The sequence below is a fragment of the Cucumis melo genome, chromosome 1 (assembly GCF_025177605.1).
Source record: "Cucumis melo cultivar AY chromosome 1, USDA_Cmelo_AY_1.0, whole genome shotgun sequence".
NCBI classification, from domain to species: Eukaryota; Viridiplantae; Streptophyta; class Magnoliopsida; order Cucurbitales; family Cucurbitaceae; genus Cucumis; species Cucumis melo.
Genome location: NC_066857.1, coordinates 3871575 through 3943663, shown reverse-complemented (window position 1 = coordinate 3943663; position 72089 = coordinate 3871575). Strand labels below are relative to the sequence as shown.

The 72089-nt window shown below is 35.8% G+C and overlaps 3 protein-coding genes and 2 long non-coding RNA genes across 10 annotated transcripts; 4 read left to right on the top strand and 1 right to left on the bottom strand.

The window, feature by feature from the left end:
• The first annotated feature begins 15894 nt into the window (after positions 1-15894).
• On the top strand, positions 15895-17839 carry LOC127149560 (exopolygalacturonase-like). The gene is made up of 4 exons (XM_051085346.1): positions 15895-16192; positions 16280-16582; positions 16731-17249; positions 17394-17839. Exons 1-4 carry the CDS (start codon positions 16073-16075, stop codon positions 17652-17654), a joined length of 1203 nt encoding a protein of 400 aa, XP_050941303.1. The 5' UTR covers positions 15895-16072; the 3' UTR covers positions 17655-17839.
• A 2455-nt stretch (positions 17840-20294) lies between these two features.
• On the top strand, positions 20295-22391 carry LOC127149553 (uncharacterized). Of its 4 annotated transcripts, none has more exons than XR_007821262.1 (4): positions 20295-20938; positions 21213-21327; positions 21752-21849; positions 22233-22391. It is a non-coding gene; the product is annotated as an uncharacterized LOC127149553 (long non-coding RNA). The 4 variants fall into 4 exon arrangements; XR_007821261.1 differs by having other exon boundaries at positions 21213-21438; XR_007821263.1 differs by lacking the exon at positions 22233-22391 and having other exon boundaries at positions 21752-22027.
• An 18501-nt stretch (positions 22392-40892) lies between these two features.
• LOC127143814 (exopolygalacturonase-like) lies at positions 40893-45211 on the top strand. Of its 2 annotated transcripts, XR_007821259.1 has the most exons (5): positions 40893-41261; positions 41349-42758; positions 42854-42930; positions 43004-43068; positions 43676-43930. XR_007821259.1 is itself a non-coding variant. In XM_051085332.1 (4 exons), the coding sequence occupies exons 1-4, from the start codon at positions 41142-41144 to the stop codon at positions 45010-45012; spliced, it is 1203 nt and encodes a 400-aa protein (XP_050941289.1). In that variant the 5' UTR covers positions 41035-41141; the 3' UTR covers positions 45013-45211. The 2 variants fall into 2 exon arrangements, 1 of the variants encoding a protein (XP_050941289.1); XM_051085332.1 differs by lacking the exons at positions 42854-42930; positions 43004-43068; positions 43676-43930 and adding exons at positions 44089-44607; positions 44752-45211 and having other exon boundaries at positions 41035-41261; positions 41349-41651.
• An 855-nt stretch (positions 45212-46066) lies between these two features.
• Positions 46067-54152, bottom strand: LOC127149545 (uncharacterized). Of its 2 annotated transcripts, none has more exons than XR_007821258.1 (3): positions 54075-54152; positions 53938-54001; positions 46067-46215 (listed from the first exon to the last, which is right to left on the bottom strand). It is a non-coding gene; the product is annotated as an uncharacterized LOC127149545 (long non-coding RNA). The 2 variants fall into 2 exon arrangements; XR_007821257.1 differs by lacking the exon at positions 46067-46215 and adding an exon at positions 53184-53332.
• Positions 54153-66709: 12557 nt separating this feature from the next.
• LOC103500563 (exopolygalacturonase-like) lies at positions 66710-68562 on the top strand. Its single transcript, XM_051085325.1, has 4 exons — positions 66710-66915; positions 66992-67288; positions 67424-67942; positions 68083-68562. Exons 1-4 carry the CDS (start codon positions 66784-66786, stop codon positions 68344-68346), a joined length of 1212 nt encoding a protein of 403 aa, XP_050941282.1. The 5' UTR covers positions 66710-66783; the 3' UTR covers positions 68347-68562.
• The last annotated feature ends 3527 nt before the right edge of the window (positions 68563-72089 follow it).

Below are 72089 nucleotides of genomic sequence, written 5' to 3'. Positions count from 1 at the left end.
ACCTAAAATTCCAGCATACACTTCCATATAGAACTACAACAAATACACATCATCCAACACTTACATATAATCACATATCAATAAACACAACTATATTCAATACTATAAGTCCAACTACTCCAAATCCTCCAATATATACACTTATATATAATCACACATATCAAACAACACATCCTACCATCCATGACAAACCAATAGTAAACACCTACAATGCATAAGATCCAACACTAAAATACAAGTACACTTTTCCACACTTCCATATAGAACTACAACAAATACACATCATCCAACACTTACATATAATCACATATCAATAAACACAACTATATTCAACACTACAAGTACACTTTAATGTCGGTTCTCAAAATGGCGGACCTTTAATGTCGTTTTAAAACCAACATTAAAGCTTTGTCTTTAATGTCGGTGGAGAACCGACATTAAAGATCCGCTTTTTCAAAACGACACCAATGGTCTTTTTTCATTTTTCCCAAGCGACATTAAAGCCTATATTTGTTCTAGTGAGTAATAATAATTTTAAGAAAAAAGAAAAGAAAAATCCATCACTGCAAGGCTTTCTCAAATCACCAACTTCCTTTCAACTCTTCCTATTTTGGACTTTTTAGTTGCGAGCCCTCTGAATTTGCCACATCAATTTTCTTGAAGTGGCTTTCTACTGAAATGCCAACCAAGAATTCAACTTCCCATAGAAATTCATTCAATACAATGAAAGATGAAGCCACAACTTGTTCTAGCATAAATCCTGATGCTGAATCCAAATTACTCCAAGAAAAAGACGAGTTGAGTCTTAAATCTTGTTCAGTAGAAAAATATGAAGATGACTGGAGATGCATATATGGCAGTTACTGGCTTTCTTGTTAAACATTTTAATTTAAGGTGTGTTATTTCCCATGTTTGTTTTTTCACTGTTATTATTTTCTTAAATCTTAGTTTTCACTATGAGTTCCCCCTTTCTAGGTTTACTGTCGTCGCATGTTCAGATGCCACTCTTTAACTTCGAGCTTTAAGTTTACCCCATAATCCGATGGTAAATACGAGAAAATAATTAACTAACTTTGCCATTCACTTTTTGTTTATGTTTCATTGTCATTTTCCTAATTATTTTTACTGCAGGTTTGATGTTGCTTCACTAGTTCCTGTGGGGTCACCAGTTTTGACGTTACAGCAAATAGGTTTTTCGAAATTTCATTCTAATGGAGGTGTGTTTGTCTATTTCACTTTCCCATTATATGTTGCAATTGGAAGGCCTCATGCTAAGTTTTGTCTTGCATTTTTTAACGTTGAAGTCTTGTTATTGAAAGCGATAAATCAACGAAAACACCGAATAACGTGAAAACCCGAGTACCTAAAGAAAAACCACGATATTTCTTTTCTTATTATTTTCTGATAATTACAAAAGGTTCAAAAGGGGAATAAATTGAATAATACATTTAAGTTGACATGTAGTTAGGAACTTGATACTTTGTTCTATTATAAACGCTTTGACTTTGTTTGTTTATAAAGTTTTATTTGTAGCGTAGGTGTTTTGTTTGTCATATATATATACTTTGTGTTATGTTGTTATATAAGCATAGGTGTTTTGTTTTCTGAGTTTTAGATTTAAGTATCTTTAATGATTGATTTTTTTAAAAAAAGTATCTTTAATGTCGACTTAAAACACTCAAACACCATAAAAGATAGTTTAGGGAAGTGGATTATTGATTTTGTTACATGGACTGTAAATGGGCCACCACAATTTTTAAAGGTGCACAGTTTGTTCCAGGCTAGCCAATGGATTTGACTTGTGAGGAGATGAACCTCGTGGTGCGTCCCTTATGAGTCTATTATTAAGAACCTTGACTGTATGAGCCTTGGCTTTTCTTGAAAAGTTTAATTTATCTGCTTATTAAGGTGAAATCCATTTGGCATATACTTAATGTTTATGCTTATGTTTATACATTTTTTCTAATAAATGTTGACTAAGGTCCATTTTCTTCAAATTTGCAGGTATAATGCAATCAGACATATGTTATAGGAATCATATTGTTTTGTATTTACTTTGGGGAAGGGGCTAAGGGTAAGTTTATGCTAAGTTTCAACTTGATGCAAACTAGAACATTGCTTGGTCTGTAAAGATTGAATCGAAACTTACATTTGCAACATTTGCTTATGTAGTCAGTATTTTTTTTTTAATCTTTTGCATTCCTTATGGGTCTTTTATTAAAAACCTTGGTTGTATGAACTTTGGACGCTTATTTTGAAAAGTTTATTGTTCTGCTTATTAAGAAGGTGATTTTTGTTTGACACGTACTTAATGTATATGCTTATGCTTATGCATTTTTCGTAATGAATGTTGGCTAAGGTTCATTTTCTTCAAATTTACAGGTAATTGAAGAATCCATGGACCATGGTATCGATCGAGTTTTCATTTATGCGTCAGTTTGATTAGATTAGGTCAGACATACATGTAAATAAATTACATATTGATAATAAAAAATATAACTTACATTATTATTATTATTATTATTATTATTATTATTAGCAAAACAATGTGAAATATGACAAATACAAGTTGGCAAATGATTTGGCAAATAATACACCAAACAATATAGTTGACAAATAATACAGGTTGAGAAATTCTATATTAGAAATAATATACATATTGAGAATAAATATATTGGAAATAATATAAAATAATATATCAAATATAATATAAAATAATATATCGGATATAATATAAAATAATATATATAATATAATATAAAATAATATATATAATATAATATAAAATAATATATATAATATAATATACAAGTTGAGAAATAGGTTTGTGAAATAAATATAAAACCTAACAAACTATTCTGCCTTTTACATAACAAATTTAAAGAGTACAAAATAAAATGGCCTAAACCTAACAAATTTGAAGCACATTGAAATTAATTGGCCTAAATTTGCTAAATTTGATGCAACAATAAATTTAATTTATCTAAACAACAATAAATTCAATTGACTTAAATTTAAAGTAACAATAAAAGCAAACAATAAAATTACAGTAAACCCAATTGGCCTAAGCCTAACAGGCCTAACCCTAACAAGATTAAAGTCACCTTAAAATTAATTAACGAAATTACAACAAAAACAAATTTGAAAAACTACATCATTATAATTTATCACACTCTCAAAAGGGAATGGAAACGAGGAATTTTTTTTAATAAAAAAGTTACCTTTGAAGACCAATTTGACAAAATACTTCTTTTTTTTCAACCCTCAAAAGGGAAGGGAAAGAAAAGGAAAGAGAAAGAAATTAAAAAAAGTTACATTTCTTTTTTTCGACCCTTCCAATTGATCTCAAAGCACCCTCCAAAAAAATCTTCATTTGTTTTTATAATGGAGAAGGTGAGAGAGAGAGAAAATTGGGTTACTTGAGGGAAAATAGGGAGGAGAGTGGAGAAGATGGGAGTGGAGAGAAAATTGGGTTAGTTGAGGAAAAATAGAGAGGAGAGTGGACAAGGTGGGAGTGGGAGAGAAAATTAGGTGAGTTGAGAAAAAATAGGGAATATACTGATATTCTTTTTTTGTTTAAAAGAAAAAGTTAAATTCAAATTCAAATCCAACTTTCAAAATAAAATAAAAATAAAGTAAAATAATTTAAATAAATAAAATAAAATAATAAATAAACGCACAAAATGTTGTATCTACAACTTCTTAGAAGATTACCCATTCATTGGATCAAAAAATATTTCTTGTAGACAAAGATAATCAATTGAATTTTGCACTTTAATTTTCTAAACAAAATGTATCTTGGATACTTGTCGCCACGTACCCGAGACAACGCGGAGCGGCCGACATCCTTAAAAAAAGTTTATTTATTTTTTTTTAAAAAAAGGAGGAGTCGCCACCAATCTTTTTTACGGTGTGATTGGACACCGAAATAAAGTGAATCATTTTAAATAAAATAAAAATTGGTCTACGAAAAAACTAGAGTTGAGTTCGGGAGTCATTTGTGTACGGAGAAGATGTTAGCACCCCATAACACCCGTTTTAGAAAACGGTGGCCAAATTTAATGTCTTGAATAAAATTCATTTTTTTTAAAAGGACTATGTCTTATTTCATTGTTCACCACTCCAATATTTGGAGCAATGATCTCATAAAATAAGTGGGATACACCAATTAATTAGACTATATTATATTGGGGAAAATTCCTCACCTTAAGAGAATGAGAAATTGTTATAATTTCTCAAATTCTATCATAGGCTAGTCTTCGAATAAATTTTTTTCTTCAAACATTGATTAAATATATTTTCTCTTGGGATCAAATCTCGGATTCCCTAAGATATTGATTCCTCACCTCAAGAATCTAGAAATAACGTACTCCCAGAAATTTCTAGATTCCATCGTAGGATTTTTTTATCGAAATCGGCGTGGTTATTATAAAAAAAATGTAGATTAGGAAACCTTTATGAAATATCTATTTAATTTTGAGTTTTAAAATAAATAATTTTAAAGCAAAAAAAAAAAAGATTCTAAATGGTTTAAAGAGAAAACATTTTAAAAAAAAGATTTCAAAATTAAATACAATTATGATTAAAAGTATCTTAAAATTTTCAAGAAATTTTTAATGAAAGTCAAATAGAAATAACAAATATACCACACAATAAATTAGACAAATAATTTAGGATATCAATGTATGCATATACTAAATATAACAATAATAATAAAAAATAAGTTAAAAGAAAAGGAAAAGAAAAGATACATAATAACGATAAAGAAAATAAGAGAAAAATGAAAAAAAAAGAACTAAATGAAATAATAAACAAATGAATATGTAAAAAAGAAATTAAATAAATAAGTGAAGAAAAGAGGACATAGGGATGATAGTAAGTTAAAAGAGAGAGAAAAAGATTATGAAAGGAAATAATGATAATGGTATAAGAATAAAAAGCAAAAATTTTTTTAAAAAAATCATAAATATAAAAACAACTAAATAAATAAAGTTATATATAAAAAATAAAAAAACAAACCGAAGGTTAAATATATATAATAATAATAATAAAAATAAAATAATAATAATAAAATTACAAATAAAATTAAATTTAAATAAGTAAATAAATAAATTAAAAAAAGAAAAGAAAAAAAAAAAGAAACAGAGGGGTGACGACAAGGTTTGCCGCTACCCTAAAAGAAAAAATAATAATAATAATAATAAAAAATGATAATAATAGAAATTTTTTTGTTTATAACTTTTTCTTCTTCTCTATTGTTTTAGAGAGAAGAAAAATGTTAAAAGATCTTATTTTTCTTTTAGCATGATGATAAAAAGATAGTAAAAAAAAAAAAAAAAAAAAAATTTCCTTATGCATTTTTTTCTTTCTCTCTACATTTGAAAAGAGAAGAACAAAAATAAGGATTCAATCCCGAAGAAAATTACTTGTTGTATGAGGTGCAGATCATTGGGAGTAAACCTTACCTAATGCAACTTTCAACTAAGTTTTTCCTTCCTTATGAGATTAGAATTAGGGTAAAAAAAAGGACGATATGAAGATAAAAATAAAAACAATAAAGCGAAAAAACTAATGACCCACCTTTTTGCAGATGAATACGTTTTTTCAAATTCTGTCTAAACACTTTTTTTTTTCCGTAGAGATTCTCTCTAAAACAATTTTTTTTCTCAAGAATTTCTCTAAAACAATTTCTTCTCCTCCTTTTCCAAATGACAAAGGACCCTATTTATAGACCCGGAGTATGCCACAAATTAGAAAAATTTAATGAGTATAAAATCAAATTAGATATTATGTAATTTTATTAATTTTCTTTTTTCTAAAATAGTAAAAATATGATATTGAAAGATTTTGTCCAAAATAAAGTTTTTGCTTTTTTTTTCCTAAAGTGATAAAGATAAGTCAAATATGGTATTAAATTTTTTTTTGTATAAAATAAATTATCTTGCTTTTCCTAATATGATAAATCAAAAGAGATTTTGTATAAATAAATTTATTTGTTTTTTTTAAGTGATAAGTCAAAAAAAAATGATTTGAATTTTTTTAAATAATAGATATTCTCATTAATGACTTTATTTTCCATTTTAATAAAAAGATAAGAAAAAACATAAGATTTCATATTATTACAAAAAGATTTTACCGTTTTCTTTTTTTAACAAAATAAATTAATGAAATATCTTAACCGTTGCTACAATTAATAATTTAAAGAATAATAAAAAAATGTAGGATAAAATTTGGTGGCTACAACATGCCCCCCTCGTGCATCCTTATAGAATTAGAAGGTGGACGAAGGTGTAGCCACTAACTCATCAAACTAAGATATTTTAAATAAATTAACGGCGTCAAGGGCCTGGGATAAAACAAGTGCCTTATTACAAAAGAATGAATAAGCTGGAGGCCAGGGATAAACCAAATGTCATCTCACTAACAGGGTGTCAAGGGCCAGGGATAAAACAAGCGCCTCATGACAAATGAATAAATAAACTGGAGGCCAGGGATAAAACAAGCGTCATCACAGTAACATGGTGTCAAGGGCCAGGGATAAAACAAGCGCCTCATGACAAAAGAATGAATAAGCTGGAGGCAAGGGATAAAACAAGTGTCATCTCAACAATACGGTATCAAGGGCCAGGGATAAAACAAGCGCCTCATGACAAAAGAATAAATAAGCTGGAGGCCAGGGATAAAACAAGCGCCATCGCAGCAACATGGTGTCAATGAAAATAACCGCTTCATGGGTTTCGAACTCGTAACTTCAGGGCCAGGCGCGCACTCAAATTGATGGAAAGAGAGGATTTTCGGAAACTTTTATATATTTACAAGACTGCCATTGAAAATATGTGAGAAAAAACGATTTGCAGGCTATGAGGACATCAAAGGCGCACGTCAGGAGAAGACGACACGTGACATGCGTAGATGGGCTAAAGAGTGAAGAAGGTGCGTGTGAATGTAACGCCCCAAAATTTGAGGAATTAAATTTTTTATTATCTTAAGTGTAAATTAGAAATTTTGGGTATTATTTTAAACGTTGAAGTATTTTACGTGATGGAGGTTTGATCCCATTGGATATTTGAAAAATATCTAATTGTCTTAATGTTTGGAATTGATGATTGTTGACCTTAGATTATTATGTATTGGGTACTTAATTAATGAAGTTTAAGGATAAAATAATTATGTTATGAAGGTAATATAATTATATATTATTTTTGAAAGGGTAAAGGTGATGTGATTGGAAAGAGGGAGAGTATTTGATTTTAAAGGGGAGATTTGATGGGTTTAAATGAAGAGAGAGAATGGGTGGTTGTTATTTGGAGTAAATTACGAAAAAAGATAAAAGAAGATAATAATTATTATATTATAAATTTTTTTATTAAAGGGGCATTGGAAAACGTGGAAGACTATTCATCATCTTCCCCAATTAAACCCTAGTCTCAAACTCCCCCAACCCTAGCCGCCGCCGCCGCCCTCCTCCAGATCGCCGCCATCGAGTGTCCGTCCCAAGCACTCGAGCCGATAGCCGCACCGGTAATTATCCTTCTAGCTGTGTGATCGTCGAGCGTCAGCCGCAAGCATCTGAGCCGATTCACCGTAAGCTGCTTCGCTCTCTGCCGCTTCCGTCAGCTGTCGTTACGAGCCGGCCGCCTCGCCCAGCCGCGACCGTCCGTCGAAACCGAGCGCCAATCGCTTGAACCGAGCGCCGTCTGTCGAAGTTGTGAAGCCGAGCTGCGTGGCCAATCGACCTGCACCCTCGTGCGTTCGCTCTGTGTCGACGCCCAACCCGCAAGCCGTGCCCGCTCCACGCCGCAAGCCGCACCACCCCCGCGCGCGCGCGCGCCTGCTCCACGCCTCAAGTCGCACCTGCACCGTATTCGTGAGCCGAAATTCTTTCAGCTGAGCCGCCAGTAAATTTCACCTCTCCAGCCGAGCCAGCTGAGCCGCCAAGCTCCCTATTAGCCTTGTTTTGACTCACATTTTCCGGTAAGCCTCGGTAGGTTGATTTTGATTTTAACCTATCCAAATAAGGTTATTGACCCTAATTAAATTGGTTGTTGGATTAAATTGACTTAGTTAATTGGAAGCTGAGCTGAGGATTCGTCCAACTAAGGCCAAGCCAAGTCCGACCTTGATCTTGGGTAAGTCGCTTCAAGTGAGTTTTGGACCAATTTTCTTTGAGGGTTAAATTATTAAATTGTGGGTTCCTGATCTTTTAGGACTTTCGTCGCTTGGGGAGCGTGTTGTTACTGTTAGGATTTGTTGAGTAATCTCCAAGTAAGAGATTCTCCTACTAGCCTTTCGATTATATTAAAGAGACCGCATGTGAAATTATGGTTACTTAAGAATGGTAGCTAAGTACCTAACTCAAGGTTGTGGAGAGAGAGATTGATATTGACATTATGCCTACTGATCTACTCTGTGGTTGGCGTGAATAGTATGTCGATGCTACCGTCTCCGTTCTAACGACATAGTCATAGTTGAGAATGACTGTTATGATATGTTAGGGTTGGTACGTTATGGTTTGATATGTTATAGCATGAATTGACATAATTATGACATGTATGATAAGTTATGATGTGATTGATGAGGTGTTGTGTGCATGCAATGTGTAGGGTGCATGTTAGCTTCTTATTAGAGTCGTACCCACATGGGTGTCCTTCGGGATCACCACTATTATGACACAGACATGATGGAGAGACCCGACGGGGTCGCTCACACTTATGACTGCGTAGTCTGACGGGATTACCAGTCTGACATTGACATTAACATAGACATGACGTGAGTGATCCGACGGGACCGCTCACAACCCGAGCGTCTTAGGTGTTCCCTTGGAAATTACAAAAGACCAACATGTTCCTACGGGGACATAGATTGCACGTGTTCGGGGACGTGCGGGTTTAGGGGTACCACTTTTCAAGACTCTAATAGGATGTTAACAGACACATAGTGGGACTAGTAGTGGGTCCCCTACTGTGTATTTTATACTCACTCTTTCCATTTCATGTTTTTCAGGTAGAGGCAGAGGTAAGGGCAAGGGCAAGCTGGCGAGCGACCAGAAGTGACCGTGGCGAGCCATAGGGATCTCTGCTTCCACTTTACACCCCAGTTTAAACTTTTAGTATTTGAATTTTTATTATTCTTTATTTATTACTTCGTTCTTTTAAAAGTAGATAGGGCCCGAGTAGGATTTTAGTATTTGTTTACATTTCGCATATTACCCTGATTTGGTTTTTAAATAATTAAGATTTTGAGGTTGTCCGTTTTAACCAAACTTTATAACTTTGTTTCTGTCATTTACATTTAGTAATGGCTTCGACTTAGTATAAGGAGTTGGGTCGTTACAGTGAAGTCTTTCAAAAATGGGGAATAAAGGAATACACTTGGCTGGGATTCGAACTCGCGACCTTGAGGTGTTTTGCGTGCGTGGAAGTATTGAATCTTTTTGGTTATTTACCAATTGGTCATTGGCTTCGATTTACCCGTTTATGTTTGTTCGGACTTCATTTTAAGTATTTTTTATTGCATTGGGTTCGTAATAGAGTCTAGATTCTAATTCTGTATAAAATTATAAAAATAATGAATATATGCATGATATAGATAGAGAGAGCCTAGGCTTTTGCGTTTTTGGTAGATAGAGAAAATGTTGAGAAAAAATATGCTATTGTCATATAATTTTAATTGCGTGAGAGAGGGAATTAACAAATTTAAAATTAGAGGCTTTTTTATTTCAAAAATTTTTAAATGACACAAAAAATTTGTTGATAATTAACGACGCTTAAAATGTGTCAAGAAAAATTAAATTGTGTCAATAAATAATTTTCAACGACACAATTGTACCTCACCCTATTTTTTTTTATTTTCAACGACACAATATCTTGATTAGTAGTGTCATTAAAACCCATTTTTCTAGTAGTCGGGGGAGAAGAGAAATCGGAGCAGGTAAGATTCTTCGACAGTAGTCTCTTAGATTGGTGGGTTCGACGACAGTCCCTTAGACAATGTTTGCTTGTTCGACGGTGTGAGATTAGTGGGTTTGACGATAGTCTCTTAGATTTGGAGATGAGTTACGTTATTTTCCATATTTTGGTAGGGAGAGAGAGAACATGTTGAACAAATTGTAAAACTCTTTTGGAATGTCACGTGAGGAGGGAATTGGAAAATTTTGAATTTTTGGTTTTTCTATTTCAAAATTTATTTAATGACACAAAGAATTTGTCGTTAATTAACGACACTTTAAATGTGTCAAGAAAAATTAAATTGTGACAATAGAATTGTGTTAAGAAATAGTGTGTCACTTTTATTTTCAACGACACATTTTACTCCCACCCTACCCCTTTTTTATTTTTAACGACACAATGTTTTGATCCCAAATTTGTACTAGTGTTTCTTGAATTTTTCTCTCAATAAAATCTTTCCAAGCTGGTTCTCAAAGTGGATGTAGACCAAATTGGTTGAACCACTATATATCATTTGTGTTCTCTTTGATTCTTTGTTGCATTTGTAGATTTTTTCTAAATTTTTCTTTTTGGATTATTACATTCTGTTTTAGCTTCACACTCTGAATTAGTGCAAAAAACATAACAAGTGGTATTAGAGCTCCATTCGGTCCAAAGGAGATTTGAGTTTTGAGTAGTAGTTCGTGTTGGCATATCTTGGTTAAATTTGTTTGTAAAGATGGCTTCGACGTGGTTTGAAGTGTCTAAGTTTAATGGGAATGGAGATTTCGCTTTTTGGAGAAAAAAGATTATAGCTATTTTAGTTCAACATAAAGTAACTAAAATCTTAGATGAAGAGATACTTCTAGAAAATATTACAGAAAATGAAAAAAGAGATATGGATGAAATGACCTATTCAACTATTCTTCTATATCTGTCAGATGAAGTTCTTAGGCTAGTGGATGAGGCTACTACTACAGGGGAGTTGTGGAAAAAGCTAAGGAGCCTTTACTTGACAAAGGGAACTGGTTTAGTTCAAATTACAACATATTATGGGATGGTCGGAATACTTATTAATGTGAGGTATGTTCAAAAACTAAAACGTAATCTAATATCTCTTGGTGAATTAGATAGATCATATTGTACCATAAAATCTGAAAAATGGAGTTATGAAAGTTACCAAAGGTTCTTTGGTTAAACTGAGAGGGAACCTTGAGGTATGGTCTATATGTGTTGGAAGGTACTACAGTTTCACGTAGTGCTGCTATTGCGTCAGACAAAGTTACAGATATGTCTATGTTATGGCACAAAAGGCTAGCTCATGTGAGTGAAAGAAGCTTACAAACACTTTCTCAACAAGGTTTGCTGGGAAGAGTTAAAGATGTTGAAGTCCCATTTTGTGAACATTGTATAATGGACAAGTCTACCGGAGTAAAGTTTGGGAAAGGGAAGCACACAACCAAAGGTATTTTGGATTATGTTCATTCAGATTTGTAGGGTCCTACAAAAGAGGCTTCTATGGGAGGTTCGAGATACTTCATTTCTATCATTGACGATTTTTCAAGGAAAGTGTGGATGTATCCATTGAAACAAAAGGATGAAGCTTTTGGGAAACTTCTTGAATGGAAGAAACAGGTTAAGAACCAAACATGTAGGAAAAGGTTAAGTATCTGAGGACAGATAATGGTTTAGAGTTTGTAAATAAAAAATTCAACAACTTTTGCAAATATGAGGGAATCACGAGGCATTTCATTGTTACGTACACTCCACAACAAAACGGATTGCTGAGAGGTTTAACAGAACTGTCATGGAATGTACAAGGTGTCTCTTAACTAATGCTTCATTATCCTTGAAATTTTGGAGGGAAGCTGCCCAAACAATGTGTTATCTCATTAATAGGAGCCCTTCTACAGCCTTAAACTTAAAGACTCCTCAGGAGGTATGGACAGGTAAAGCTCCAAGTTTAGATCATCTCAGAGTGTTTGTATGCACATCTTATGCTCATGTTAAAGATGGAAAGCTGAACAAGAGGGCACTAAAATGCATGTTTATTGGTTATCCTCAGGGTGTCAAAGGTTATAAACTTTGGTGCTTGGAAAAGGAGATGAAAAAATGCATTATCAGTAGAGATGTAACTTTTAATGAGACAGAAATGCCTTATTGTGTCAAAAAGCAGCAGAAACAACAGACAGGTGATCGTGTTGTGAAAGAATTCAGAATTGCTTCAGAGGTACGACCATCGGTTGATTTAGATATATCTAGTGATCAGCCGCCACTAGTTTCAGAGACAGAGGATACAGAACAGTCTGAATTTAATGATATACAATCTCAACATGAGAGGATTTTGATTGATGAGGGAGCTTTTATTGAAGAAAGCTCAAGTAACAATGACCTACAGAATTATCAGCTTACCGGTGACAGAGCTCAGAGGGAAAGACATGCTCCTATAAGGTATGGTTATGCCGACTTAGTTGCTTATGCTCTTACTTGTGCAACTGACAGTATTAAAGCAGAGCCTCTTACTTTTGAAGAGGCAATTATATCTGATTTAAAGAAATAACGAAAGAACATTATGGAAGCAGAGTTGTTCTCTTTACAGAAGAATTAGACATGCTTGTTGATTCCAAAGCCTCATAATTAGAAACTCATTCAATCAATGTGGATTTACAAAATCAAGCCAGGTACAAGAGGTGACAGTAAGCTTAGGTATAAGACTAGGTTAGTAGACAAGGGCTACACTCAGAAGGAGGGAGTTGACTTTCATGTGATTTTCTCTCCGGTGGTCAGGCATTCGTCCATTAGATTAATCTTATCTATTGTTGTTCACTTTGATATGTTTATTGAACAGATGGATGTCACCACAACATTCCTTCATAGAGAACTGGAGGAAGTGATTTATATGGCTCAACCTAAGGGCTATGAGGTGAAGGGTAAGGAAGACATGGTTTTTCATCTTCACAAGTCCATCTATGGACTAAAACAATCTCCAATACAGTGGTATATCAGGTTTGATACTTTCATTCTAAAGCCGAGATTCCACAAGAAGTCATATGATGCTTGTGTTTACTGGAAACTATCTCAGAAAGGTACGTACATTTATCTATTGTTATATTTAGATGATATGATACTAGTGTCTAAGGATTATGCTCAAATATGTGAACTCAAGAAACAGTTAAGTAATGAGTTTGAAATGAAAGATTTAGGTGAACTAAAAAGGATCCTAGGCATGGATGTAAAGAGAGATAGAGATAAATGTTTGTTAACCATTTCGCAGGAGAATTATGTGATTAAACTGCTTGAAAAGTATAATATGTCTGGTAGCAAGACAGTTTCAACACCCTTAGCATCTCATTTTAGATTTTCTTCGTCTCAATGTTCTGTTACTGAACAAGAAAGGTTAGAGATATCTAATATTCCATATTGTAATGCTGTTGGAAGTATTATGTATCTAATGATTTGTACTAGGCCTGACTTAGGTTATGCTATGAGTATGATTAGTAGGTTTATGTCAAATCCTGGGAAGAAACATTAGAAAGCTGTTAAATGGGTGTTACGATACTTGAAAGGTAGCCAGTGTATCATTGTGTTATAGCAGGGATTGTGATAAATCAACACTGTTGGAAGGTATCACATATGCAGATTATGCTACAGATCTTGATAAAAGAAGGTCCTTATCAGGTCACACTTTTCGCTTGTATGGTAATGTTGTCAGTTGGAAAGTTAACCTACAGTCAGTTGTTGCTTTCTCGCTACTGAGTCAGAATATATTTCTCTTGGTGAAGCAGTTAAGGAAGCAGTGTGGTTGAAAAGAATTGTTGGTGAGTTGTTATTGCAAGAGTTTATTCTTATCATCCATTGTGATAGCCAAAGTGCTATTCATCTTGCGAAGAATCCATCCCATCAAGAACGATACAAGCATATCGATGTCAAATTTCATTACATAAAAAAACGTTATTGCTCAGAAAGATGTTGAACTGGTCAAAGTTCATACAATTGAAATATGTCAGATATGTTAACTAAAGTTCTTTCAGCTCATAGGTTTAAATCGCTATTAGATGAGCTGAATGTTAAATTTGGATGATAGGAATTTTGGAGAATCAGTTTGGTGTCTTAAATAGTTTGTCAAGAGGGAGATTTGTGAAAAAATTATTGACAAATTATTTAAGAGGTTTGAAAATAGGTTTTTTAACATTGAGGGCAGAATGGTAATTATGCCTAATGGCATTTTTGCAATTACATCAATCTTCTTCTTTTTCTATGAGGTTAATGTGTGAATAAGAAAAAGCGAGAGAAAAATTAAGAGAAATGCAACCGACAGTCAAACAGAAGAGAAAGAGAGAGAGTTCCGATGGGTCACGGTCTACGAGTTTGGGTCTCAGTTTAGAGGATATATGTGGGTCTCTCATATTCTTAATGAAAAATATCATGCGAGACTTCCAATAAGAGTAATTTTTACCATCCAGAACAGAAGGACGTGAAGCTGATGGTCCCTATCTGATTATCTCCATGATCTAATAACCCGCTCTGATACCAATAGAAAACACAGTGAGATAATCAAATAAGTCTTCAGTTAATACTAAAGCTAATAACAGTTATAATAGCTAGCGTGACAGTAGAAGAGAATAACACACGAGACTTTGTTACCCAGTTTGGCTAATATTGCCTACGTCTGGGGAGCTGCGTACAACCCTGATGAGTAATCTTTATTAATATTCGCTTGAGTTAATATATATCGATACAGCATATGGTACTTTGTTCAATAATATAATTTAATAACATGCATCTTAACATCAGACTCTAGGCTCCCCTGAATTATTTATCTTCACGATGTCTAGCTTCAGGCTCTCCCTGAACACATGAGTGAACATCTTTGGCAGTGTCTCGAGATCCCTCTAAAGATCCTCGTGATCATACCAATCACTTGTTTCGTCTGTTACTCATCAATTATTGTTACTACGATCAACATGACGACCTTATAGACATAAGATCATCATACCTTTGAAACCCAGTAGCTTCTACGGACAACCCTGACGTGAAAGATCTTCTTCAACTTATGTTTTTTTTTTGTTTCTTCGTCACACACGTAACAACCACGTAACGTCCTATTTATACACATATATAATATATGTATAAATCTTATTTTCTCAACAAGATTCCTAGAATAGTGGAAAATCTTTTATCTCTTAAATATCTCATCTTTTAATTCATTAATCAAAGATATTTAGTCAAAGATATTCCATAAAATCTTTTAGACAAAAAACTCCAACATAACTAATCACATTAGCTTCAGGGATTATGCTAGGATAAATTTCTAATAGAAAAAGCCAAATTAGAAATTTAATATGATTTCCTCAAGGTTAGTATATAGAACAATGATTTTGTTGTCAACCACAAATTACAAGCCTATCTAACCTATTTCTTCTTGGAGATTAATTAACATATACAATGTAATTATATTTCACATATTATACGTTAATTTAAAGCATCAAATTACACAATCAAACATTGGTTACAAATTTAAGAATGAAAGAAATGGATCATGCACATTCTTTCAATAATTGTATATATATATTCTTCAAAGAGATATTACAACTCTAGGTCATTTATATTATATCCTTGTAATTAGTAACAATTTTGCTTATTTTTATTTATGATTCATGATTTTCTTTTGTAATATAATCTAAATTTTGACTATGAATGAAATTGTCAAACACTTGAGGAGAATTTAATACCACATAATTGCCGAAGATTTTTATCGTCCATTAAAACATATAGATCTAATTTTTGTTCAACTTGTTTTAAGCCACTTATGTTGCACATTTTGAGGTTTGGACATGACGTGGTCTCAAAGAGAAATTTAAGGAATCAATTTTATTGGATTGGAGAGAATTAGAAAAGTTCTTCAAATGTTCAAAGAATTATAACTAATTTTTTTGACAAATATAAACAATCATTTAACTTCAACCATTCATTCATCCTTGACAAATGTAGTAAATAAAATTTGGAAGAGAATTTTCAACCCACTATTGATTTTCTTCTCCTATATAAAGATGGTTGAATGCATTTGCATATTCATCCCATTTTTAAGTTAGCATTAGAGCAAAACAAATAAATTAAATTAAATAAATAAAGTAGAAGGGGTAGTAATGATGGGATTGGCATTACTACCTTTGTTGTTATTATTATCGTTGGCATCTACTATTCAAGGCCAATCCATTTTCGATGTTACTACATATGGTGCCAAACCTAATACAGATATTACTCAGGTAAGTATATATGTAAAAAACATCGATGAAAAAAATTGAATATATTAGAAAGAAGTCTATAATTTGATGATATAACTCAACTTGCAGGCCTTAGCAAATGCATGGACCGAAGCATGTGCGTCTACGACTCCTAGTACATTGTTGATTCCAAAAGGAGTTTACCAATTAAGTCAATCTAATCTTAAAGGACCTTGCAAGAGTGTTCCTATTCAAGTTCAAGTGGAAGGAACATTGCAAGCTCCTATCCATACAAAAGGAGACGGGTTGGTTCTTTTTTCATACATTGATCAACTAATATTATCGGGATCCGGAGTTTTTGATGGTCAAGGAAAATCAGGTTGGGAAAAGAATAATTGCCACAAAAAGAAGATATGTACCAAACTTCCCATGGTAAACTTGACGACTATATATATTAGTTCAAACTTTTTGCCTCATTTCATATACAATTTAAACATACATCATTTTAGTTACCATACATGTGTTATTTTAAATTGAAAGTTTTTTAATTTTTTTCTCTTTATTCGTTTAAATCGATCAGAATTTGAAGTTCAGTTTCGTCACCAATTCAACAGTGAAGGACATAACTTCTTTGGATAGTAAAAATTTCCACATCAATCTTTTGGGTTGCAAGAATGTTACTTTTCAACATGTGACAATCAATGCACCAGATGAGAGTCCCAACACTGATGGAATTCACATAAGTAGCTCAGAAGAGATATACATTCTCGATTCAAAAATCGCAACTGGAGATGATTGTGTGTCTGTTGGAGATAGTAACAAGCAAGTAACTATTACCAATGTAACGTGCGGACCAGGACATGGTATTAGCATAGGAAGCTTAGGCAAGTACACCAAGGAAAAAGACGTGGTAGGAGTTACGGTGAAAGCATGCAAAATATTCAATACTACCAATGGTGTCAGAATCAAAACATGGCCTGATTCTGCCGTCGCATTCATGGCCTCTGACATGCATTTTGAAGATATTGAAATGGAAAATGTGAGCAACCCTATCATTATAGATCAAGAATACTGTCCGTGGAATCAATGCAACAGAAAGGTATATTTTGTATTGAAATTATTTTTTATTTCATTTAAAATTTAATTAATTAGTTAAACTTCATGAATTATTCTTTTTCAAATTAAGTTAGATAAGTGCAAACTTGAAGTCATTTATATCAATATTTTTATGGGATCATTTTAGGTTCCATCTAAGATTAAGATCAGCAATGTGAGCTTCAAAAATATTAGAGGCACTTCTGCTACTCCTGTCGCAGTCAAACTTGTTTGCAGCAAAAGTATACCATGTGAAGGGGTAGAAGTTGCTGATATTAACCTCACTTATAGTGGAAATAGAGGACCGATTGTGTCTGAATGTGCAAATGTAATGCCTACCATTACTGGAGTGCAAAACCCTCAAATATGTGCTAAGCCTGCTACTATTGGTGCTCCATCAACAGACTAAAATCTTTTCAACCAATGGCACACAAAGTCAGCAAAGCCATATGTGAAAGTTTATCATCATTTTTATTTCCCTTTATAGCAACATTCCATAGGTTTGCTGATCATATGTACCTTCTATTTTTCCTTCCACTTTATTCTTGGTTAATGAAATTTAATGAAAATAAACCATACAATTTTAACCTTAAACTGTCTATTCTATTATCCCTTTTAAACTTTTTAGACGTAGACCTATGTGAATCGTGTTATAACAATTGACAACAATTTTATGGATGTTTATATACTCTTAACAACTTGAAACGTGTTATCAAACTCTTTAGAGTTTTGAAATTTTTTAAATTAATTTCTTATGTATTTAGCAATGATATTAATTTTTACATAGTTGAAATTAACATATATAAACAATCAACTTAGCTGGTTGTTTACTGTAATTAACATACAATAATCAATAACAAATCATAAGTACTTAATTAATCAAATCGATGATCATAAAATCCCCAAGCGTCCAATAACATCATCAAAATCTATTAAAACATAATTGAATGATCATCAATACAACATAAAGTTAAGTTCGGAATCTCACAAATACGTTGAAATTGGAAAAGAATCCTTCATACCAAAGCTAGAGAATAATCAAATTGAAATGTAAAAAAATCGTAAAATGATCCCAAATTAAACAACATTGAATAGTACATTTTTGGTGTTATCAAACACCCCAACAATTTAATTCTTGATCATTCCGAGCAAGGAAAGAATAACGCACACAATCACATAAAATAGCTTGCTTAATTAATTAAGTTGCTATGTCACTTTCTCATGCTTTAACAGTCAATGACTCAATAAGAACTAAGCAGTACTCGATTCTCAATACAATCCAAGAACAAGCAACCGATTGATGCACATTTAAAATTCTTTCTCCAAATCTATTGATGCATAAAAGAGTCCAATGCCCTTCTACTTAAGTCCTAACAAAATTTGGAATTAGGTGAGGGATTCATACAACAATAACACTGGAAAACCCTAACTGATCTGGAGATTTGTTTTTAAACAAGTGAGAAAGTTGGTTGGATATGTCCTAGTGAATACGCTGCTAAATTGATATGGACCCAATAAAACTACTCTAATCATGCAAGACCTAGGATAGTCAGGTGAAGAACTCCTAAGTGTGCACGAGAGATGGAAGAGAAAATTTTAATGTATGCTTAAAATTAATTATCATACTTATTTTCTTCACAATGCTTTACACCTGCATGATTCTAAAAGTGTATCATAGGCAAGCCATATTGAAAAGCAGAAGACAACACAGCAAGCAACAAAGAAGCACGTAATAGGCAAGCTCAAATACTCAACAACTCTAGCCATAACACAAACGTATCTCATCCTAACTTAAAATCTAACATTGTCCCCATCCTTTTAGAAAAGATATCGATCGGTCTATATCTAGATGATACATTGTGACCGATTTTCTCATAAGAATACGAATATACATATGATAAATAAATAAGTAAAATTTTGGCACATATTTTTAACCTGTCAGAAAGGATGTTTCCAAAGTTACTTTCTCATCATTGTCAAACAACACAATTATTTAGGTAGAAAAGTGATTTAATATATGTCAGGGTGGTTTCTTTAATGCTGGGGAAAGAGATTTAAACTAAATACACCTCATGGTTACTAATAATCACGTATGCTAGATGAATGTGCTCCATTTGACATATCCAAAAATGACTTTAATCATTGACAAATTACTCTCCTACGTGCCCTTAATATAATAATAGAGACGTGGTCATAAATTTTTTTCAATTTCTCAAAAGTTGATTTTCAATTAAATACAATCCTTATATGTTTTTTCACCAAAATTATAGATTTTCTTTTTTGAGTTGGTCTCAGACAGAAATTTTATTGAAGGGAGGAATGATTAGTAAATTTCATTTGTTATGAAATGACTAATTTTATGACAAAGAGCTAATGGTTAATTAACTTCAATCTTTTAACGATCTTTTTCTAATTTAGTAACCGAAATTTTTTTTACTAAATTTTTTTGGAATGTATAAAGAGGGGTTGGATGACTGCATATTTGAATCATTCGTTCCCATTTTCACAGCTAATTAACAATTATAATAAAGAGAAGATCATAACAAAAAATTAGAAGGCATATATAAAAATGATGGGATTGAAGTCAAACATTATAGCATTACTATTACATTTGTTGTTAATGTTGACACCAACTGCAAAAGGTCAATCCATTTTTGATATAAGTACATAGGTGCCAAACCTAATATTGATATTACTCAGGTAAATATATATATTAACTTGATAAAATTTGTATTTTATGTAATTTTTTTATCTGATGAAATAATTCAACTTACAGGCACTAGAAGAAATTTGGGCTTTAATGTCAGGTGGAAAAAATGAAAAATGAACTTTAATGTCACTTTTCAAAAAGCGGATGTTTAATGTCAGTTTTAAACCGACATTAAAGCTCCTCTTTAATGTCGGTTTAAAACTGACATTAAACATCCTTCTTTTTAAAAGCGACATCAAAGTTCATTTTTTATTTTATTTTATTTTTTTAATTTTGTAAAATATTAATGGTTTCTCCCTCTTACTTTACTCTTTTCTCTCCAAGCCATATGATTTTACAATCCCTCTCTTTCTCAATTTCTATCCTACTCTTCTCAATCTTCATCTCACGCCTTCGATCCCTAACACTACTTTGAACAACAGCCGCAAGAAATCCATCAAGCCAACCCGTGCTCAGTCGTCGTTGAACCCAACACTGTGATCCCTCGTGCCCAGCGTTGTTGTCGTCGAACCACCACGTGCCCAACCTTGTCGTCGTTGAACCACCACTAGAAGAAATCCATCGTCGTTGTGCTTGCCACCACCGTAAACCCACCCATGCTCAGTAGTCATCGAACCCACCACTGCTTTTGTGCTTGCCACTAGAAGGTCCGTCCCAACCATCGCCATCACCGTGCTCAGCCGTGTCTATCTCGTAATCTTGGATCTGTTTAAAGCTCGTTGCCAGATCTGCATTCAAAGCGCCGCTCATTGAACACCTTGAACGATTCTGAAGTTGCCCATTGAATTCAATGTTGGCAGTTTGTCCATTGAATACCTTGAACGATTTCCAGCTGAAGATATTCTCATTAGAGATGGTATTTCTTCCAAAGACTTTGTAATTGAACTATTTTCGCTCACATTTGTTCGATTTAACAGTAGTGAAGTATGTCGATCTCAATGTTGGCAGCATCCTAATGTTATTCCGATGTGAAGAAGAAAGTGGTAGGGCTTATAATGTTATTTATTTTTGTTTTCATTTTCTCATGATATTACTTTTAATAGAATATCCCTAATTGAACTTGAATTTTGTTTTGTGGTCTATCAGAATCAATCAAAAATATCCCTATTAAGAAAAAATTTACTGAAGAAACAAATAATATTTGACTTGATGAGGTTCAACCACTTTCAATTAGAACTAATGAATTTGTAGTTCAATTTCTTGTTGAAGTTTTATTACTTGTTTTGATTTTGATCGGTGTGTTTTTGTTTATTTTAGAATGATGCAGATAGAAGTTAAAGCACCTTGAAGAAATGACTCCTCTAGCATACTACAACGTGGAAGACAAAGACATATATCAATTATTACAAATATCAAACTTAAGTTATAAAAGGTTAGAGCACCTTCAAGATATTTTAATCTTTTGGATGCGATGAAGCTTTACAACTAATAGTCACTGAGTTTATCTCCACTTTTGAAGGACATACTTTGCTGGTAGTCTACTGTAAGTCATTGTTGAACTTTTAGACAACGCTAAGCACGATGAATTAGTTTAAGAGCTATTAGTATTTGACATTAGCATCTATATTTTCCTTTATGTCGTCTTTATTTTTTTTTATTTTTTTTTGTCTGAAGTTAGGCGTGAAATTTTGTTTCTTTAACTTTATCTTCATGGGTTGCTGTTACTGGTAACTTTTTCATGAAAAGGAAAATGAAAAAGAAAGAAAACTAATCATTGTGCTAATATTGATATTTGTTTAATTACCACTGTGAAGTTGGTGTTTTCTAATCATTGTTCATCTTTTGGTTTGAATTAGATATGGGAACGGAACTGTGGTGGTGAACATGGAAAGGGGCTGGTGGGATCTTATATTCCACAAGATTAGAGTAGTTTTTGGCTTTGGAATATGATTAGGTACTTGCTATCTTAGAATAGAGTTCAGTCTTTTGGCTTCTGAAGATGCTTCTTATTTGCATATCATCTTCATCTTCATGAATATATAATCCGTATTGTCTTCCATCCATTTTTTAGAATCAAAATTCATTGTTGGATTCTGAGCTTATATATAATGAGATACGATTGTCACCTTTTTCTTTATCAAATTTTGTCTTGTTCTTTGTAACTGATGAATCATATGTTAGCTTCCAGTACAGATTTAAAAAGTGGAGATGAAATTGATGGTTGTTAAAGTTTTTTATAGACTCATTCTTAAAGGTTGATGATGGTTTAATTTCCTTTTCACCTTCAACAATCACCTCCTCATATTCTCTGTAATATGGCTTTTGTTATGTTTATAGGAAATATAGACCACTCACTTCAAAGTTTAAAGAACCCATTTGAAATCAAGCTCCAAATTTCGTACAAGTGATAGTACCTGAGATCTCAACAAGAGGTAATTAGTTGGGCTTAATTTTAATGAAATTCTACCATTTATATAAAATGTATTTTTTTTTAATTTTCTTCGGGATTGAATCCTTATTTTTGTTCTTCTCTTCTTAAACGTAGGGAGAAAGAAAAAAATGTATAAGAAAAATTTCTTTTTTCTTTTTACTACCTTTTTATGGTTATTATCTTCATCATCATATGTATTATATATATACATATAATTATTTTTTCTTCTTTTAGGGTTTAGGGTCACTCATCTGTTTTTTTTTTTTCCTCCTTTTATTTTTAATTCATTTACTTATTTAAGTTTAGTTTTTTTAGTTTTTTTAATATCCTGAATCATTTGTCCAATTTATAGTATGGTATATTTGGTTTGGTTTATGATGTGTTATTTCTATTTGACTTTCATTAAATATTTCTTGAAAATTTTAAAATACTTTTAACCATATCACGTAATTTTGAATTTTTTTTTAAATTTCTCTCTTTAAACCATTTAGAAATTTTTTTCTTTAAAATTATTTCTTTTAAACTCAAAATTAAATATATATTTCATAAGATTTCCTATTTTACTTTTTGTTTTATAATAACCCATGCCGATTTTGCTAAAAAAAATCCTACGATGGAATCTAGAAATTTTTGTGAGTCCGTTATTTCTAGATTCTTAAGGTGAGGGATCAATATCTTTGGGAGTCCAAGATTTGATCCCAAGAAAAAAATAAATCTAATCAATATTTTTTTAAAAAAACTTTATTCGAAGACTATTTCTCATTCTCTTAAGGTGAGAAATTTTTTCTCAATATAGTCTAATTAATCGGTGTATCCACTTATTTTATGGGATCATTGCTCCAAATATTGGAGTGGTGAGCAATGAAATAAGACATAATTTTTTCTTAAAAAAATTAATTTTACTCAAGACATAAAATTTGGTCACCGTTTTTCTAAACGGGTGTTACGGGGTGCTAACACCTTCCCGTACACAAATGACTCCCGAACTAAACTCTAATTTTTTTGTAGACCAGTTTTTTTTATTTTATTTAAAATGATTCACTTCATTTCAGTATCCAATCACACTGTAAAAAATATTGATGGCGACTCCCCTTTTTTTTCTTTTTTAAAATTAAACCCTTTTTAAGGACGTCTGTCGCTTCGCGCACTACTACAAAAACTGACTCTCTTGATGGTTTTAAACTGTCAAGAATGAGTATTCTTGACGGTTTCAAAACCGTCGTTGAATCCAGTGTCAAGAAAGACCATTTTGTTGATGGTTGTAAAAAGTGTCAAGAATTGGTATCGTTGACACTTTCTAACCGTCAAGTATTCAATTTTTCATGATAATTGAGAACCGTCAAGAGGATACGTTTTTATGACCATTTAGAACCGTCAAGAATGAGATGATGAAGCCGAAAACCGTCAAGAATACGACTATTCATGACATTTTAAAACCGTCAAGAGTGCATTTTTCATGACATTTTAAAACCGTCAAGAGTGCATTTTTCATGACATTTTAAAACCGTCAAGAGTGCATTTTTCATGACATTTACAAACCGTCAAGAGTTCATTTTTCATGACATTTAATAACCGTCAAGAGTACTCTTTTCAATGACATTTGGAAACCGTCAAGAGTGCTTTTTAATGACATTTTAGAACCGTCAAGAACTTTGTTATTTATGACATTTGCAAACCATCAAGAAATGTATTGTTAATGACATTTCAAAACCGTCAAGAAATTTTTCATTTTTTTAATTGTAATTTATTTTATATTATTCTTCCTGTATTATGCTCTAATTGGTCCAAAAATTCAACTACATATAAACGACAAATATACATCAAATGGCAACTAAACATCATCCATTCAATATCATTTCCAAAACTTTGCATCATATTCATATATCATTTACAAAACCAATATATATATAAACAATTTTAACAGATTTTCAAGAATTGAACTAAACATCATCTAATTAACTAACCTAGCCCAAAAGTATATCCTCCCCAATACATAAACTTTCATAATGGCAACCCCCTACATATGAACAGTTCACCTATCAACAATTAACCTAGACTCTAATCATCTACAAAGTCTCAAAAGTATATCAATCAACCCCTCCCCTCCATATGAACATTTCAAAAAATTAGCCACAAAAAAGAAAGTTAATTTCCTTTTTCAGAGATGACGCCATAAGTCCTAGATCATATGTACAAACCCAAAAACTCTATAAACTCAACCCGCACCTCATCTAACTCGACTTGTGAGTATGATTTTCGTGTATCAATCTGTAGACATGCAAAATAAATGAATTAGTATTCATGAAAATTGTTATACGTACAAAAGAAATAGTTTGATATATAACATACCAAATCCGAGATGACAATGCTTCCCCTATTTATAATTTCTCTCATATACTTCATGACATAGATCCACACGTAGTGCTCTCGACTTGTAGTGGACACTATAAAAACAATAAATTAGAATAACGGACTAGTCTTAATTGCTAGTAATCTACAAAATACAATTGAATTTAAATATTTATACTTGTCTTTACTGTTTGTCATAAAGTTTGTTTCCTGCTATTATTAATGTTCTTTTGCGAGTGAAATATCGTTATTGCTCTATTTTGCCAAGATAAGATTGCACATATCTTAGAATATTGTACATGCATTAGAATTAAGATCACTACATGATATAAAAGATTAAACTTACGTGTCGGTTACATATCTTGTAGTTGCTTTTGATATCGTCCTTAGCGAGTCAAGGTAAAACATTGTATCCTCATACGCATTTATAGCAAGCAGTGCCCAATGACCCCTAATTATACAAAAATGTAAGTACTATTTTATTGTCAATGCAACGAATACCTTAACTAAACTTACCCGGGATTAAAAGGAGCAAGAACTACTTGGTCGGGTTTGGACACCATCAATCTTCTACACAAGTTTCGAATTCGAGATTCTTGTGTGTTTCCAGAAGAGATTAGGGACGGATCTACAAAGAATACTGCATATTTTCTTTCGAACCACTAACATATGAATACAAGTACCTACAAAATATATAAACTCGTAAAGGAGATACATAAATTTAGATGCAAAGGAATGAAATTGACTTACATCATATAGGCCACCAATGTAAACGTTTTCACTTCGTTCATGTTACAAAGATTAACGATATCCTCTCGAAGCACAGAAGTCTTTCGACTAACGCCAAAAAGGTCAGCGGGTAGTGAAAAAGTGATGCTGGAATCTTTCTCCATTACCTTCTCAACATATCTGAGAATCAACTTCAACGCTAATGGCAAAGTTGATGTCGATTCACATACAACTTCTTTTTCTGTAGGCATTTTTATTAAGTCCCTCTCCTAATTCAAGAACATCCAAATTCAGTAACACTATTGGCCTTGAACAACTCCCGTGTGCAGACAATGGTGGATTACATACCTTCAAGACGTTTTTAGACATTCGAGTTTAATAGACATTTTTAGGCATTTTTAGACATTCGAGTTTAATAGTGGATTACATACCTTCAAGACGTCCAACTCTGGTTCATTCATCTTCATCACCTCCTTCCCTTTCTTTTCCTTCTGTTTTGGTTTGTCCAACGATTCCACTTCTATTCTCTTACCCTTCTCTTCAATCCCCTCTAACACTATTGGCCTTAAACAACTCCCGTGTGCAGACAATGGTATAGATAAGTTTGAGCGAATTTGTGCCTCTAATTCACTAACTCGCCTATGGAGTTCTTCATTCTCAACTAGAATGTTCGCCTCATCTTTTGATGTTTTCTTAACTGAATGAAAGTACGTTGTTGGAGTAACGTATCCACCAACCCCACGCACACGACCATTGTGCTCTTTTGTACCCAATGCTTGGGTTAATACATCATTCGAACAGTGTCTATTCACAGACGATGAATCTGTATTCATTGATATCTCATCCTAAAAAGATAGGAAAATTAATGTAAGTTATAGAAATGATTGCTTATGTAATGGATAATTGAAATGTGTGATTTACATGTAATGACTTACTATTTTATGGACGACTTGCTGAATGTCGTCGTTGTCGTACTGTCCTTGTTTGTTAACTCGAGCTTTCTTCCACATTTTAGCTTGATCAACATAAACTTCATTTGAACCCTCCTTCTTCATTCGAGAACATGGAGTTCAAGTGGTAAACATATTAGCTTGTATTCCATTTTTGGTAAAAAAGCAAACTTACAAGAAACAAACAACAAACTTACAACTTGTTATGCAACCCCTTACAAGAAACAAACAACCCCCTCCCCCAAATGACAAAGTCATACAATAATCGTAGTTACAACTTTTTATGCAACCCTTTACAAGAAACAAACAACCCCCCCTCCAAATGACAAAGCTTTAGAAGAATCCTACTTACAACTTTTTATGCAACCCCCCCCCCCCCTCCAAAATGACAAAGTCATACAATATTTCTACTTACAACTTTTTATGCAACCCTTTACAAGAAACAAACAACCCCTCCCCCCCCCCCCCCCAAATGACAAAGTCATACAATAATCCTACTTACAACTTTTTATGCAACCATTTACAAGAAATAAACAACAAACTTACAACTTTTTATGCAACCCTTTACAAGAAACAAACAACCCCCCCCCCCCCCCAATGACAAAGCTTTAGAAAAATCCTACTTACAACTTTTTATGCAACCCCACCTCCCCCCCAAATGAAAAAGTCATACAATAATCCTACTTACAACTTTTTATGCAACCCTTTACAAGAAACAAAAAAACTTACACCACGCAAGCAAAGAGGAGCATTACACTAGATATCAAACCAGACATCCCAAATTCTATAAGGTTTCTTTGGCAACAAAGAAAGAACAAACTACAAAAATGTGAGTTTCCTCCTTAGACATCTAAACATCTTACCATTTCCTCCTTAAGATTGGCATACCCTTTCCTTGAGATTCTATGATTGTATTTGTTCTTCGATCGTCTATCTTGTTGTAATTTTCTTTTTTCCTATATCCAAATGTATTTGTTAATGAGAAAGTAGCAAATATTATTCCGAATGATTTTCACGTATAAAAGTTATTCATACCTGAAAGGTCTCTAATAACCTTGACCTTACAAACTCTTCCCAGTGATTTTGCTCAATGAAGGAATACTTTTCAGGTGGAACTTGAAGCAATTGTGGTTCATCTTTATGCGGGATGATGTATTTCGTTGTTGGCCAGTTCTTAAACTGACGAAACGAAATACCTGCAGTTTGGAGAACGTTTTTCCTAGATCTTGGATTAATGACGAATGCAGCCTAAATAATTAAAAGTACTTAATCAAGTGTCCATACAACAAGAACATTATCAAATATAATAAGGACATTAAAGTTATATATACCTCAACTATAGTGAATATCTTATCTTTCAGTTCTACAGGCACACTTTTCCAAGACATATATGTGATAGGGACATGATAATGGGTTGCAGACCCTATGAAAGACTTTAACTTCCATGCTGGAGAGTCCGCTGGATGTCGTAACTTACCATCCTCAATTCTTTCACTAGCATGCCAAGTTAGGTTTTCAGCACATTCAATACTTCTAAATAGCCTTTTGAATCGTGGAATGGGTGGGAAGTACCATATCACTTTTGAGGGAATTTGCATTCTCTCTTCATTTCTATCCTTAACGTTTTTCCACCTCGATTGACCACATTCAGGACATTCTGTTGCATTAGCAAATTCTTTCCTATAGAGACAACAATTATTAGGACATGCATGAATCTTTTCATATTCCATTCCTAATGCACCTAATGTTTTCTTTGCTTCGTACAATGAATTTGGGAGTTCATTGGTAGTTGGCAGAATTTCCTTCAAAGTTTTATGTAATTTTGAAAAACTGATATCACTCCATCCACTAACTTTTAAATTATACAATTTAACTAGAGTAGACAACTTGGTGTACTTTTTACATCCTTCATACAATGGTTTTTCAGCATCAATAAGCAACTTCTTAAATCCATTTGGGTCTTTTGAATACTCCTCGTGAGCAACTTCAATCATTTCTTTTACACTTCCAACATCATTCTCTTCACATGTATGTCTGTCAAACTTTGAACATTCTCCATAGAAAGATGAGTTAGGAAGTGCTTCACCATGCCAAAACCAAATTTTATAACTTTCATCAATACCATTAACATATAAATGATCTCTAACATCCTTTCTACTATGCTTTTCACAATTCCCACATTTCAAACAAGGACAACGAATGTAAGAGGTACTTGTATTCGACAATCCAAATTTGATGAAATTTTCCACGCCCAACTCATATTCTTTGGATAATCTACTTTTATGCATCCATGATTTATCCATAATTGTAAATCTATTGACAAATAAAGTAAATTAAATTAGTTCAAAAAATCTTGTTGAGATAATAAAAAGAGAAAAGAAATATGGATATTGAACAAACATTCGCTTAATAAGACTAACTTTCCACCAACTAACCAAATAAAGAAAATAAATTCCTATCCATAAGTGTAAGTCCTAAGAGATTTTATTGAGTAATGGTTATCAATTTGAATTATAATATATGAAAGAATACAAGAAATTCATGATATGAAAGAAATTCATATGAAAGAATACAAGAAATAAAAGATTTTAGCAACTACTACTAACAAAAAGAATACAAGTTACTATAGGCCATAACCAAATCTATAACATTAAAATCCAACAATCAAAATACAAAGGAATAAGAACTTGCATGCAAACAAATGCAATTATTAAAACAAAGTCTAAATGGGTACTGTACCTTCTTCACAAAGAAATATCAAAATACATACTATAAGTGCTTATTTTGATTGGTTTTTTTAGGTTTTTTAAGTGAATGAAATCAACTATTAAGTACATCCAAAACAATTCCTAAATGTTTCTAGTGAGTACTTCAATATAAGATAACTTCAATCTATCCCAAATAGAAAAGCTTGGTGGTCCATGATTTCTCCTATAAACTTAATTGAAAATAATACAATAACAAAGTCGTATTGGCCAATACACACAGTGGGTTAAAGTGAACACTAAATCTCCAACATCAAGAAACTTCATATCCCTTTAATCTCCTTGCTCAAGTCTATGGATGGTTGAATCAACTTAGAAAATTTGATGGCAACACAAAAAGGGAAAAAAAAGTGACAAAGAAAGTTTGGGATACTATAAGGTTTAAGTTACTTTCAACCTTGTTATTTTTGCTAATATCAACTTGTAACATTGTCATTGGTCCTCATTACCAACTATTTTATCCCTTTAAATGAAGGCCCTTCTCTGCAATTAAACATAGAGAGAGGGACCTTGAGAAAATAAAAAGGTATACAAAGTTTTCTTAAGCAAAAATATTATAAATTTTCCCTAAAATATAGACAACTTTAGAGCACATGTCAATGGTGGGCTTATTGGAAATGGCTAAAAGTCACCTAAAAATGCATATAAAACTGCCACATGAATTCATTAGAGTGGTATGTTTTTCTATCTAATAATTGCAAGGTGGTGATATTAAATAAATGTATTATTGTAGATTTATAGATATCATTTAATGAATGTAGTGTAAAAAATATATGCACAAAAATATAATGAAAGGTAAAGTTTTGGGTGATAGTTTTCAAAGCAATAATAAGAAATTAACCCATCAAGAAAAATCATTGGTCATGAACCCAATCAATCCAACAATTTATTCCAACAATAATATTGAAATCGGCTAAGGAAACAACTACAAGGATCAAATTTTCTCTCTTACCAAGCACTGGCTCAAGTAGCTGTAAGGAAGGGTGGCTCCCGAGCGGCTTGGCTTGGGAGGTAGCTCGATGCACGCAGCTGAAGAAGACAGAAAATCAGCTTGGACAACAGAGATCTCGGCTCGGGTTGGCTCGGGTTGGCTGAGGTTTGGTGTGTGACTTGAAGAACTGCAGTGGCAGTGGTTGGGCTTCGTCAGACGACACACGGGGAGAAGAATGATGCGATGCTCGACGCTCGGCTTAGGCAAACGGTGGGTGGTCGTCGGTGCGGTGCATTTGGTGGCTGTCGACGAACGACTAGAATGCACGGATGGCTGCGGTGGGTGGTCGTCGAAGATGAGGGGCTGACGACTTTCGACGATCTTCGGTGGAGAAGTGAGGAGATGGGGTGAGGTGGCGGCAATTGGTTGAGGAAGAAGAAGAAGAAGATGAGGGAGGCGTGCGGCTAAGAGATGAAATTTTAGGGTTTTTTTTAAAGAAGAATTTTAATAATAATAATAATAAAATAAGAAAAAATAAGAAAAAATAATAATAAAATAATAATATATTTTTCAAAATATAGGTTCTTTTATAAAACATTCTTGACGTTTTTAAAACTTCAAGAAACGTCAATAAATTTGAAAATAAAAATTTTTGACGTTTTAAAACGTCAAGAATTTATCGACATTTCTTGACAGTTTTAAAACGTCAAGGATAAATATATACATTTGACGTTTTAAAAATCGTCAAGAATATCGAACTCATAAATATTCTTGACGTTTTAAAAATGTCAAGAATGTAAAATAAATAACTTGACGGTTCCAAAATGTCAAGAAAAAATTGCATATTACTTGACGTTTCAAAACCGTCAAGAATTCTGTAAATTGCCTCCCCTCCACCTTTTAATCAAAATTCTTGACGGTTTTTTCATTAAAGCGCCCCTTTCTTGACGGTTTTTCAAGAAACCGTCAAGAAAAGAAAAAATCAACCGTCAAGAAAGGGTCTTTTTCTAGTAGTGGCGTCATCTCGGGGTGGTGACAGCTTAGCGACTCCACTGGGGCACTGGGGACATGAGGTTCCACCTGAAGAGTTTGGCCTTTTCTTTTGTCTTGATCTTGTGTGTGTGTGTATATATATATATATATATATATATATATATTTGTTTTATTTTCTTTTTAGTGTGTCGTTTATTATTGTTTCACACATAATCACAAGCCTTCTGCACGGGCTCTACCCTATAGAATTAGAAACGAGGATGGAATAGTGTTGACCTTCGAGGAGCTTATGCTTCCGTGTAGGCACACGAAAAATTCTCACTCAATTTGGTCATACAATCACATGTGAAGGTTGTAATCAAATTGAGGGCCTTTTATCTTTTAGGACTTATATTCAACTTCACTCATTATGATTTGCATATCATGTTAATTCATATGTTTTAGAATTTTAATTTTTCTGCCCTATTATATAATTCTCACACACTAGCACAAGTCCTCTACCCGGGTTGTACCTATAGGATTAGATTCGAGAATGTAGTAGTGTTTGACCTTCGAGGAGTGTTGCTCCCATACAGGCACACGAAAAATTCTTACTCAATTTGGTTGTATGATCAAGTGTAACTATACACACTTTTGAGGGTCCGCGTCAGATAGGATACTAGTATTAACTTCACTAAGTTTGTTTGAGCCATTACATTATTTGATGGTTTTCTTTCTTACATTTAGCATTTACTTTTAGACTCATTCGTCTAATTGAATCATTATTCTCTTTTTGGAAAAGAAAAAAGTCAAAACATGCAAAATAGCTCAAGGTTCACCTCCTCAGCATCCATATTGGACAAGAAGAAAGGCTCGAATAATGGATGAGCAAACCAATGATCAAGTTCTTCGTCAAGACATTGAAGGATTGAAAGATCAATTGGCGAAGATCTTGAAACTGCTCACTACTGGAAGAGAAAAGAGTGTTGCGGGGATTTCATCACAAGTAGAAGTAGATCTGAACCAAGTAGTAGAGGACATGCCTACTGTTTTATCCTACATTTTTTTTATTATTCTTTAAAATATTAATTGTAGCAATGGTTAAGATATTTTATTCATTTATTTTGTTAAACAAAGAAAAAGGTAAAATCTTTTTGTAATAGTATGAAATCTTATGTTTTTTTAATCTTTTTATTAAAATGGAAAATAAAGTCATTAATGAGAATATCTATTATTTAAAAAAAAAATCAAATCAGAATATCTATTATTTTAAAAAAATTCAAATCATTTTTGACTTATCACTTTAGGAAAAAAGCAAATTAATTTATTTATAAAATCTCTTTTTATTTATCATATTAGGAAAAGCAAAATAATTTATTTTATACAAAATTCTTTTAATACCATATTTGATTTATCTTTATCACTTTAGGAAAAAAAACAAAAAATTTATTTTGGACAAAATCTTTCAATATCATATTTTTACATAATATCTAATTTGATTTTATACTTATTAAATTTTCCTAATTTGTGGCACACCTTGGGTCTGTAAATAGGGTCCTTTGTCATTTGGAAAAAGGGGGAGAAGAAATTGTTTTAGAGAAATTCTTGAGGAAAAAATGTTTTAAAGAGAATCTCTACAAAAAAAAATTTTAGAGAATTTCTACATAAAAAAAAGTGTTTAGAGAGAATTTGAAGAAACGTATTCCTCTGCAAAAAGGTAAGTCATTAGCTTTTTCGTTTTATTGTTTTTATTTTTATCTTCATATTGTTTTTTTTTTACCCTAATTCTAATCCCATTAGGTAAGGTTTACTCCCAATGATCCGCACTTCATACAATAATTAATTTTATTCGGGATGGAATCCTTATTTTTGTTCTTCTCTTTTTAAGCATAGAGAGAAAAGAAAAAAATGTATAAGGAAAATTTAAAAATGTATAAGGAAAATTTCTTTTTTCTTTTTGCTACATTTTTATCATTATGCTAAAAAAAAGTCTTTTAACACTTTTCTTCTCTCTAAAAAATAGAGAAAAAGAAAAAGTTATAAGCAAAAAATCTTATATTATTATTATTATCATCACCATATTTATTATATATTACTTTTTTTCTTCTTTTAGGGTGTGCCACCCCTATGTTTTTTTTTTTCCTTTTATTTTAATTTATTCATTTACCTATTTATCATCATATTCTAATTATTATTATTATTATTATTGTTATTATTATTATTATTATTATTATTATTATTATTATTATTAGTTTATATATATATATATATATATATTCCTTTCTGCCATTCTGTTTGTTATTTTTAAATTTTTTATATATAACTTTTATTTATTTATTTATTTAGTTTTTTTATATTTATGATTTTTTTAACTTTTTATTATTTTTATTATTATTATCATTATTATTATAGCATTTCAAAAATATTTTTACTTTTTAACTTACTATGTTCTCTTTTCTTAACTTATATATTTAATTTCTTTTTTTACATGTTTATTATTTCATTTAGTTCTTTTTCCATTTTTTCTCTTATTTTATTTATCGTTATTATGTATATTTTCTTTTCCTTTCCTTTTAACTTATTTTTTATTACTATCATTATATTTATACATTGATATCCTAAATTATTTGTCTAATTTATTGTGTGGTATATTTGTTATTTCTATTTGACTTTCATTAAAAATTTCTTGAAAATTTTAAAATACTTTTAACTGTAATTGTATTTAATTTTGAAATATTTTTTAAAAATTTTCTCTTTAAACCATTTAGAATTTTTTTTCCTTTAAAATTATTTATTTTAAAACTCAAAATTAAATATATATTTCATAAGGTTTCCTAATTAACTTTTTTTTGTAATAACCCACATCAATTTCGCTAAAAAAATCCTACGATGGACCTAGAAATCTGGGAGTCCGTTATTTCTAAATTCTTGAGGTGAGAGATCAATATCTTTGGGAGTCCGAGATTTGATTCCAAGAGAAAATATATTTAATCAATCATTTTTAAAAAAACATTATTCGAAGACTAGCTTATGATAGAATTTGAGAAATTGTAATAATTTCTCATTCTCTTAATATGAGAAATTTTTCCTAATATAGTCTAATTAATGGGTGTATCCCAATTATTTTATGGGATCATTGCTCCAAATATTGGAGTAGTGAGCAATGAAATAAGACATAGTTCTTTTAAAAAATGAATTTTATTCAAGACATTGAATTTGGCCAATTTTCTAAAACGGATGTTTCAGGATGCTAACCCCTTTCCCCGTACACAAATGACTCCCGAACTCAACTTTATTTTTTTTGTAGACCAGTTTTTATTTTGTTTAAAATGATTTACTTTATTTCGGTGTCCAATCACACCCTAAAAAAAATTGGTGGCGACTCCTCTTTTTTCGTTTTTAAAATTAAACCCTTCTTAAGGACGTCGGCCGCTCCGCGTCGTCTCGAGTACATGGCGACACCTACATACTCTCTAGGTTTTACTCCTCAAAGGTCATCTAGTCCTCGCATGGTGGATAGTACTTATCCTACACAAAATCCTAATCTGACCACCCAACAGGCAGACCATGTGAGTGATCTCATATCTACTCAAATTACGGAAAGTGGTAAGAAAATTTTAGAAGAGCAGGGTAGTAGAAAAATATTGGAATTTCTAGAAAAAAGATTGCGCGCTATTGAAGGTGCAGACATGTACGAGATTATCGACGCAGTACAACTATGTTTGATATCAGATGTGATGATCCCTTCCAAATTCAAGACTCTAAATTTTGAGAAGTACAATGGAACCACGTGCCCAAAAAGTTATCTAGTTATGTACTGTCGAAAAATGTCAGCTTACGCTTATAATGATAAATTTTTTATTCATTGCTTCTAAGACAACTTAGTTGGCCCGGCTTCTCGCTTGTACATGCAGTTGGATGGTTCACAAGTGCATAGGTGGAAGGATCTCGCCGATTTATTCTAAAAATAATATAAGTACAAGATTTATATGGCACCCGACCGTCTGGATCTTTAGAGGATGGAAAAAAAGAATGTTGAAACTTTTATGGAGTATGCACAACGATGGAGAGAGTTAGTTGCACAAGTGCAACCTCCCCTAACCGACAAAGAATTGACATCCATGTTCATAAACACTATTCGGGCCCCATACTATGATAGAATGGTGAAGTGCTTCGACTAATTTCTCGAACGTCATAACAATTGGGGAGAGGATTGAATTTGGAGTGAAGAATTGAAGGATCACCGATTCTTCTTCAAAGACAAGAAGGATGATGGCCCTAAAGAAAAAAGAGGAAGAAATACATGAGTTGAGCTCGACTCAAAGAGTAGTGCATGTATCCTCACCAACTGTGGGGCAGAATGGAGGTAAAAGCCCATTTGGTTAGGCAACTCAGAGAAACGCAAGGAACAATTGGAAGCAAACCCATTTTGATCCCATACCTATGTCGTATACAAAGCTTCCACCTCAACTTCTAAAGAGTCATCAAGTGGCTATCGTACCACAAGGGCCTTTGCAACCACCATATCCTAAGTGGTATGAACCCCAACGCAAAATGTGAATATCATGCTGGGGCACTTGAGCATTCTATGAATAATTGTTTTCCTTTGAAAGCTAAAGTGCAAAGTCTAGTCAAGGACGGATGGTTGGAATTCAAGAAGACAAGAGAAGAGCATGACGTTAACCAGAACCCTTTACCAAATCATGAGGGTCCTGCCATAAATGTTGTTGACACATTCACGAAAAGATACAAGAATAAGGTGTGTGATGTGACTACTTCAATGAATACACTTTTCCAAATCCTTCGTGGAGCTGGATATTTGTCACCAAGATTTAACAATGATGAGGAGGAGAAGTTTGGATGCTTCATCTAATAAGGAAACTTCAAATGATACCTCAATTACGGTTATCTCCAAGAATACTATTTTGTCTAATCCATTGGTTTATTAGTGTCACTAGAATTTGAGTTGAACAATTGGAAGATCAAGAGGACGCTAAAAGTCTCTGAGGGATCACAAAAGTAATAGCGTTTTATACACCCTCTGATTATGCCTAAAGTCATAGGGTTTCTTTTCTTTTTGTAATAAGGGCATCCTTCCTTGTTTTTACAAAGTTGCATTTTTAATACCCTAGTCATTCTGTAATTCATTTATTTTTTTTAAAGAAATGAAGAATGTTGATTCTATCCCAAATACCGTGTCTATTCCTCTTGTTTCTCTCTTTTTGCTTTTTACTGGTACAATTTAGTATCCGTAATAGGGGCACCGAAGTTGAAGGTGACATCGATGATGTTGTTGATTTTGAGATTTCGAACTGTAATCTTGAGCAGAATATTGAAGAGGATAAATATGATATCTCTCCTAAATTACTAAGATTGATAGAGCAAGAAAAAAAGACTATGTCATATCAAGAGACTTTGAAGGTTATCAATTTGGGAACACTCGAAGAAGTGAAAGAAGTGTGAATTGGCACTTTAGCTCTAAAGCATGATCAATTCGATCTACTGACCCTAGTACACGAGTTCAACGATATTTTGCATGGTCCCATCAAAATACACCTGGTTTTGATACAGAGATTGTAACACATCGATTATCACTTAAACTAGAATGTAAACCTATACGACAAAAGCTTCGCAAGTTGAGATAAGGCATCAAACGACTATCGATTCATTTTTTTAGCCCTAGACTATTTCAAGAAATGGGTAAAGGTTGCTTCATACAAGAGTGTCACCAAGGAAGCTGTTGTCAATGAAAAACCCTGAATAACAAAATAATGAAGGAGTTGTGCAGTTAGTTCAAGGTTAAACATTCTAAATCCACTCCTTATTGCCCTAAAATGAATGGGGTAGTGGAAGCAACAAACAAAAATATCAAAAAGATTCTCGAGAAAATGTCTGTCACTTATAAAAATTGGCATGAAATGCTGCCTTTTGCATTGCATGGATATAAAATACCAGTTCGCACGTCAATAGGGGCAACCCATTTTTCACTGGCGTATGGTTTCAAAGTAGTTTTACCTATTGAAGTTGAGGTGTCATCCCTTAGGATAATCCAAGAGGTAGAACTACATGAAGCAAAGTAGACTCAAGTAAGATACGAGCAATTGAATTTCATAAAAGAAAAGAGACTGACTGCTGTATGTAGAGGACATAGTTGTACAAAAAAAATAAAATAGCACGAGTGTATGACAAGAAAGTTCTACACTGTCATTTCCAAGAGGGAGAGTTAGTGTTTAAAAGAATCCTACTTTTCAAAAGGATCACAGAGAAAAATGAACTCCTAATTATGAGGGACCGTATGTAGTAAAAAGAGCTTTCTCAGGAGGAGCTTTAATATGGACGGATATGACTTTCCTAACCCGTTAAGCGCAGACTATGTGAAGAAATATTATGCATAGAGTGACGATTAGCTTTTGATTCTAGCATTTTCTCGTTAAATCACTAATATTTTAAGGATTGGAGCTTGTACTTGAGCTTTCAGTACTCATGAACGTTATTCGGCTATTACGCATGTTTTGGTTTTTTCTTTCTTGAGAAAAGTAAACAATGATTAAATTTGTATACATAATTAACATATTCATGCATACATGGCTTTTCTCATTGTCTGCATTTTCATAGGTGGCATGGTATGCATTATTGATATGATAATTTAATATATGACCTCTAGTTTGATTATTCATTTTTTTGTCATGAGGTGCTTATTTTATCCTAGGCCTTTGGCACCATGTTACTGCGATGACGCTTGTTTTATCCTTGGCCTCCAGCTTATTTATTCTTTTGTCATGAGGCGCTTGTGTTATCCTTGGCCCTTGACACAATGTTGCCTATGAGGCACTTGTTTTATCCCTATCCCCTATCGTCGATAATTTATGTAAAACATCTTATTTTGACAAGTTAGTGGCTACACCTTCGTCCACCTTCTAATTCTATAAGGATGCACGAAGGAATGCATGCTGTAGCTACCTAATTTTTTTTATTCTTTAAAATAGAGTAATTGTAATTTTGGCTAAGATTTCATTTATTTTTTAAAAATAAAAAAAGGTAAAATCTTTTGTAATAATATAAAATCTTATGTTTTTTTATAAAAGGGAAAATAAAATCATTAATGAGAAAATCTATTATTTAAAAAAAATCAAATCAATTTTGACTTATTTTTATCACTTTAGAAAAAAAATTAATTTATTTATACAAAATCTCTTTTGACGTATCATATTAGGAAAAACAAAATAATTTATTTTATACAAAATTATTTTAATACCATATTTTGATTTATCTTAACCACCTTAGGAAAAAAAGCAAATAAATTTATTTTGAACAAAATCTTTCAATATTATATTTTTACTATTTAAAAAAAAATTAATAAAATTACATAATATCTAATTTGATTTTATACTTATTTAATTTTTCTAATTTGTGGGACGCCCCTAGTCTATAAATAGGGACCTTTGTCATTCGGAAATGGGAAAAAAATTGCTTTAGAAAGAATCTCTACGGGAGGAAAAAAAATTGTCTTAAAGAAAACCTCTAAAAAAAGTGTTTAGAGAGAATTTCTGCGAAAAAGTTATTTAAAGAAACGTATTTCTCTACAAAAAGGTGAGTTATTAGCTTTTTTGCTTTATTATTTTTATTTTTATCTTTATTATATCTTTTTTTACTCTAATTCTAATCCCATAACGAACGAAAAACTTAGTTGGAGGTTGCATTAGGTAAGGTTTACTCCCAATGATCCGCACCTTTTTATCGTTATGCAAAAAAACGGAGTCTTTTAATATTTTTCTTCTCTCTAAAAAATAGAGAAAAAGAAAAAGTTACAAGAAAAAAAATCTTATATATTATTGCTATTATTATTATCATTTTATTATATATATTTATATATTTTCTTCTTTTAGGGTGGCAGCAAGGTTGGCATTGCCACGCCTCTGTTTCTTTTTTTTTCTTCCTTTTATTTTTAATTTATTAATTTAGTTTTTTCTTTTATTTTTAATTTTTAAACCTTATTATTATTATTATTCTTGTTGTTGTTGTTGTCGTCGTCGCCGTTGTCGTCGTTGTTGTTGTTAGGTGAATGATCAATATCTTTGGAAGTCCGAGATTTGATACCAAGAAAAATAAATTTAATTAATGTTTTAAAAAAACTTTATTCGAAGACTAGGCTATGATAGAATTTTAGAAATCGTAATAATTTCTCATTCTCTTAAAGTGAGGAATTTTTCTTCAATATAGGCTAATTAATGGGTTTATCCCACTTATTTTATGCGATCATTGTTTCAAATATTCGAGTGGTGAGCAATGAAATATGACATAATTTTTTTTAAAAAATGAATTTTATTCAAAACATTAAATTTTGTCATCGTTTTCTAAACGGGTGTTACGGGGTGCTGACACCTTTCCCGTAAAAAATGACTCCCAAACTGAACTCTAATTTTTTCGTAGACCAGTTTTTATTTTATTTAAAATGATTTACTTTTATTTCTATGTCCAATAACACCGTAAAAAAAGATTGGTGGCGACTCTCATTTTTCGTTTTTAAATTTAAACCCTTTTTAAGGATGTCGGCCGCTCCGCGTCATCTCGCGTACGTGGTGACACCAAGTTTTAGAATCTTTCACAAAACACTTTTTCTTAATCATTTAGAAATTTTTTATTTTAAAATTATAATTTTTTTTTTTATGTTTTTCAAATATTCAAAATTAATTAATCTCTGATTTCATAAGGTTTCTTAATCAATCTGTTCTAATAACTTATACCATTTTTCTTAAATGAAATCCTACGATGAAATTTAGGAAATTTGGGAGTTCGATTTTCTAGAATTCTTGAGGTGAGGGATCACGTCTTTGTGAGTCCGAGTCCAAGATTTGATCCCAAGAAAAAATAATTTTAGTTAATGTTTTAAAAAAATTTATTTACTAGAATTCTATTCCTATGACGGATTTTGAGAAATTGTACTAATTTCTCACTTTCTTGAGGTGAGAAGATTTACTTCATATAGTCTAATTGATGAAATGCTTTTCATTTATTTTATGAAATCATTGCTTCAAATATTGGAGTAATAAGGGGTAAAATAAGACATTTGTTTTAAAAGGAATCAAAGAATATTTTTAATTCAAGAATTGAAATTTGGCCATCGTTTTTGTGGGTGTGATGGGGTGCTAACACATTGCCCGTACACATTTAACTCCCGAACTCAATTCTAGTTTTCACAAACCATTTTTTTTATTTTATTTAAAAAATTGTTTACTCTATTTTGGTGTCCAATCACACCGTAAAAAGATGATTGGTGGCGACTCCTATTTTGTTTTAAAACAAACCATTTTGAGGATGTCGACTGCTCCGCCTCGTCTTGGACACGTGGTGACATATATTAGATCCTTTCTCTTTAATATCATAGAATACATACTCTTTCAGTTAATATATATATGCATTTTTTTTAATTCCGATACGTTTTCTTTAATATCTATTTCACAACATTTTTGTTTTTCTTTTAAAGAATGAAAGAAAGGATCACGCACATTCTTTCAATAATTGTATATGTATATATATATATTCTTCAAAGAGATATTACAACTCTAGGTCATTTATATTATATCCTTGTAATTAGTAACAATTTTGCTTATTTTTATTTATGTTTCATGATTTTCTTTTGTAATATAATCTAAATTTTGACTATGAATGAAATTGTCAAACACTTGAGGAGAATTTAATACCACATAATTGCCGAAGATTTTTATCGTCCATTAAAACATATAGATCTAATTTTTGTTCAACTTGTTTTAAGCCACTTATGTTGCACATTTTGAGGTTTGGACATGACGTGGTCTCAAAGAGAAATTTAAGGAATCAATTTTATTGGATTGGAGAGAATTAGAAAAGTTCTTCAAATGTTCAAAGAATTATAACTAATTTTTTGACAAATATAAACAATCATTTAACTTCAACTATTCATTCATCCTTGGCAAATGTAGTAAATAAAATTTGGAAGAGAATTTTCAACCCACTTTTGATTTTCTTCTCCTATATAAAGATGGTTGAATGCATTTGCATATTCATCCCATTTTTAAGTTAGCATTAGAGAAAAACAAATAAATTAAATTAAATTAAATAAATAAAGGAGAAGGGGTAGTAATGATGGGATTGGCATTACTACCTTTCTTGTTATTATTATCGTTGGCATCTACTATTCAAGGCCAATCCATTTTCGATGTTACTACATATGGTGCCAAACCTAATACAGATATTACTCAGGTAAGTATTTATGTAAAAAACATTGATGAAAAAAATTGAATATATTAGAAAGAAGTCTATAATTTGATGATATAACTCAACTTGCAGGCCTTAGCAAATGCATGGACCGAAGCATGTGCGTCTACGACTCCTAGTACATTGTTGATTCCAAAAGGAGTTTACCAATTAAGTCAATCTAATCTTAAAGGACCTTGCAAGAGTGTTCCTATTCAAGTTCAGGTGGAAGGAACATTGCAAGCTCCTATCCATACAAAAGGAGACGGGTTGGTTCTTTTTACATACATTGATCAACTAATATTATCGGGATCCGGAGTTTTTGATGGTCAAGGAAAATCAGGTTGGGAAAAGAATAATTGCCACAAAAATAAGATATGTACCAAACTTCCCATGGTAAACTTGACGACTATATATATTAGTTCAAACCTTTTGCCTCATTTCATATACAATTTAAATGTAACGCCCAACAAATTCGATTTTTGTTCATTGTCATTAATATTTAAGTGTGGTTATGGGAAATTAAAATTTATTGGAAGAACCTTATCATTTTGAAATTTCGATTAATTAAGGTTTGGAATCTTTTTTTTGTTTAAGATAATAAGTATTTTTTTATTTGGAAATAATTGGGGAAGTTTTATTAAACTAAAGTTGGTTGATTTTGGTGAGATTTGGAGAGAGAGAGGAGGTGGTTGATTTGGGTTATTTAAAAGGAAAAGAAAAGAGTTATTGTTTTATAAAAAGCCTTGGGGCTCGTGCGTAAAGAAGAAGAGAAAAAAATCAAAGAAAGAAAGAGGGGAAAAGAAAAGAGAAAAAGGAAAAAAAATTATTATTTATCAAACCCTAGCCGCCGCATGCCGCCGCCGCGAACCCGAGCCGCCAAGCCTCCCCCTCTCTGTTCAGCAGCGCAGCCGAGTTTGCAGTCAAAAACCGAGCCGTCGCCGAGCTTCCAGCCGCGTCGGAAGAATCGTCCAAACCGATCCGCGCAGCCGAGCGTCCGTCGGAGCAGCCATCTCTCGCAGCCGTCGCCCGAAGCCGAGCCGCGTCACCCTTCGCGATCCGCAGCCGATCCGTCAGCCAGCCGCGTCGCGCCGCGTCGATCCGACGCAGCGCAGCCGAGCGTCTATCTGCAGCCGTCGCCGAGCGAAGCCGTGGTGTAGCCGGACCACCCGCAGCCGTCGCGCCACCCGGATCCGAAAACCAGCGCCTCGTCGCGTGAGGACCCGACCCGTCCGAAGTCCGCTCCGTAACCAGAGGCCCGGCCTGAGCCGCATGCCTTCGACCTAGAACCCGAGCCGCGTGCACCCGCGAGCTGAGCAGCGCCCGCGTGCGAGCCGCACGTGCGTAGCCGCTGTACCAAGCCGAGTCGCGCCTGTCTGCACCACGAGCCGCGCCTGTTTGCGCCGCGAGCCGAGCCGATCTTCAACCTCCAAGCCGAGCCGGTCCCTACCCTTTTTCCAGTCGAGCCGCCAAGCCTAATTTGGCTCCTCCCATCCAATTTTGGTAATTAAATTAATTATTTTGGCATTACCCAGTAAGATTCAATGGTTTTGGGCACTAAATAATTTAATTTGGAATTAAATTATATTTTCCTTAAGGGACGTCCTGGACCAACTAACCGCTGCAGCGTGGGGTTTCTTCAGTAGGGGCTCAACCATTGCAACCTCTTTCTAGGGTAAGTCATTTCGCCTGAGTTTTGAACTGTTAGTCGCTGGTGACCTAATTACGAATTTTGGCATATTAAACAGTTAGGACCTCGTCGCTTGGAAAGCACATTTGCCTCGTGGTTAGGACTCGCCAAGTAAATCTCCAGGTAAGAGATTCTACTACTAGCTCCATGTTTAGAATTATGAGGTCACGTATACCTTCAAATGTGCATGTTGAGGACTAGACTGTACGATGCATGAAATCAATGATAGCATGATGCAAATGATGATATGGTTATATTATAGCATGTTGTTGTGATGACGAGAACTGTTATGGCTGTACGACGGGTGTCGAGATGGAGAGTGTAATGATGATTTATCTGTTATGTTATATGATGACGCCATGTGTATGTATACTGCGATTAGGGTACCTGTTAGCTTAACCTGTTAGAGTCGTACTTGCATGGGTGTCCTTCGGGATCACCACCTATTTAGGACTGTGCGGTCCGACGGGACACCAGTCTAGCATGGATATAGATATGACTCAAGTGACTCGACGGGGTCCTCGCATCCCGATTATCCTAGGTGTCCCCGGGGCACCGAAGACCAGAGTTACGTTCCTACGGGAGCGCATGTTGCACGTGTTCGGGAACGTGCCAGAGATTGGGTACCAGTTACAGGACTCTGACAGGAAGTTAACAGGCGCCTAGTGGGACTACTAGTGGGTCCCTTACTGAGTATTTTATACTCACTCTCTTCATGTCATGTTTTCAGGTAGAGGACGAGGCAAGGGCAAGGGCAAGCTTGCGAGCGACCCGAAGTGACCGTGGCGAGCCATAGGGACTCCTGCTTCCGCTTATTCTTGTTTTGACTTTAGTACCTGAGTTTGAGTATTCTTCATTATTTACCATCTTTTAAGTAGATAGGACCCGAGTAGGACTTTAGAACGCATTTCATTTTCGCATAACTACCTTGTTTGGATTTTCATAAATAAAATTTCTCAAACCTTATGCGTTTTACTAAGTTTTATGACTTAAACCACTTGTTCTATATTTAGTAATGACTTCGATTCAGTATAAGGAGTTGGGTCGTTACATTAAACATACATCATTTTAGTTAACATACATGTGTTATTTTAAATTGAAAGTTTTTTAATTTTTTTCTCTTTATTCGTTTAAATCGATCAGAATTTGAAGTTCAGTTTCGTCACCAATTCAATAGTGAAGGACATAACTTCTTTGGATAGTAAAAATTTCCACATCAATCTTTTGGGTTGCAAGAATGTTACTTTTCAACATGTGACAATCAATGCACCAGATGAGAGTCCCAACACTGATGGAATTCACATAAGTAGCTCAGAAGAGATATACATTCTCGATTCAAAAATTGCAACTGGAGATGATTGTGTGTCTGTTGGAGATAGTAACAAGCAAGTAACTATTACCAATGTGACGTGCGAACCAGGACATGGTATTAGCATACGAAGCTTAGGCAAGTACACCAAGGAAAAAGACGTGGTAGGAGTTACGGTGAAAGCATGCAAAATATTCAATACTACCAATGGTGTCAGAATCAAAACATGGCCAGATTCTGCCGTCGCATTCATGGCCTCTGACATGCATTTTGAAGATATTGAAATGGAAAATGTGAGCAACCCTATCATTATAGATCAAGAATACTGTCCGTGGAATCAATGCAACAGAAAGGTATATTTTGTATTGAAATTATTTTTTATTTCATTTAAAATTTAATTAATTAGTTAAACTTCATGAATTATTCTTTTTCAAATTAAGTTAGATAAGTCCAAACTTGAAGTCATTTATATCAATATTTTTATGGGATCATTTTAGGTTCCATCTAAGATTAAGATCAGCAATGTGAGCTTCAAAAATATTAGAGGCACTTCTGCTACTCCTGTCGCAGTCAAACTTGTTTGCAGCAAAAGTATACCATGTGAAGGGGTAGAAGTTATTGATATTAACCTCACTTATAGTGGAAATAGAGGACCGATTGTGTCTGAATGTGCAAATGTAATGCCTACCATTACTGGACTGCAAAACCCTCAAATATGTGCTAAGCCTGATACTATTGGTGCTCCATCAACAGACTAAAATGTTTCAAACCAATGGCACACAAAGTCAACAAAACCATATGTGAAAGTTTATCATATCTATTTCACAACATTTTTATTTTCCTTTATAACAACATTCCATAGGTTTGCTCCATTTGATAATTCATGAAGCTGATCATATGTACCTTTTATTCTTCCTTCCATTTTATTCTCGATTAATGAAATTTAATTAAAATAAACCATACAATTTTAATTACCTTAAACTGTCTATTCTATTATCCCTTTTAAACTTTTTAGACATAGACCTTGTGAGTCGTGTTATAACATTTGATAACAATTCTACGAATGTTTATATATTCTTAACAACTTGAAACGTGTTATCAAAATCTCTAGAGTTTCGGAATTTTTTAAATTAATTTCTTATGCATTTAGCAATGATATTAACTTTTACATAGTTGAAATTAACATATATATACAATCAACTTAGCTAGTTGTTTACTGTAATTAACATACAATCACTACAAGAAATTTGGCCTTTAATGTCGGTTTAAAACCGACATTAAAGGCCTTTAATGTCACTTGGCGACCGACATCTTTGTGAGCATTATTAAAGGTCTTTAATGTCGGTTGGGCTTTATGTCGGTTTATAACCGACGTTAAAGGCATCTTAAATGTCGGTTACAAACCGACATTAAAGGCCTTCAATGTCGGTTATAAACCGACATCTTTGAAGGTGTTATTAAAGGCCTTTAATGTCGGTGGATAACCGACATTAAAGATATCTATAATGTCGTTTATGAGATATCTTTAATGTCGTTTTTCCACCGACATTAAAGATGTCTTTAATGTCGTTTTTAAACCGACATTAAAGACACATTTAATGTCGTATTTACACTAGTTTTTATGACAACATTATTTGTAACGACCCAACTCCTTATACTGAGTCGAAGTCATTACTAAATATAGAACAAGTGGTTTAAGTCATGAAATTTATTAAAAACGCATAAGGTTTAAGAAATTTTATTTATGAAAATTTAAACAAGGTAGTTATGCAAAAAGTGTAATGCATTCTAAAGTCCTACTCGGGCCCTGTCTACATAAAAAGATGCTAAGTAATGAAAAGTACTCAAACTCAAATACGAAAGTCTAAAATAAGGATAAGCGGAAGCAGTAGTCCCTATGGCCCTCCACGGTCACTTCGGGTCGCTCGCCAGCTTGCCCTTGCCCTTGCCTCGTCCTCTACCTGAAAACATAAAATGAAGAGAGTGAGTATAAAATACTCAGTAAGGGACCCACTACTAGTCCCACTAGGTGCCTGTTAACTTCCTGTCAGAGTTCTGTAACTGGTACCCAATCTCTGGCACGTTCCCGAACACGTGCAACATGCGCTCCCGTAGGAACGTATCTCTGGTCTTCGGAGCCCCGGGGGACCCCTAGGACAGTCGGGATGCGAGGACCCCGTCGAGTCACTCGAGTCATATCTATATCCATGCTAGACTGGCGTCCCGTCGGACCACACAGTCCTCAATAGGTGGTGATCCCGAAGGACACCCATGCAGGTACGACTCTAACAGATTAAGCTAACAGGTACCCTAATTACAGTATACATACACATGGCATCAGCATATAACATATCACATAAATCATCTCTGCCCTCTCCGTCTCGACATTCGTCGTATAGCTATAACAGCTCTCGCCACACATAACAGGCTATAGTATAACCATAACGTCATTTACATCATACTAACATTGATTTCAGGCATCGTACCGTCTAATCCTCAATATGCAAAATTGGAGTATACATCGTCTCATATTTCTAAGCATGGGGCTAGTAGTAGAATCTCTTACCTGGAGATTTACTTGACCAGTCCTAACCGCGAGGCAGTACGCTTTCCAAGCGACGAGGTCCTAACTGTGTAATATGCCAAGATTCGTAATTAGGTCACCAACGACTAACGGTTCAAGACTCATTTGAAATGACTTACCCTAGAGAGAGGTTGCAGTGCTCAAGCCCCTACTGAAGAAATCCCCCGCTGCAGCAGTTACTTGGTCCAGGACGTCCCTTAAGGAGAAATAATCTAATTTAATTCCAAATTAAATCATTTAGTGCCCAAAAATATTGAATCTTACTGGATAATGCCAAAATAGTTGATTTAATTACCAAAATTAGGTGGAAGGGGCCAAATTAGGCTTGGCGGCTCGGCTGGAAGGAGAACAGGGATCGGCTCGGCTCGGCTTGACGCAAATATCTTGCGCGTGCGGCTCGGCTCGCGACAGCAAGGAGGCGCGGCTCGGCTTGCAGTGCAGGCGGCGCGGCGCGGCTTGCACGCGGGGAGAGCTGGGCACGTGTGGGCACGGACGCGGGTTCGGTTTCGGGTTCGGGCGTGGAGCGGTTCCGGGTTCGGGTTCGACGGTTGGAGGCGCGCGAGGCTTAGCTGCTGGATTTCAGTCGGCGCGAGGGCTGGCTGACGAACGTTCCGGCTGCGCTGCGTCGGATCTAAGCGGCGCGGCGTGGCTGGGCGTGTGAGCGACGGCGTTGCGGACACGGCTGGCTGGCAAATCGGCTGCGGCTCCTCAGCGCTGGATCGGAGCGACGCGACGCGGCTGGCTGCTCTTCCTCAGATCGACGCGGCGCGGCGAGTTTCGGCTGCAGACACGGCGCTCGGCTGCGCGGACCGGCTTGGACAATTCTTCCGACGCGGCTGGAAGCTCGGCGACGGCAGGCTCGGCTGCGCTGGTGAACAGAGAGGGGGAATGCTTGGCGGCTCGGGTTCGCGGCGGCGGCGTGCGGCGGCGTGCGGCGGCTAGGGTTTCAATAAAAAAAAAATTCCTTTTTCTTTTTCTTTTCCCCTCTTTCTTTCTTTGATTTTTTTTTCTCTTCCTCTTTACGCACGAGTCCTAAGGCCTTTTATAAAAAAAATGACTCTTTTCTTTTCCTTTTAAAAGCCCAAAACAACCCCTCCTCTCTCTCCCCAAATCTCACCAAAAACAACCAACTTTAGTTTAATAAGGCTTCCCTAATTATTTCCAATAAAAATAAAATAATAAAATAAAAAGTAATACTTATTATCCTAAACAAATATGGATTCCCAACCTTAATTACTCGAGAAAATCAAAATGGTAAGGTTCTTCCAATAAATTTAAAAAATTTCCCATAACCACACTTAATATTGATGACAATGGCCAAAACAAAAAGAAATATCGAATTTGTTGGGCGTTACAATCTTCCTTCCTAACAAAAACTTTCGTCCTCGAAAGTTCTAATCCTCGAACAGCTCGGGGTACTGGGCTCTCATGTCCTCTTCTTTCTCCCACGTGGCCTCTTCCACTCCATGGTTCTGCCAAAGGATTTTGACCAGTGGAATTTCTCGACTGCGAAGCTTCTTGACCTCCTTCGCCAGGACCTCGACAGGCTGCTCCTCGTAGCTCAAGTTCTCGCTAATCTGTAGTGGCTCGAAGTCCACCACATGTGTTGGGTCTGCAACATATTTCCTCAGCATGGAGATATGGAATACGTCATGCACTGCCGCAAAAGATGGGGGTAGCGCCAAGCGATAAGCCACGGGGCCAATCCGCTCCAGTATCTCGAACGGCCCTACGAAGCGTGGACTCAGCTTCCCCTTCTTCGCGAACCTCAGAACACCCTTCATGGGTGCTACCTTCAGGAAGACCATATCTCCCACTTCAAACTCGAGGTCCTTACGTCGTACATCAGCATAACTCTTCTGTCTGCTCTGTGCTGTCAGCATACGAGCTCGGATCTTCTGTATGGCTGCGTTGGTAGTCTGCACTAACTCGGGGCCTAGCATCCTCTGCTCTCCGACCTCGCCCCAGCAGACAGGGGATCTACAGCACTTGCCATACAGAGCCTCGAACGGTGCCATACCGATAGTAGCCTGGTAGCTGTTGTTATAGGCAAACTCCATCAGATGCAGATGGGAGTTCCAACTTCCTGAAAACTCTAGTACGCAGGCTCGCAGCATGTCTTCCAAAATCTGGTTCAATCTCTCTGTCTGACCATCGGTCTGAGGGTGGAATGCTGTGCTGAAGTCCAACCTCGTACCTAAAGCAAGTTGAAGTCCTTTCCAGAACTTCGATGTGAAGCGAGCGTCTCTGTCTGAAATGATGGATACGGGTACTCCATGTAGTCTCACAATCTCTGTCATATATAACTGCCCCCACTTACTGGCAGTGTAAGTGGATTTCCCTGGCACGAAATGGGCCGACTTCGTGAGTCTGTCGACCACAACCCAGATCACCGTGTAGCCCTTTAGGGTCTTGGGCAGTCCCGTAATAAAGTCCATCGACACACTCTCCCACTTCCACCCTGGCACACTCAAGGGTTGCAACAGCCTAGGTGCCTTCACCTGCTGGCACACCAAACACCTACTGACAAAGTCTGCCACTTCCCTCTTCATGCCCCTCCACCAATAGACACTCCTTAAGTCCTGGTACATCTTCGTACTCCCAGGGTGCATGGTAAACGGAGAACTGTGAGCCTCAGTCAAAAGCTCCGTCTTAACTGCGGTGTCTTCCGGCACACACAGACGTCCCTCAAACATAAGGCCATCGTCAGCGGATATGGAGAAGTCTTCGCCTTGCCCTGTCTCCACCATACGACGCTTCTTGGCCAAGTAAGGATCATTCCACTGAGCAGCGATGATCTTTTGCCTCAAGGTTGGCTGAACTGACAACTGAGCCAACTGTGCGGTAACCTCACCCACTGAGATTGCAATCTCGGCTCTCTCAAAATCCCTGAGTAAGGGGGTCTGCTTGGTGATTAGCGCCGCTGAATGTGCAACCTTCCTACTCAGCGCGTCAGCCACTACATTTGCTTTACCTGGGTGGTATAGGATCTCGCAGTCGTAGTCTTTCACCAACTCGAGCCACCTCCTCTGCCTCATGTTCAACTCCTTCTGAGTGAAGAAGTACTTCAGGCTCTTGTGGTCGGTGTAAATCTGAATCTTCTCACCGTACAGATAGTGCCTCCATATCTTCAGTGCAAAGACTACAGCTGCCAACTCCAAGTCGTGGGTAGGGTAGTTCTGCTCATGAATCTTCAACTGGCGGGAGGCATAAGCAACTACCTTACCTTGCTGCATCAGGACACAGCCCAGTCCCTTCTTGGAGGCATCACTATAGATCACAAAGTTTCCCGAACCATCGGGCACTGTCAGGACCGGTGCAGTTACTAGCTTCTGTTTAAGCTCCTGAAAGCTACGCTCGCATGCTGGGCTCCATACAAAAGGGGTTCCCTTCCTGGTCAACTGGGTTAACGGGCTGGCTATACGTGAGAAGTCTTCCACGAACCACCTGTAGTAACCTGCCAAGCCCAGAAAACTTCGAATTTCACTAACCGTGGACGGTCGAGGCCAATTGGTCACCGCTTCAATCTTTGCGGGATCCACTGAAACTCCCTCACTGGAAACCACGTGGCCAAGAAACGTCACCTTCCTTAACCAGAATTCACACTTGGAGAACTTGGCATACAGCTTGTTGGCTCGAAGAGTCTCCAAAACCTGGTGCAAGTGCTCCTCGTGCTCAGCCTCAGTTTTTGAGTAAATCAGGATGTCGTCAATGAAGACTATGACGAACGAGTCTAGAAAGTCCTTAAACACCCTGTTCATCAAATCCATGAACACTGCAGGAGCGTTAGTCAAGCCGAAAGACATCACCACGAACTCGTAATGTCCGTACCTCGAACGAAAGGCCGTCTTGGGAATGTCACCGTCCCTAATCCTCAACTGGTGATAGCCTGATCGCAGGTCGATCTTGGAAAAGACAGTGGCTCCCTGCAACTGATCGAACAGGTCATCAATCCTGGGCAAGGGGTAGCGGTTTTTGACCGTCACCTTGTTCAGCTCTCGGTAGTCAATACAAAGGCGCATCGACCCATCCTTCTTCTTCACGAACAATACTGGGGCTCCCCAAGGCGACACACTGGGCCGGATGAAGCCTTTGTCCAGCAACTCCTGTAACTGGACCTTCAACTCCTTTAGCTCGGCTGGAGCCATTCTGTAAGGGGCTCTCGAGATAGAGGCAGTGCCCGGCTCTAACTCGATGGCGAAGTCTACCTCTCTGGGAGGCGGAAGTCCTGGGAGTTCGTCTGGGAAAACGTCGGGGTACTCCCTTACCACTGGTTCGGAAGATAGGGAAACTTCTAGCTCTCTAATATCCACTACGCTTGCCAAGATGCCCCAAGTACCCTGGCTGAGTAGTTTACTAGCCTTCATGGCTGAGATGACCTTGGGTATACATACCATGCCTGCCCCCCTGAATTTGAAACTAGCCCTGGAGGGAGGGTTAAAGACAACTTCCTTGCCAAAACAGTCTATATTTGCATGGTTGGCTGACAGCCAATCCATGCCTAGTATCACATCAAAATCCTGCATGTCTAACACTAGCAAGGTCACGTCTAACATACGATTCGCTATCTCTACCCGACATGCCTTTATTTGTTCTTTGGACAACAGAACCTCCCCAGATGGAGTAGAAACCGACAAAACACCACCCAAGGGTTCTACCTCCAAACCCACATGCTGAACGAAAACGGAGGATATAAACGAGTGGGATGACCCAGAGTCAAATAGCACAAAAGCATAATGCCCCAAAATTGGGAGCGTACCTGTCACCACTGTGCCAGCTCGCTCGGCCTCCTGCCGGGTAGTGGCGAAAACTCTCCCCTGCTGGGACGCAGAAGGCTGGGGCGGTGTCGTCTCAAAGGGTTTCCGAGGACACACATCAGCAGTGTGCCCCGGCTGTCTACATCTGAAGCAGACTCCACTTCCAGCCAAGCAACGACCTCCGTGGACTCTCCCACAGGTAGTACAAGTGGGTAGCTCTCTCAGAGTCCTCCCGGCTGCTGCAAGCTCCCGTCGGTGTCTCTGAAAGACACCTCCTGACCTCAGTGTTCGCTGCGGTACTACGTCAGGCTGCGTCTCCACCTTTCTCTTCTGCCCCAAGGCTGACCCTCTGCCGGCAGCCTTAGACGAATCGGCTCTCTCAGGTAGGCTCAAATCCAGTGCTATACGTAGTGCATCAGCATGCGTGGCTGGCCGGAGAGCTCTGACAATGCCCTGAAGGTCTAGCCTGAGTCCTCTAACGAATTTCTCCGTCCTGGCAGCCTCATCCCTTACCATATCGGGAGCAAAGCAGGACAGCATGTCGAACTCGGCGTCGTACTGCTCCACCGTCATGTCGCCTTGCTCCAAGTTTAGGAACTCTTGCAGCTTGGCGTGCTTCACATTGGCACAGAAGAACTTAGCATATAAGTTCTCCTTGAACTGCTCCCAAGTTATCTTGCTGACATCGCCCCCCAGCATTCTCTCAGCGGTCTCCCACCAGGCGGTGCCCCTGTCCTCCAAGAAGAAGACTGCACACTGCACCTTCTGGTCTTCTGGGCACTTCATGTACCGGAAAATAGTCTCTATGGACGTTAACCACATTTGGGCCTTTGTGGGGTTGTCCATGGATCCGTCAAAGGTCTTAGGATTATACTTCCTAAAGTCCCGTAAGTGTTTCGCCTCGGGCGAAAGTTGAACTGGTACTGGTGGAGCTTCCTCAGGGGCTGGAGGAGCGACGGCCTGGGCCTGAACAGGGGCGGCCTGGTTCTGCTGGGCGGCAAGGAAAGGCGCCAAAGCAGCTTGCAGCATGTCCTGATAACGCTGCTCCATCGCGGCGAGATCCGCCTGGGTGACCGGTGCGTTTGGGTCGACTGCCGGTGCAGTAGGGGGCGCCTCCGGCTGGCCACGCCCGGCTCCTCTGCCTCCCCTACCACCTCCTCGGCGTGCACCTCTACGTGGCGGCATTTTCCCTAAAATTCACCAACAAACTTTTCACCACAAGAACTTAACACCCTACCTCTAGGTCTAGACTATTCAGGCAAAATCGTAATCTTAACATTAGCAAGGCTTTAGACATACCTGGCGAGTGCCGAAGGACCGTATAGCCATAGGGTGAAGTAAAACCAAAACAAAAATGACTTACATCGTAGGTCAGTCTACAGAACCTAAAACACTGTGCTCTGATACCAACTGTAACGACCCAACTCCTTATACTGAGTCAAAGTCATTACTAAATATAGAACAAGTGGTTTAAGTCATGAAATTTATTAAAGACGCATAAGGTTTAAGAAATTTTATTTATGAAAATTTAAACAAGGTAGTTATGCAAAAAGTGTAATGCATTCTAAAGTCCTACTCGGGCCCTGTCTACATAAAAAGATGCTAAGTAATGAAAAGTACTCAAACTCAAATACGAAAGTCTAAAATAAGGATAAGCGGAAGCAGTAGTCCCTATGGCCCTCCACGGTCACTTCGGGTCGCTCGCCAGCTTGCCCTTGCCCTTGCCTCGTCCTCTACCTGAAAACATAAAATGAAGAGAGTGAGTATAAAATACTCAGTAAGGGACCCACTACTAGTCCCACTAGGTGCCTGTTAACTTCCTGTCAGAGTTCTGTAACTGGTACCCAATCTCTGGCACGTTCCCGAACACGTGCAACATGCGCTCCCGTAGGAACGTATCTCTGGTCTTCGGAGCCCCGGGGGACCCCTAGGACAGTCGGGATGCGAGGACCCCGTCGAGTCACTCGAGTCATATCTATATCCATGCTAGACTGGCGTCCCGTCGGACCACACAGTCCTCAATAGGTGGTGATCCCGAAGGACACCCATGCAGGTACGACTCTAACAGATTAAGCTAACAGGTACCCTAATTACAGTATACATACACATGGCATCAGCATATAACATATCACATAAATCATCTCTGCCCTCTCCGTCTCGACATTCGTCGTATAGCTATAACAGCTCTCGCCACACATAACAGGCTATAGTATAACCATAACGTCATTTACATCATACTAACATTGATTTCAGGCATCGTACCGTCTAATCCTCAACATGCAAAATTGGAGTATGCATCGTCTCATATTTCTAAGCATGGGGCTAGTAGTAGAATCACTTACCTGGAGATTTACTTGACGAGTCCTAACCGCGAGGCAGTACGCTTTCCAAGCGACGAGGTCCTAACTGTGTAATATGCCAAGATTCGTAATTAGGTCACCAACGACTAACGGTTCAAGACTCATTTGAAATGACTTACCCTAGAGAGAGGTTGCAGTGCTCAAGCCCCTACTGAAGAAATCCCCCGCTGCAGCAGTTACTTGGTCCAGGACGTCCCTTAAGGAGAAATAATCTAATTAATTCCAAATTAAATCATTTAGTGCCCAAAAATATTGAATCTTACTGGATAATGCCAAAATAGTTGATTTAATTACCAAAATTAGGTGGAAGGGGCCAAATTAGGCTTGGCGGCTCGGCTGGAAGGAGAACAGGGATCGGCTCGGCTCGGCTTGATGCAAGGATCTTGCGCGTGCGGCTCGGCTCACGACAGCAAGGAGGCGCGGCTCGGCTTGCAGTGCAGGCGGCGCGGCGCGGCTTGCACGCGGGGAGAGCTGGGCACGTGTGGGCACGGACGCGGGTTCGGTTTCGGGTTCGGGCGAGCGAGCGTGGAGCGGTTCCGGGTTCGGGTTCGACGGCTGGAGGCGCGCGAGGCTTAGCTGCTGGATTTCAGTCGGCGCGACGGCTGGCTGACGAACGTTCCGGCTGCGCTGCGTCGGATCTAAGCGGCGCGGCGTCGCTGGGCGTGTGAGCGACGGCGTTGCGGACATGGCTGGCTGGCGAATCGGCTGCGGCTCCTCAGCGCTGGATCGGAGCGATGCGACGTGGCTGGCTGCTCTTCCTCAGATCGACGCGGTGCGGCGAGTTTCGGCTGCAGACACGGCGCTCGGCTGCGCGGACCGGCTTGGACAATTCTTCCGACGCGGCTGGAAGCTCGGCGACGGCTCGATTTCGACTGCAGGCTCGGCTGCGCTGCTGAACAGAGAGGGGGGATGCTTGGCGGCTCGGGTTCGCGGCGGCGGCGTGCGGCGGCTAGGGTTTCAATAAAAAAAATTCCTTTTTCTTTTTCTTTTCCCCTCTTTCTTTCTTTGATTTTTTTTCTCTTCCTCTTTACGCACGAGTCCCAAGGCCTTTTATAAAAAAAATGACTCTTTTCTTTTCCTTTTAAAAGCCCAAAACAACCCCTCCTCTCTCTCCCCAAATCTCACCAAAAACAACCAACTTTAGTTTAATAAGGCTTCCCTAATTATTTCCAATAAAAATAAAATAATAAAATAAAAAGTAATACTTATTATCCTAAACAAATATGGATTCCCAACCTTAATTACTCGAGAAAATCAAAATGGTAAGGTTCTTCCAATAAATTTAAAAAATTTCCCATAACCACACTTAATATTGATGACAATGGCCAAAACAAAAAGAAATATCGAATTTGTTGGGCGTTACATTATTTGGCTTGAATTATATATAATAAAATACAATTAAATAAACAACCAACAACTGTAAGTGAAAACTAAAAAATATAAAGATAATATATAAGATCGTGATTAATAACCAATGTATATGTACAACAGAAAGTTCCTCAACTAAATACATATTCATATTTGTGAATGTGGCGACCTCAAATTCAAGGACTAACAATTAAATACAAAACATCATTCACAAAAATGAATAAACATACAAAAGTACTCATCAAGCTGTTTCAATTCACGAAGCCTGCAATACAAAAATGGGTCAAATAATCAGACAACAACTTACAGAGTTCATCTTCAAAACTACCAAACAAGCCATGTCTGAACAGTTTTTCTCATATTTCTTTAGAATCTACAAATTCAATTCAATAATAAAATAAAAAAATCAAAATAAACACAAGCCAAAGGATATTCTCCTCCACAGTAAAGAAATATCACCACTCCATCGTCTCACAACAACAACAATAACAAACATGAATCTTCTTTGAAAGCATACATATGTGAAAGGAAATGCATGGATTCTCACAAATGAAACAATAAATAAATAAGAATCATCCATATTAGTAATAATTAAGGAGTTGGATCATCTAAAACAAAGTATTACAAAACAGTTCACAACAAAGATGAACCAGAAAATGCTAAACAGCAGTGAAACGAGAGACCAAAAGATCCAGAATATTTTGAGAATTACAAAAAAAACATGGACAAAGGAAATATATTTCTAGAACCAGAAATTTTAATTCAACTCAAGTACAGAAATGTTTTCAAGTTGAGAAACAGTATCATTATATCATCACTGTGCTTCGTTTAATGTAAGAAAAATTACCAACAATGTCAAATTCGTAAGCCGAGATTCTACCAATCCTTTCCAAGAGCACAGGTCGTCGGCATCAGCTGCTACTATATCATCTACTATACGACTGCACAAAATTTCATAGGAACATTCAATTAACATAACTCTCCCACCTCTCTAAGCTATCAATGCATTCAAATATTTAAATATATACAATTACGAAGGGAAAATGAACATGAAAAGCAGGAAGAAACTATTGAGGATTATATAATTACCACACTCGAGTGTTTTGAAAATGGCCAAAGAAAAAACTTTCAGAAGTTGAAGGCCACCAAAATGGGATGAATCCTCTGAAAAAGACTAGAGCGGAGACATGACTTACCAATACATAACTTACCAATACCAAGACTAGAGCACAGTATATCTTGTTTACGACAAGAAGTATAGGAGTGCATGATTCATCTGATTTCTGCATTTTCAAATCGTTTAAAAGAAATAATAATAATCAATAAACACCATTTTTTAATAATCTTTATGGTGGTGGAGCTTTGATTTTGACCAGTAACTCATTCAAGAATAATTCATAGCAGGAAACATGTGGTCGAATTTTACTAAACCTTTTTTGAAAGTATCTTATTGAGAAGTCTGGTATCTTTTGAAAAGTCTCATATCCAACACTAACAGAAGAAACAATGCATTCAGAGCATACGATGTATATTTTGAAAAAAACAAATTTTGCGTTGGAAATAGGTTTACTGAGGAGATAGCTAAAGTCTTCAGTTGGCATTTTCAGTTGAAAAAGTAATGAAGTATAAGGATTTCCAAAAGCATACCAATCCTTGTACTCGCACTGGGTCGTTGCCCCAAAACGACCGGCTCTGTAGAAAGCAGAAAACCAACAAACAACGTTTAAGATTCAGTTTCTAAAACAATCGACAATCGGCAAATACCCACATCGATATATTTTCTTTTGAAGGAAAAGAAATGGATATGGTATATTCTTCAAAAGAGCCAAAAAGAAAACAACCCAAGAGCAGAGCTAAGAATCATGAATATATCAAGAGAAGTCCAAAGAGATAAATGTAGACCAAAGAGATAAATGAGAAAGACTTTTTTAATTTCTCTCACTCGTCTCCCCTGATAAAGGGAATTAAACAAAATTGATTTTCTTAGGTAATCAAAATTTAAACTTAAAAAGATTGCAATCCATCGATTTTTGTAATTAAATTTCAAAGATGCTATGAGTATCTAATATTTTTCCCAAATATATATGCGAATAAATAGTAATAAATCCATATTTAAATATGAAGATAACAATCGTTTCTTTTTTAAAGATTTGATGAATATCTAAATGAAAAAATATATCAAATTTAATCTCAATATATATATATTACTATATATGGGGGATCACAAGAGAACTCTTTATTTAAAGTTAAATAAATTGAGTAAAATAATGCTGCCAAATAATCCTCATTTTTTTCTTCTTAAAATCTAGAAAAAAGAAAAGATTTGTTTAACTACGAAATCTTGCTACTCTTAACAAAAATAATACACAATAATCACAAAATGAAACGGGAAAGAGGAGGAAAAATAGACCCAGAAATTTTGCATCATATCAAAATCAGTTACCTCTCTACGACCCAGAAATTTTGCATGATGACTGTCACAGAAATTTGAATGAAGGAACTGAGCCATACACACTTTGCATACCTTTGAGGACGATGCTTGGAATAGATGATGCGCCAAGTAAAATGCTGACCCACCAATTGCTACAGCCATATACAAATTCAACAAAAACTCAGAACCAAATACACTACCGATTTGTTAAAGGCAAAACAGATAAGATAAAGTATCAATGCTAAAAAGGCTGGGGAAAAGGTCAGTTTTAACACTAATGGGGTATTATCATATTCTGGAAAAATCGAAGCTAAACAGTAAAGCTAACGTCATAAGTAACATATAAACTCACTAGACAAACAGAATGGATTGGATTATAGTTCACAAGTAGACTAAGTATGAGCTTGGGATGAGCAATTCCTTGGTGAAAATGAGAGTTTTTTTAAAATACTTTTGACTATTTAACCACTTAGCACACTATATCCACAACATATCGAAATTTTGAGGGAAAAAATCTTTTAACAGGTTTGAGCACATTTCACACATCCAAAAGCCATCTCAAGCTCGCCTTATCAAAACCAGAATCAAAATGTATTACTCCAAATCCAGTATGAACTCTAAATTAGCATCCAAGAAACTCATAATGTTCGTTTATCAATATGTATTGAAGCAAAGCAAGTTCTTTCAAAAGTCTTTTTCAAAAGTCTTTCAACCAAAAAGCAATCACATTCCAAATATCCTGAGAATCTATTTTCTGTTAATCTTGTACAATATTATTGAATAATAACTTGAATAATCAGAATAGAGAGTTCCAAAATTATATACTCCCAATAATACAAACTAGGAAAATAACAGAAAAGGAAAATACTAGAAATGAAAATATTGATTTGATCATAAACCCTAATTATTTTAACAGCCTCCCTCTTCGCATTACAATCGAAACAAATCTGGAAAAACAAAAAACAAACAGAATTAATCTAGTGCAATTTTCGATCCAAATTTGAAGATGAATTAGTCACACTTACCTTGTTCTCCGACTTGGCCTTTAGCCTCTTGAAAACTACGTTCTTGTCGATGAAGCTATTAGACGCCATTGAAAAGATTAATGTGAAAGAAATATATTGTTTGACCTTGTTTTAGTGTGAAAGAGATCAAATCAGTGCGGGAACGTACGTGGTGGAGCGAAGTTGGGGCGGCCGTTCGTGGGGGATCTACTGCGTGAAAGTCTGTTATGGACGTCAGGGGAGGGAACGTCGTCTATGGTGGCGCCGACAAGTCGATTGATATCCCTGTAGTGGCGCGGCCAAAGCTTGTACGTGAACGTCGTCTGTGATGGTCAAATGTCGTCTGTGCGTGAACGTCTGGTGGTGGAACGTCAGCCGAAGCTTGTGCGTAACATCATCTGTGCGTGAAATTGGCGGTCGACGAGCTTGGGTGGAGGAAGGACAAGAAGAAGAATGGGAAAAAAAAAAGAAAGAACGTATGGGAGGGAAAAACGACCCTAGGGTTTTTGCTGAATTAAATTGGGGAAAAAAGAGAGAGAAACCATTGACTTTTTACAATATTAAAAAAAATTAAAAATGAACTTTAATGTTACTTTTAAAAAGGGAGAATGTTTAATGTCGGTTTTAAACCGACATTAAACATCCGCCTTTTGAAAAGCGACATTAAAGTTCATTTTTCTTTTTTCCACCTGACATTAAAGCCCAGATTTTTTCTAGTGAATAATCAATAACAAATCATAAGTTAATTAATCAAATCGACGATCATAAAATCCTCAAGCGTCCAATAATATCATCAAAATCTATTAAAACTAAATCGAATGATCATCAATACAACATGTTTAATCTCACAAATATGGTGAAATAGGAAAAGAATCCTTCACAACCAAGCTAGAGAATATCAAATTGAAATGTAAAAAAATCGTAAAATGATCCCAAATTCGCGATATTAGATAGTACATTTTTGGTATTATCAAACACCCCTAACTACTTAACTCTTGGTTGTTCCAAGCAAAGAAAGAATAAAGCACACAGTCGTACAAAATAGCTTGCTTAATTATTTAAGTTGCTAAGCCACTTTCTCATGCTTTAACTTTCAATAAAAACCTAGTAGTACTCGATCCTCAATACAATCCAAGAACAAGCAATCGATTGATGCACATTTAAAATTTACAATCCAAGAACAAGCAATCGATTGATGCACATTTAAAATTCTTTCTCCAAATCTATTCATGCATAAAAGAGTCTAATGCCCATCTACTTAAGTCCTAACAAAATTTGGAATCGATAGGTTTAAGGAACACTCAATCCGCTTTTCCCCTACTCTAACAATAATAAGATAAAAATGCAACTTCCTAACACAAAGTGGCAATGCCAAATCGAACAAACCAACTTCTTTTTTTCTTATCAACATCTTTTTGTTTTTTTGTTTTTTTGTTTTTAATTTTTACTCATTAGCTACACACAATCCGTCCTAGGTGAGGGATTCATAACACAATACACTACAAGAAGCGGAGGGACTCCCGCGCAATAAAACGTCGGGAAAAGTGATAAAAATGTTAGGAAAAGATATTCCGACGTTGTTTCCTGCGTCGGGACCATCGTCGAAAGAAATGCATCGGGAGAAGTATTTCCGACGCATCACCACAAGGTGTCAGGAATAACTTTATCCTGACGTCTGATTTACCGACGAGTGTTACGCGTCGGGAATAGTAATTCCCGACGTAATCATTTCTGGCGTCTTTTTTTGCGTCGAAAATGATTTCTCCCGACGTACTTATAACCGCTTTCAGATGTGCATCGGGAAAAACTATCCCCGATATGTCGTATGCAACCTATTCCCGATGTTGTTTAAGTTGGGAATTCCTTTTTATATGTATTTTTTTAATATTTAAATTTTTATTTTTTGACTAAAATATTTTCCTCAAACAAGTTCTCTACTTTGTGAAATAATCACATTCATTTTGGATTAAATTAAAAGAAATTCAAAATAAATTAGTAAATTACAAAATAGAGACACAAATTGAACAAAAAAATTTAATATTGATAATACGAAAAAGTTCAAAAAACATAATAGCGTTCATAATATAAAAAAATATAGTATTCAAAAAACAAAGAAGCGCAAAGAAAGTCATACATCTCCTAACGAGCCTCGTACGTGCCATTCTACACTGCGAGTCCTACAACGATACAAAAGTAGCTAAGTTTAGTACATATATACATATCGTCATTGTATATTATCATTGCAAAAACTTAAGAATAATGGAGACATATATACGTATCGAAAAACTTAAGAATAATGGAGATATACATATTGTCACTGTATATTATTACTGCAAAAATTTAAGAATAATGGAGATATATATACGTACCGCAAAGCTAAGGATCATGTGGTGTCCTCGCTATGTCCAAGTCAAGTCTTGTATCAGCTTTCGCATTTGTTTCACTTATGAAGCTAACGCTTGGTGATTTCTATCTTACACTTCAATTCGTTTCAAAGCTTTATTAAGTTTAACTTGTAATTGAATCTCTTTTTCTATGGACTGCAAACATGACGTCGTGGAACAGCTCGCACTCGTCATCTTGTGGACCTTCGACTTGGGTCCCTAACCAAGGCCTTTTGATTAGCATGGTAGTCTACCCAACACCTGATCGCATATCTCATTCCCAGAGAAAGGTTGACTACCCTTTTAGGTAGGCTGGGACTGGAGTTCCAACATTTGATTCTGCAACAAATTTAAAAACTAAGTTAGGTAATGCAAAAAGTGGATAATTAATAAGAGCGTAAGTGTTGCTTCGATAGCTTACATACATGCGCATCCTCTGCGGCCTGCAACACAAACGTCCCGGCTCGAACATGTGTTTCCCAGGACAACTCCATACGGTCGACCAACTTTCCTTTTTTCTTAGCGAGCTCGTGCTTTTGTTGTAGAAACGACTTTAACCAGCTGCTATGATTGTAAAGTTGCTTCTGTCTAGCAGCCTTGTTCATCCATGATTGCTCCTGAATGAAAACAATTATATTGTTTAGTTCTTATACATATTAAAAGTTGAAATCATAATTAATCATGACAAATGATTCAATTATTCACCTAGACTGCACAACTCATGTAGTGGTCACAGAGGAAGTGTCAATCCTCATCACGTCCCACCAATAGGTTGGATGGGTTGACACAAACCTCCTCTGGGTCACTGTACTTTTTGAAGTGTCTGTGACAGTCGACTCAAAACTCTTTAAAGATTTGTACCCTAATTCAACGTGTGTTCTTTGACTTTTGTTTACGTTCGTGTCATACCACCAACACTTAAATAGCCATACATTTCTTCCCAACGGATATTGTACGTGCAACACTTCGTCCAAAACATCGTAGAAATTATTGTCGTCACTTCCATTTGCATCGCTTTCACCAATGACCATCAGTTCACTGTTTTGTGTAGTACATCGGGAATCAAGTTCAGATGTGTGAAATCTTAGCCTACCCACGATGCATCCATCGTAACAACAAACATCAAATGATTGTCCCATTACAAGGGAGAAGAAATCGTCTGATAGATTTGCAGACTCATGCAGTTCTAACACCTAAAATGAATGTGACAACGATTATAGACATTTCACATGCTTAAATACATTAGTGCATGCTTACATGTCACACTCAAACTTGTTATATACCTATGCTCGCAACCATGCTCGTTCATGTCTTTTATACAAATCCATAGCATTTTGAGCATGTCGACGTATTAGCCTCAAATGTTTCCTGACAGGGATGATGATGAGTTTAATTTCTGTAAGAACAATGTATAACAAATATCTAAGAATTACGAAGATGAGGAATGCTTACTTGCGATACTCCGATATTTCGTCTATATTGTTCAGTATGTTCAATGGAAGAGTCGTTTCTCTTCCTATGATATAGTACGAACACTTGTCGTGCTTTGTTTTAAAGTTCTAAAGGTCGTACTTTCTACTTGAAAATTTTAAAGTCACCAATTACCTCGTCCTCTACAATGGTATCATCATTTTGCTTATCTCTTGTGAATCGGGTCTCTATACCACTTAGGTAACGAAAACAAAAGGTGTTCAATTCACTATGTAGACTTCTTTTAATGGGATACATCCAACTGTAAGAAACGGGACCAGTAACCTTCGTATCATATGGTAAGTGAACGGCAAGCTGTACCAAAACGCTAAAGAAGGCAGGTGGAAATATTATTTCCAACTTACAAAGTATGATTATGATATCTGCTTGCAATCTGTCTAAATCACTTACTCTTATCGTTCTGGCACATAAGTCAAAAAAAATTAATTACATAATTTGGTAATAGCAGTGTACACGTTTTTCGATAAGAATGCACGAATACCAATAGATAATAGTCGATGTAATAAAACATGACAATTGTGTGTTTTGAATCCTAATATTTTCCCCTCTCATTCACGCATCTCGATATATTGAAAACAAATCCATCAGAAAACTTAACTGATTTCAGGAACTTGCAAAACTCAACTCGTTCGCTACTAGTCAATGTGTAGCTCGCGTGTGACTTGACCAATCGGTTACCAACTTCCATAAGGTGTAAATCCTTTCTTATCTTCAAATCTTGTAGGTCTAATCGAGCATTCGTGGTATCCTTCATTTTTCCTTCGATGTTCAACAACGTACCAACCTAATTGTCACAAACATTCTTCTCAATGTGCATTACGTCAAGTTTGTGACATAACAGTAGTCTCGACCAGTAAGGAAGTTTGAAAAAAATACTTCTCTTCGTCTAATTAAGAGCTTTCTTTCTTTTCTTATCCTGTATTGTTGGATGTTTACTCATAACTGGAAACTCCAACTGATCTAGTTGTTCTAAGATTTCCTGCTCATTGATCACCACTGAAGGAGCCCTACGCTCTATCTTTCCATCGTGTACCCTACTTCTATGCCACATATGGTTCTTTGGAAGATAACGTCTATGTCCTATGAATGATATTCTACCTCGATCCCGAAGGACAATCTATCACCCTTGCATATAAGACATGCCTGATACCCCTTTGCACTCTATCCTGATAAGTCACCATACGCCGAAAAGTCATTAATCGTCCACAACAAGGCTGCATATAGCTGAAAAAATTGGCCTATAAGAGAGTCATACATACGCACCCCGAAAGTCCATAACTCTTTCAATTCCTCAATCAATGGTTGAAAATACACATCGATTTCTCTACCAAAAGATATAAGATCGGGTATGAGCAGTGACATGAAGAAATCTGTCTCTTTCATGCATTTCCATGGTCGCAAATTATTGTAAGGAAGTAACACAACAAGCCACATACTGTACGAGGTACTCATTTGACCAAATGGGTTAAACTCATCTGAAGCCAAGCCCAAACGCACGTTCCGTGGACTAGAAGCAAAATCAGAAAATTCATAATCAAAGTGCTTCCACCCCTCTGCATCATTTGGATATCTCAATAAATCATCTGTTTCAACACGTTTATCCCTATGTCATCTCATGTCAGCAGACCCTTTTTGCGATACAAACAAGCGTTGTAATCTTAGTACCAAAGGAAAGTGGTGCAATACCTTATGCATAATTTTTTTCCCTCTATTATGATTAACCTTGTACAGAGCCTCGACACATCTAGGACAATGTTGAAAATCAGCAAACTCTTTCCAATACAATACACAATCATATTTGCACGCTTGAATAGTCTCGTATCCCAAGCCCAAGTCACGAAGTTTTCATTTTACTTCGTAAAATGAACTAGGGATAGTACTACTACACATTGAAAATGCTACTCTTAAGAGTTCTACAATATGTCGAACGACTTACTACTCTAATCATTTAGAACCTTCACATGCATCAACTTAACCAAAAAATTCAATGACGAAAATTCAGAACAACCAGGGTACAACTCATTATGTGCTTCATTCAATAAGTCTTGAAATATGTTTGTTTTATTTTCATCTATATCTACCTCAATATTCATCGATATTTCATCTTCCAAACGACATTCCTCTGTTTCCTCCTCCTGTTTAATTGGGGCTTATAAATCATTTAGCATACGCAAACATATCATCTTCTTCATTAATTTGCGTACTACTAGTTCCTTCATTAAAAGGTTACTACTAGTTCCTTCCTCAAAGTCTTTCGTTAAGCTTAATGGCTCTCCATGATACACTCATTCTGTGTAGTATGGGGATATTCCAATAGTCAGTAGATGTCGTCCCACACCCTCTAATGAGCTCTAATTCAAATTCATACATCTCTTGCATGGACACCTTAATCATCCGTAGGCATCAACGTGAAACTTGGCAAATTCTAAAAATTAGGTCACTCCCTCTCTATACTCAAGGGAGAACTTATTCCTAAAAATTTCATCTAACCCTTGTCCATCGTTTAAGTCCCTAAAACATAAATAGGTTTGATTAGAAACATATCTCTCTTCTCTCGCATCCATAACTTACTCCTCTAGATTTTCACTATTTTTCACTAATATACAATCTCTCCAAATTTTCACTAAAACTAATTTCAAACTACAGAGGCTACCATAATTGCAGGATAACCAACACAACATAATTATTAACAACAAAATACTTCAATCTTTGCATCCTACCCACCCCTTCCAACAACACTACCATCCCTTAAAACCATCCCAAATAGAAACAAATTCAAAACAAAAAAAGCTACCATAACTGCAGGATAGTCATCCCAAATCAACAACAAAGTTATTCAATACAAACGGACTACCATAACTGCAAGATAGCCAAAACAAATCTTAACACATATTACAGAACTTTTAACGCAAACAAATTTGATTGCCTATCTTAAATTTTCAATTCAAACCCCCCACCCCCTTCAAAATTTCTATTCAACCCTCCCCCATTTCAAATTTTTAATTCAACCCTCCACCCTCTTCAAAATTTCTGATCATGAGAATTGTTTTTAAACAAGTGAGAAAGTTGGTTGATTGTGTCCTACTGAATACATTGCTAAATTGATATGGACTTAATAAAACTACTCTAAGCATGCAAGACCTAGGATAGTCAGACGAAGAACTCATAGGTGTGCACGAGAGATGGAAGAGAGAATTTTAAGATATGCTTAAAATTAATCATACTTATTTTCTTCACAATGCTTTACACATGCATGATTCTAAAAGTGTATGATAGGCAAGCCATATTGAAAAGCACAAGACAACAAAGCAACAAACAAAGAAGCACATAATAGGCAAGCTCAAATGCTCAACAGCTCTAGCCATAACACAAACGTATCCCACCCCAACTTAAAATATAACATTGTCCCCATCCTTTTAGAAAAGATATAGATCGGTCTATATCAGGATGATACATTGTGACCGATTTTCTCATAAGTAAAATTTTGGCACATATTTTAAACATCTTAGAAAGGATGTTTCCAAATTTACTTTCTCATCATTATCGAACATCATAATTATTTAAGTAGAAAAATGATTTAAAATATGTCAAAGTGGTTTCTTTAGTGCAGAGGAAAGGGATTTAAACTAAATACACCTCATGGTTACTAATAATCACGTATGCCAAATTAATTTGGTCCATTTGACACATCCAAAAATGACATTAATCATCGACAAATTACTCTCCTACATGCCCTTAACTAACTATAGAAATATTTGAGCCACTTCATATAATAATAGAGACGTGGTTATAAAAAAATTTCAATTTCTCAGAGGTTGATTTTCAATTAAATACAATCCTTATATGTTTTCACCAAAATTATATCAATTCTTCCTTTTTTGAGTTGGTCTCAAATAGAAATTCTATTGAAGGGAGGGAATGATTAGTAAATTCCATTTGTTACGAAATGACTAATTTTATGATGGACAGCTAATGGTTTAACTTCAATCTTTCAACAATCGTTTTTAAATTTAGCAACAAAATTTTTTTGGAATGTATAAAGAGGGGTTCGATGATTGCATATTTGAATCATCCATTCCCATTTTAATAGCTACTTAACAATTAGAATAAAGAGAAAATCATAAGCAAAAAGTAGAGGGCATATATAAAAATGATGGGATTGAGGTTAAACATTATGGCATTACTATTACATTTGTCGTTAATGTTGGCATCGACTGCAAAAGGTCAATCCATTTTTGATATCACTACGTATGGTGCCAAACCTAATACTGATATTACTCAGGTAAATATATATATTAACTTGATAAAATTTGTATTTTATGTAATTTTTTAATCTGATGAAATAATTCAACTTATAGACTTTGGCAAATGCATGGAAGGATGCATGTACATCAACCAATCCAAGTAAGTTGTTGATTCCAACAGGAGTTTACCAACTAAACCAATCCATTCTCCATGGTCCTTGCAATAGTTCTATTGAGGTTCAGATGGAAGGAACATTACAAGCTCATCCCGATCCAATAGGAGCTGGGTTGGTTCTTTTTCAATATATCGATCAATTGACAGTATCAGGCACGGGTGCTTTTGATGGTCAAGGAAAAGGTTGTAAAAAGAATGATACGCACTTGAATAAAATATGCAATGAACTTCCCATGGTAAATTCTCTAATTATATTAGATTCTCTCTCTTTAATCTCATAGAATACATACTTTTTCAATTAATATATATAATCATTTGTTTAACTCGAATACCTTTTCTTTTTGTGGGCGGGCCAACATTAAATATGTAAGAATGTGAGGTTCAGTTCCATAACCAATTCAATAGTGAAGGACATAACTTCCTTGGATAGCAATTATTTTCACATCAATCTTTTGAGTTGCAAGAATGTTACTTTGCAAAATGTGACAATTATTGCATCAGAAAATAGCCCCAACACCGATGGAGTTCATGTGAGCAGATCAGAAGAGATTAACATTCTCAATACACAAATCTCAACAGGAGCTGATTGTGTATCTGTTGGAGGCACCAACAAGCAAATAGTTATTACTAATGTAACTTGCGGACCAGGAGATGGCATCAGTATAGGAAGTTTAGGCAAGTACACCAAGGAAAGAGAGGTGACAGGAGTTGCAGTGAAATCATGTAAATTAATCAATACATGGAATGGTGTTAGAATCAAGACGTGGCCAGATTCTGCATCTGCATACACAGCCTCTGACTTGCATTTTGAAGATATTGAAATGGTTAATGTTAGCAATCCTATCATTATTAACCAAGAATATTGTTCATCTAATCAATGCAACAACAAGGTATATACGTATTGAAATTACTCCTTATTCATAACTTTTAACTAGTTTATTAACTTCAAGTAATATTTTTCTTATATATATAACAAATGCAAAACTAACCTGATTTAATTATGTGATTTCTTATGTACACCCTTGTTTAGATTCCATCAAAAATTAAGATCCTCAATGTTAGTTTCAAGAATATCAGAGGCACTTCTGCTACTTCGGTCGCTGTTAAATTTATTTGTAGCAAAGATTTACCGTGTGAAGGTGTGGAAGTTGCTGATATTGACCTAGCTTACAATGGAGTTGAAGGACAAACTACGTCTCATTGTGTAAATGTGATTCCCATCATTACTGGAAAGCAAAATCCTCGTGCGTGTGTCGAAGCTACTCCTATTAATCCTCCCTCAACGACGGACTGATCTTTTCCCAATGACAGAACAAAAGTTCCAAAAACAAAACCATTTGAAGAGTTGGATATATCTTTGTCTGATCTCTCCTGATCAATTTTTCTTTATTTTACTTTTCAAAATTCTATTTATTCATTCAAGCTGAAATGCATGCAATGATCATGCATATGTGTACTATACATTATTCTTTCAATTATTGTTAATATAATCGAACATTTTTATCTCTAATTTGCCCTTGACTATTCAAAAGACTTAAAATATAATTTATAACCATTTTGTTTTAGATCGAAAATAATTAAATTTATTAAGTTCAATATAGAAACATTTGACAAATAGTATAAACAAAAAGACATGATAACATACTAAAATAATTAACTTTAAACTAGTGGAAAGAAAAAGTTAAATTACTTTTTTTTCAAAGAAAAGAAATCGAGAAAAGAATGTCTCTATCTCCGTGGAAAATTTTCTTGAAATTGAAAAATGAAATGGGTACCAGACGAGAGATGGACAGCTATCCAACGAACCTATCCCGTGAAATAATTTTCTCATAAGTATGAATGTGAAGGTATACCACATGAAGGTGTAGAAGTTGTTGATATTAACTTCACTTATAGTGGAAATCAATTGTGTCTCAATGTGCAAATGTGAAGTATACCGTTACTGGAAAGCAAAACCCTCAAGTATGTGCTAAGGTTGCTCCTATTGAAGCTCCATCAACGGACTGTAATCTTTTCAACCAATGCACACACAAAGTCAGCAAAAGCATATGTGAAAGTTTATCATATCTATTTCACAACATTTTTGTTTTCCTTTTTAACAACACTTCATAGGTTTGCTCCATTTGATAATTCATGAAGCTGATCATATGTACTTTTAATTCTTCCTTTCATTTTATTCTGGATTAATGAAAATAAATCATACAATTTTTGTAACGACCCAACTTTCCGGACTAAGCTGAGGTCACTACGTAGTACTAAGACTCAAGAATCAAACACACAAGCTCATAGAAGACCAGTTACGATTCATTAAAAACGTTTAAAATATCACAAAAGAAATTTTGGGCCCTATTTTAAATCACGTTCCCAAGAGTTCCAAAATATAGTTCTCAAATCATCAAAACACAAAACCACCAATCAAATGTTCTAACCATGACTAGATCTGACCAATGAAAAATAACAACAAAATACATCAATGGAAGCATAAAGGAAACCAGACGCGTCCATATGGCTTTCACGCATCCTTTTTGCCCCTCGTTGATCTGTCCCTTACCATACCCTTACCTGAAACGTTAAAGAGAAAAAGGGTGAGTATAAAAAATATACCCAGTAAGGGACCCACTACTGGGCCCGTTAGGGTAATAACAGTTAGCTCTTTATTAAGAGGTACCCTACATAAACAGTCTAGTGGTTCCGTAGAACGCACACATCAGTCTCGTGATCCCGAAGGATGCACATATCAGTCTAGTGATCCCAAAGGATACACAATCAGTCTAGTGATCCGAAGGAGGCACATATCAGTCTCGTGATCCCAAAGGATACACATATCAGTCTAGTGATCCCGAAGGATGCACATATCAGTCTAGTGATCCCGAAGGATGCACATATCAGTCTCGTGATCCCGAAGGATACACATATCAGTCTCGTGATCCCGAAGGATACACATATCAGTCTCATGATCCCGAAGGATACCGTGCCTATAAGGTACACTACCCCATAGATAAAGCTAACTATTACTTCTCAGTCCATACTAAACCGTCTACAACAGTCACATCACAATAACAATCAAGTTAACATTTTAGTTTATAAGCTTAACCAGTCCGACAGTTTAGGTTTAATCAACAGTCTCCTCGGTCGCTATAAGTATGTCCAACCCACACTTCATCGTGACATTCCCTAAATTTCGTCTAATAGTCAAATCACCACTTTGCAAATCCCCCTGACGGTACTTTGTCTCAATTCAAACCCTAGCACATATACAGGTAATCTATTTTATGCATAACGTCCATATTAGGCATAACAGTCGTATTCAGTTTACAGCACCGCTCAACCACGTATACACAATCTCCCCAAGAGATTTCTAAACCCTTGGTACCTCCACGACATAATTATAATCAGTATCTTGATAATAGACTTCAACTTTATATAACATTAATATTTTCATAATCCATTGGCATTACTATTTCAACTGACAGAACAGCCCATCAACATAACCACAATACACAGAACATCAGGCCATCAGTACCCATCAACAGAACAACTCATTACCTATATAATAGTACATAGGCTACAACTAACAATCACATTACCTTTAATCAGTCAAGAGCATAAAAGTGATATGTACTAGTCAAACATGCGTCAATCAATTCAATATAGTTACTATCGTATAATTCCCATGTGGGTTACTACGTTTCCAGTCTCAGTCCGAGGTCCAGTGTAAGAAATCCCTTACCTGAAATTTGGCTATACTCCTTGATCGAGTCCACGTCCAACGAATCCACCTAAACGAAATCACAAGGATTTAAACGATGACACTAGTAAAAGTCACTTTTAAATCGTTCTAAATAACATCCGTCGACTTACCCGAGTAAAGGAGAGCTATCTCCAATTAAGCCGGCCGTAAAACCCGAGAACTCGAGCGTCAACTCTCTAACACGTTCAGGGGATCAACAGTTAACCCAACCAATCAATTCAACATTTTAATCTGACATTTAGACTCGCACTGACTATTGAAAACATGAGAAATTCCTCACATTGTCCTTACCAAAACTCACCAGGACTGAGCACGGATAGAACGGCTTACGTGGCTTGATGAACCGGGAGTTTGGCTTGGAAAAATGGCTCGGCTCGGCTCAATTCATCCCGGCTTGGCTCCGCTCACAGCTCGACTTACGGCTCGGCTCAATCCTCGGCTCGCAGCTCGGCTCGGCTCAGCTCGCGGCTCGCGCCTTGGCTCGGCTTGTTTCAGCTCGTAGCTCGACTTGGATTTGCAGCTCGGGTACGGCTTGGCTTGCTCGTTTGTAGCTGGCGCACACGCGAACGGCATTTTCTCTGCTTCACACGACGACGGTCGAAAGAGGGACGCACGGCGAAAATGGAGAGATGGCTCGCAGCGAACACGGTTGGAGGCAGAGGAGTCGACGGCTTGTTCGACTAAGGGTAGAAACGGCCGACGGTCACTTGGATGCACGAGATGAAGAGAGAGAGCGTTGGAGATGGCGACTTGCAAACGGTCGGATGACCGATTTGGAGAACCCGTCGGTGGTTGGTCGTGCGCGGACGAAGAACAGGGACGCAGCTGCGAACGTCGGCGTTGCGAGGCGGATGACGACAGAGATGGAGACGGCTGTGTTACGAAATGAAGAAGAAGGGAGGTCGGAGGAGATTGGGGCGACGTCGGGCGCAGAAAGAAGAAGAAGAAGAAGAGTCGAGGGGTCTGGTGGCGCGCGGGTAGGGTTTTCTTTCTTTAAATATATATATATATATATATATATATATATATATAATAATAGTAATATAATTAATAATAATAATACTATAATTTATATTATATCATTATTATATTAATTTATATCATATTATATTATTAAAAATTCATACCATTCAATTTCTTTTTCTTTTCTCTTCTAAACCAAACAAAAATTAACACCAAAATTTTAAATTCCCGAAAAATAACATAAAATGTTAAAACTTACCTCGAAATTTGGGGCGTTACAATTTTAACCTTAAACTGTCTATTCTGTCCTTTTAAACTTTAGA

Coding starts and splice junctions, on each gene's coding strand:
- LOC127149560 (XM_051085346.1), top strand. CDS start 16,073: ATGATGGGATTGGCATTACTACCTTTGTTGTTATTATTATCGTTGGCA. Junction 16,193..16,279: donor CTAATACAGATATTACTCAG/GTAAGTATATAT, acceptor CTCAACTTGCAG/GCCTTAGCAAATGCATGGAC. Junction 17,250..17,393: donor GGAATCAATGCAACAGAAAG/GTATATTTTGTA, acceptor GGATCATTTTAG/GTTCCATCTAAGATTAAGAT.
- LOC127143814 (XM_051085332.1), top strand. CDS start 41,142: ATGATGGGATTGGCATTACTACCTTTCTTGTTATTATTATCGTTGGCA. Junction 41,262..41,348: donor CTAATACAGATATTACTCAG/GTAAGTATTTAT, acceptor CTCAACTTGCAG/GCCTTAGCAAATGCATGGAC. Junction 44,608..44,751: donor GGAATCAATGCAACAGAAAG/GTATATTTTGTA, acceptor GGATCATTTTAG/GTTCCATCTAAGATTAAGAT.
- LOC103500563 (XM_051085325.1), top strand. CDS start 66,784: ATGATGGGATTGAGGTTAAACATTATGGCATTACTATTACATTTGTCG. Junction 66,916..66,991: donor CTAATACTGATATTACTCAG/GTAAATATATAT, acceptor TTCAACTTATAG/ACTTTGGCAAATGCATGGAA. Junction 67,943..68,082: donor CTAATCAATGCAACAACAAG/GTATATACGTAT, acceptor ACCCTTGTTTAG/ATTCCATCAAAAATTAAGAT.